Source organism: Phaseolus vulgaris, chromosome 10, assembly GCF_000499845.2.
Source record: "Phaseolus vulgaris cultivar G19833 chromosome 10, P. vulgaris v2.0, whole genome shotgun sequence".
Classification (NCBI taxonomy): domain Eukaryota; kingdom Viridiplantae; phylum Streptophyta; class Magnoliopsida; order Fabales; family Fabaceae; genus Phaseolus; species Phaseolus vulgaris.
Genome location: NC_023750.2, coordinates 31,769,027 through 31,840,715, shown reverse-complemented (window position 1 = coordinate 31,840,715; position 71,689 = coordinate 31,769,027). Strand labels below are relative to the sequence as shown.

At 42.4% G+C, this 71,689-nt stretch overlaps 2 protein-coding genes across 2 annotated transcripts; both read left to right on the top strand.

The window, feature by feature from the left end:
• Positions 1-27,096: 27,096 nt before the first annotated feature.
• On the top strand, positions 27,097-28,539 carry LOC137817914 (uncharacterized). The gene is made up of 3 exons (XM_068621138.1): positions 27,097-27,440; positions 27,522-27,838; positions 28,034-28,539. The coding sequence occupies exons 1-3, from the start codon at positions 27,097-27,099 to the stop codon at positions 28,537-28,539; spliced, it is 1,167 nt and encodes a 388-aa protein (XP_068477239.1).
• A 6,108-nt stretch (positions 28,540-34,647) lies between these two features.
• On the top strand, positions 34,648-36,081 carry LOC137817913 (uncharacterized). The gene has a single exon (XM_068621137.1). It carries the CDS (start codon positions 34,648-34,650, stop codon positions 36,079-36,081), a length of 1,434 nt encoding a protein of 477 aa, XP_068477238.1.
• The last annotated feature ends 35,608 nt before the right edge of the window (positions 36,082-71,689 follow it).

The window sequence follows — 71,689 nt, the reverse complement described above, 5'->3', positions numbered from 1 at the left end:
CTGAATAAAGTAAATTAAAAGATTCATATTTACAAAGCATCTTGTTCTTTTTATGTTTGATTTGTTTCTCAAAAGATTTTTTTTTTTTGTTATTAGTTTACTCTTGGCTCTAATTACTAGATTCATGAGAAAATACTAAGTCTTGTACATATTAAAATATTTGTTCAATAGAAATTATTTTATGGTATAGAAATTTATTCTTGTGGTTTTAACTATTTTATCATATAGAAATTTATGCAGTTATACATAATCTGCATGACTTTGATTTTTACGTGTTCCCGTGATTTTGTTTTTCCTCTTACAAACTTGTCTCATCCTCGAGTTAACCTATATATATGGTTTATTTGGCCCAAGCGTTTTCTGTGATACAAATTTTTTAAAGATTTATATAACCATTATACAAATATTTTATATTATTATTTTATTTTGAAATTTTATTTATATTTATGGTTGTTAAAGTATCGTTTTCATTTTTATAATTTTCAAGTTTTATTACTGCATTACCTTTTTAAGAATATTTTTTCTTATAAAAACAATTACCTGTGTACGAACCTGTAAAAATACAAATAATCATAGTTTCATTCAATAAAACATATAAAAAACTAAACGAAGATAATCTATAGAATTGAAGAATATGTATGAAAAACTTAATAATTGTAAAAAAAACTCTAATTAAATTTGATCTCTGTAGTGACAGTTCCGCAGGTTCCTTTTGGTTAGCGGTGCCTAAGGTTTCGTGGTTTGGAAGTTGTGTGCGTATGCAGTTAGTTTTTTCTGCTTGAGGGGTTTCTTGTTTGCTTTCTGAGTTTTTGCATTACCCTGTTGCTGTTGCTGCTGGTTTGGGTCTTGCCTTCTTTTGTTTTCTTTTGTTCCCAAAAGTTCTTGCTGGTCTCTCTCAGTGCCAGAGACTTAACGGTTCCTGCTCCGTTTAGCCAGCAGGTGTGCACGCCACCTGTTTGTTCTTTTGTTTCTTTGGCTTCTTGCAGGTTTTTTCTCAGGGGTCCAACCTCTCTTGGTTTTGAGATTCCTTGCAGTTGTCTTCAACAACATGTTGTTCCCTATTAAACCTCCTCATTCTTTGTTTTTGCATTAGAACAATATCATAAATTGGTGGGATGATAATATTTTTCTTTGAAAACAGGTTTATTTCATAAAAGCTAGTATTTTTTCAGAATGAGAAAATCATCATAAAGATTTCAATTTTTCTTCAAAAATTGAGCATGTTGGGAAGTGACAGAACAATGAACATTCTCTACAGCTCACACATTACTCCTTAAATAATTTCTTTTAAGATTTAATAGGTAGGCTTTGATAGTTGGAAAATGATACTTTAAAGGAAAAATATTATTTGACACTCACTGTATTGCTCTAAATTACATCTTCCACATTATAAAGGTTATGAAGTGTGAAATGGTATTTTTGTCAATTAAAAAAAGTGTAATTTAGAGCAAGAGGTGTCAAAGTATATTGCTCTACTTTAAAACCCTTACACTTCCAATTTTATACAACTTTTTCATGTGATGAATTTAAATATATATATATAATAAAGAATAAGTTTGAAATTAAATAATATAAAAAGTATTTAAATATAATATTAAAAGTTGTAATATGGTGGTATAAAAATTGTTAGTTGTCAATATATTATTATTCTTGATAGTTTTTTTTTTGGGTTGATATCTTGAGAGTATCTCTACACCAACAAACACACATGTAAGAAACCAATAAATTTATATTTAATTTATTTTTAATTTTAAATATTATTATATTATTATAATGAGTTGTCAAAATGTATTTTATTTTTGGGTGTAAGAATTTTTTTTCCTTTTTTTTTCACTTTCATTACCACTGTCACACCTCAATAAAATCTATTACCTATTATTTAGTAAGTTCACCATAATAACATTCAACATCAATTTCACAACAAAAATAAACAAAGGACAGTTCAAAATTGAAAATTCTAATGAAAACTGAAAATTGAATTTAAATTTAAACCAAATTTATCTTTCAAAGCTTATAGTGTGAGAAAAAATGAACTCAGACCACCACACCACAATCCCTTCAATCCAACTTCAATTTCACAATATACATCAACTAAAAATCGAATTCCAAAAACTTAAATAAAACAACCACATATTTGACAAAATATCAAAATGGAGCATTGTTTAAGACTATGCGTCTGTGAAGACGGAGTTGTGGACAAACTTATAAATATAAAGATGGATATGCCTGTGGAACACTTAAGAAATGAAGAAATAAAAAAAATGTAAGGAAGGAACGAAGAAGATGGAAACTCACAACAAAAGAAAGATGTCACCCAGTAGAGAGAAACACCAACAAATCGCCACATAGAGGAGAGAAAATTGGAAACAAGCACCACATAGAGAGGGGAGAAAACTTAGGTTTTCTGATTTGAGAGAAATTGAGCGCGGGAAGAGAAGACTGAAGTGGAGAGTTTATAAATAAGTTTGTGTCGATCAAGTCGATGTAAGACCTGACACAATTCTCGTCGACTAGGTCGACGCATCCCCAACAACGAGTTAGATATCGACTAAGTCGATGCATATCTTGACTTTTATTTGATTTATATGATAAACAATTTAAGTCAATTTTTTTTACAATTATTACTAATTTATTGTATTAATATATATATATATAATAAATAACATAATTATAAATAAAAACTTTATTCACCATATATATATATATATGCTTACATGAATAAATAACTTAAGGTCTATATATACATGAAATCAATCCCAACTAAACAAATTAAAAGTTTCTTAACAATTCTTTCAAATTAAAATAAATCAGCCAAATTTATTGAATATTCAATTCATATTTTCATAATATCTCGAATATTTAGGGTTTAGAATTTAGGATTTAGGGTTAAAGTTAATTATAAGTTTAAGCAAAATACTTTTATACATATAACGAAAAAAATTAAAAAAGTAAACATTGGAGTGGTAAATAAAACTCATTAAGATTAAAATATTAAACATAATTTAATTTAAAATTTAATAAAGTTACAAATAATTATAACTGGATAAATGAAAATTGTGAGCGAAAAATTTGGGGACCAAAATTATTAATATTTAGATTTAAGAAACTACAATTTTACAATACAAATTTTAGTATAATGATCTTATCAATTATTAATATAATTGAACAAATATAAAATGACCTTATCAATTATAACTGTTCTTGCCGGTTGACTCTGATGACAAGTTCTAGCTCCCTCTATCTCTGCTGGAATCTGCTCTACCCTTTGTTGCGTTGGAATGCGACTTCGTTGAAACAGAGGGGGACCCTACTTGCTGATTGCACTTTGACGATCAAGATAGTACAGGGCTTATAAGAATTAAGAAGTAACCAGTTTCAGTCTTAGAAACAACATACCTTAACCTGGGGTCTCAAGCCCATTTTATAGCTTACCTTTTGCAATAGCTTTCTATCACGAGAATCTAATCCCAACTGAAAGCATACTCAAATGGAAAATATTCCATTCAAGGGCACACTCTCACGGTGCTACAACAAAACAGAATCTTTCCTCTAGGAAGTGCATAAAGTAATAACAGAATAACCACTAGGGTACCAACTCATGTACCAGCATCAGGGGTCCAATCTGTTTACGTAGGCACCATCAACGTGGCGCTACGCTCCTTCTTATCATATATGCAACCTAACCCTTACACGCCCTAGCATACATGGGCTTAGGTCTAAAAGAAAGTATTTACTTAAGCTAGATCCCATGCGCACTAAGCGCACCCCTAGGTCCATAATTACCCCTTTCCAGTCGCCTAGGCCTTATGCATGAATGATTGCCTTAATTATACAAAAACGGACTTATACATGAATTTGGGACCCAATTACATGGTCCACTATTCTGGCGCAAAATCCGATCTGACCTATTTGTGATAAGTGCCGAGGTCCAACCACCGAGTGCTGAGCTCTGAGCGCTCTGGTTCAGTAGACAAACCCCCAGTCTCGAGTTGAGCTTGCTTTAACGAAGGGACTACTTGTACGCCCTTGGCGGCTTATGATGCGAATCAAATAAAGAAGGCTTTTAATAATGAAGGACAAGATCATTCGCCCTCACATTTAAAGTTCTTCTTATTATTCTTTGCAAAAGATGAGGCCCAAAGCCCAAGCCCAAGCCCAAGCCCAAGAAGGCCAAAGCCCAAAAAGCCCAAGTTCATCTCATGAAGGGCAAGGCCAAGTATTAAATAATAAAGAATATTATTGAAGGTGCTTAGAGGGAAACATTAGAAACCTCTATTGTTAAAGCATCTTTTAGTCTTTAGTTAGGAGTTTTAGGGTGTGTGTGTTAGTAGATAGGTGTAGGAGTAAATAAGGAGGTGCCAAAGTGAGAGAAGGGATTACACCTTCCTCATGCATTGTTTTAGGTGCCAATTCTAGAAGCTTTTAGGAGGGAGTTTTTTGAATTTGTGTAGCTTACATTTCAGCACCTTAGGCTATAAATTAAGGTGCAGCCCTTGTATTTTTCAGAATTGAAATGAGAGTAAAGGAACTATACTCAATTTTTGAGTGAGCATTGGAGAGCTTTTGAGCCTTCTTCTCTAGTCTTATCTTGAAGGATCCATGGTGTCCTCAAGTGGCGGCAGCACACTCATCTAGGAACAACCATCCTTCTAGTGGCGTGATCACTCACCTTCTCTTCCATCTCCATAAGCTTTTCTCTTCTCCTTTCTTCCTACTCTTTCAATTGTTCATGTTTAGCTTGTGTTCTTGAGTTTTGGTTTGGTTATTTTTCATTTTCCAGCAGCTGTTCTTATTCTTTTCTGTTTTGGTTCGGTGCATTTTAATTTCCAGCACTTCTAATTCAGTTTGCTTATCTTTTGTTCCATTTTGTTCGGTTCAATTTGACTATAATTGGAACTTCCATATGAGTTTGGAATTGGTGCTAGTTTTTGGAGAGTTCTTGACTTAGAACAATGATCCAATTCTAAGAAAAAGTGCCTAACTATTGTCCAACTCAAGTTGATTCCTAAGAAGGTCAAGAACCTTTCTCTATGTGGCTATTGGAATCACATCAGCTTATGTGCCCTTCTCGTAGTTGATGGAAGAGGCCCCAACACCAATCCTTTGAAAGGCCACCTAAATATCAAGATAAGGTAACCACTAGAGTTATGGTCAAAGAGGGGCCAAGAGGACACATTTTTACATGTCATAAACTCTAGTGTAGAATAGTTTTTAAAGTAGCATAGTTTAATTTCTTTTTGTAATTGTGTTGAAACATGCAAAGAGGCACCTAGAAGGCTAAATCTTAAGTTTAATTAGGATTCCTAATTAAACTTAAGTCCAGCCCACACATAAACATCATGGAGCTTAAGTTCTAGGCCTTTCCACACATGGAAGGATTCTAGAACCTACCTCCACATGTGTGCTCTCATTTAGGCGCCAACTTCATTTCATTTTGTGCACATTTGCCTTTCATTTGACTCTTCATTTCCGGCCTCCTAGTCCTATATAAGGAGAGCTTGGGTGCTGAAATTGTAAGATTATTTTGAGTAATGAAATGCTGCCAAAATGTGTCATTCTTACTCCTTGCCTAAAATCTCTTAGGATTTAGGTCTTAATCTTCCCAAAACTGCACCTCAAAGAGAGTTGGCCGAACCTCTCTCACTTTCACACTCTTCATGCACCTCTAAGGCTTACACAACTCTTAGGAGAGCCTTATTCCACCTCAATCCATGGATGCTTCCGCTAATTCCACATCAAAAACGCAAAGATGAAGAGCTCAAGCTATCAGTAGTGGCAGGTGTGGCGCGACGCATGAAGCGTGTCTGAGATGATGTCTCACCATACTCCATCGCGAGCGTACACGTGGCTTTCATCAATGGTTGGAAGGAAATTTCGCTTGCCCTTCTCACCATCATTTTACTTAACACTCGAAAATCTTCAGCGTTTCTCACTGTTTCATTTCTCTTTAACGAAGCTTTCGCGCCTCTCTCAAACTCTTTGCACCTCCTTCCTCATCCTGGGAAACCTCCTCGCCTCGAATCGCTCTCTGAACACAGGTACCCCCTTCCCCTCAACTCATGACTATATACTGACATCATTGTTTGATTGACGCTTTCATTATGATCATATCGCCTGAGTTGGGACTATTCTATATTCATCCTTTTCTGATTATGATGATTGTTATTCCTGCTAGCTTCATTGTTTTTCTTGAATGCGTGTTGTTTTCTTTGCCTGAATGTGTGTATGTATTTGCTTGGTTTTTTGTACTAGATACTTTGTATGATGGATTACCGAACCATGTACCCCTGAGCACTTAAGAACCTTCTAGAGGAAACCTCCATATACACCTCTCATGAGGAAATAGTATTTTACATGAAAAGCGAACGCCCCAAGAAGTGTATCTTTGGTAGGGAAAACGATAGAGGCCTTAAGTTAATGCCATGTAGGGAGGACGAGTCAGTCTGTTGCGATGAGTCCTCGGTCCCTGATGGTCCATTTTGCTATTTTTATACCACTGCTTTTAAGAAAGTTCTCCTTTGCTTACCCTTTGTATAATTTTGAAAAAGAGCTCCTTACCGAGATCAACATCGCCCCAGCCCAGCTACATCCAAATAGCTGGGCATTTGTTTAGGGTTTTTCCATTCTTTGCACACACTTTGGCCTTTTGCCATTTGTGGAGGTTTTCTTATATTTCTTTGAGGCCAAGCGTTTGGGCTGCCAATTGTGGGTTTCCTTCAATGGAGTGGCTGGGAGAGCATTGTTGTTGCTCTTCCAGTAGTCGTATAAAGGCTTCAAGGGCAAGTTTCTGAAAGTGCGCTGCAACCAGAGGGACCCAACTCTTCTAGATGAGTTTCCTTTATATTGGACCAAGAAACCGAGCTTTCAGGGTGCTCGATGCTTGGAGAGCATGCCACAGTGGGACCAGGAACTGTGCTTCTTCTTCTCCAGCCTGAAACTGGTTTTTGATACAACCACCCTCATAAGCCAAGAGTTCTCCCTAGGGGGACTAAAAGCTTACATTGGTATCCTTTCTTCCTTTACTCTTACTGATGTTGACTCGTTTATTTGTTTGCTGAACTTCCCTTGTTTTTCTTGCATACAGTATGTTGGGTAAGATCAACAAGAAAGACTTGGCAGCTAGAGCCAAGAAGATGAAGGCACCTGCCCAAGCACTTCCCACTAAAGACCATAAGTTGAAAATTATTCTTGAAGCCGCCCCTACTCCTACTGAAGATGAGGAGACCTATTCTGGACCAGTCTTCAAAAGGAGACGAAAGGCCGCCATTGAACCCTCTGAGCTCTCCGTCTCAAATGGGCGTGCTCCTTCAAAGCAGGCTCCTCCACCAAGCCCACCTCCTCCTCGTGACATGGTAGTGGTGCAGGAAGGTGAGGGCACGAGCACTCAAGAGGAAGGGTTGTGGGATCTTAACTTGGATGCCCCTTCCTTCCTAGAGAAAATGCTACTGCCCACCAACACCAAGGAAAAACTAGACGGCTTCGAGGAAGATTACTTGGTGGAGCAGGTTGTGAGGTAGCTGGGGCAAGCCCTAGCCACGAACTGCTTAGTCATCTCTAAGTTGAGGGAGTGGAAAGGGTCAGTTAAGAAGAAGTCCCACGAGGTCACCGAGCTCTTGCAGCAGGTTGGGGTTCTTAAGCAAGAAACATCAAAGCTTCATGAAGAACTTTAGCGGTCACAACGAGAGGCTAAGGTTCTCCTGACTGAGAAGTCCAAGGAAGCCCTAGAATTACAGACCAGAATTCAAGGCTCCAAGCTGAGATGGAGAAGCTAAAGGAGGAGTTGGCGAAGAAGGATGAGGAACTGATTCAGAAGGGCGAGGAAGTGGTGAAGGAAAGGGAATCCCTCATCGATGATGTTGCTAATTCATACATGGCGGGCTTTGAAGACGCCGTTGCCCAAGCCTCAGGAATCTATCTTGAGATGGACTTCTCGCAACTTGGCTTGGGCAAGACGGTGGTGGACGGGCAGCTTGTGGATGAGTAACATTCCTTTGTAACCAGCCTCCCTTCGTGGCCTTTTGAAAAATTTTAAACTTTCTAATATCTTGTATGTATTAACACATTGATTTACTTAATTAACTCCTTTAGTTTCGGCACACCTCGATTAGTATATTTACAATGCATGCCTTGGTGAAAAATGACTAGTATAAACTTAACATCTAGTGGTAATATAACTAACTACCTTAACAACGTAATGCAAAGTACGGGAAATCACAATGCTCTGGTAGAGCTAACCTGTGGATGACTCATACCCCCTGGTCGTGAAGAACGTCTTATTCGTTTGAGCGTTAATTGATCGCGTGAGCAAATATCAAGTCTCTTGATCTTGTTGAACAGGACCTGCGTGTTTGGAAGGACCATCCGCTTTCTGAGCACGCTCTTCCCCAGCATTGAGGTCGACTTGAGTATTTGACTTGGGTGCTAATCTATACCTCAAGTCTACTCTTAAGTATTTGCCTTTCTTTACTTGGAGTATCTGAATTGGGTGTTGGCTTACATACCAAGTCTACTTTTCACGCATTTGTAGTGCACTGCTACCCCACAGGGTTAACCTTAGCTCTGCCTGCAAAGCGTCAAAATTTGGGTGGTTTCACCAACGCTGAGGTGGCTCACATTTCCTTCCTTTAACTACACACTCTTAGTTATAGCTAATCGTGCCTAGTACTTATGAACTCGGAATATTACTAAGAAGAGAGCGTACTACCTCATGGTGGATACTTAGGGTGCTTAAACTCAGAGTCTTACCAAGACAAGTCATCTTCCCCATCTTAAGTCGAACAATCTTAGTTACGACAAACCAAACTTTTAGGAGACCTGAACTCAGAATCTTACTGAGTCAAGGTCGTCCTACCTCGTAGTACGTGCTCGGGACACCTGAACTCATAATCTTACCAAAGCAGATTGTACCGCCCAGGTATTCGGAAGTGATGACGTGGCAGCAAGCGATAATATAGGCGTGTTGAACGGAACACCTGGCTGACAGAAGGGAAGGAAGTCGGGGAGCTCGTGTAGTCGCCAATCGTTAAGTTGGCGTGCTCCGATCTCCAGCATATCTAAACCGGCGGTCACCAGGTTTGTGTCGTAGTCGCCGGATGCGAACCCAGGCGACCAAGTGATCAGAGATCGCCGAGAGGAGGACATCGCCGAAAGATCAGGAAAGCTTGTTCAAAGCTTTCAAAGGGCACGAGTGCGAAGGATGAAGTTATTAGATGATCATTCCCTAGCTAGCCAGAGGTTGAGGCCAGGGAACAGCTTACCAGGACATGCACGGTGAAGCAAGTGAAGCAGATTATGATGGCGGCCGGCGAGACCACAGGGAAGGTGTGCATGGTGACACCCCGTACTCGCCACACAGAAGAGATCGCGCTCCAAGGCAGCTATACGCCGAGTTACTCCTTGCATGGGTAACTTAGTCGAACAGCCTGAAGAGTAAGAAGTGACGCTCAAGCAGAGGACGCTCCAGATGGTGACACGTGTACAACTGGATGCGAGCCATGTGTTCAGATGTGTAACCGTCAGGAGAGAGAAAGTGCACAGGTATATAAGAGATTCTAACGAACTTCTGAGGTACGGGCGCGTTTAGAACACTTCTTTACGCTTGAGAATATTGGTGGACATTGAGAGAGTTTTTGCACGGTTCCTTGAGTTCTTAGTTTTCTCTCTTAGAGTTTTGGTGGTTCCGTCACTGACTTGAGCGTCAGAGCGCGATCGGCCGCAGCGGCGCCACTCTGTCTTTTGCAGGTTCTTGAGGTGAATCGAGGTGTGAAGGACGGAAGCTAGCGTGGTGCAAAGCCGATCCAGAGGAAGAATACCTTTGACGTGGCAAGGCTCTTGCGTTCTGGTCAACCGGCAGGATCACAGATCATCTTCCTGACTTAAACCAAACAATATTTGTTATGGCAAATGAACTTTGGGACCGCTTGATCTCAGAATCTTACTGAGATAAGGTCGTCTTCCCTTATAATACATACTCAGGGCACCTGATCTCAGAGTCTTATAGAGACAGGTCGTTTTCCCCGACTTAAGCCAAACAATCTTAGTTATTGCTAAACATGATAATGGGTTCCAAAAATCAGAATCTTACTATGAAAAAGTCTCCCCATCTGAATCACCATGAACTTTAGAACACCCAGATTTGGAATCTTACCAAGGAAGTAATTTCTCTTGCCTTAGAGCATCTGACTTGGGTGTTGGCTTACACCGAGTCAACTCTTTGATGTTGAGGTAGTTTGGCTTACTTGCCTTCAGTTGTCAAACAGTCTTGAGCCAATTCTGGGTGCCTGAACTCAAAGTTTTACTGAGAAGAGGTCATCCTATCTGAATTATGCATGCTTCGAGACACCTAATCTTGGAATCTTCCCAAGGGTACAATTCCTTTCGCTTTAGAGTTTCTAGCTTGGGTGTTGGCTTACACTGAGTCAACTCTTCGATGCTCAGGTAGGTTGGCTTACCTGCCCTCAGTCAAACAACCCTAAGCCAATTCTGGGTTCCTGGGCTCAGAATCTTATTGAGCTGATGCTTCCCCATCTGAATTGTGCGGACCTTGAGAAATCTAAGCTTGGAATCTTACCAAGGAAATAGGCTTCCTCGTTTAATATTCTTGTGACTAGGTATATACACATGGCGCTTATTCGGATAATTCACCGACCAAGTCACCTTATCGTGTACCAACAAATAATTCTGGTAACTCATTTTTCAGGAACAATTATTCATTGGGCGACCTCATTAAAAAACCCCTGTAATGGAAAAGAAGTGTCCCCTTAATTATTCGAATTGTTCATAAAACATTGACAAGATACATCAACTGAAATAAAACTTGAGGTTAGCCCCATTCCACGTTCGAGGTATAGCTCCACCCTCTAAAGTCTCATGCCTGTAGGCTCCATTTCCGAGCACCTCCACCACGTGGAATGGACCTGTCCATTTGGGAGACAACTTATTCTCCAGTTGGTAAGGATGAAACTTTTCGCATAACTAAGTCGTCGACCTAGAACTCAGCTTGGACTTTTGCTTTAGCTCCACCCCTCTCTTCAAAGCTTCAGCTTTGACGTGTGCTTGCTCTCGCACCTCGTCGAGTAGGTCTAGGTTTACCTTCCTCCCTTCGTTAGACTCTTCTACTACGAGGTTCTGGAATCGCGGTGAGCTTTCCTTGATCTTTACGGGTATCATGGCATCTGACCCATACACTAAACTGAAGGACATCTTCTTTGTGGTGGATTGAGGAGTTGTGTGGTAGGCCCACAAAATTTGAGGTACCTCTTCTGCCTAGGTCCCCTTAGCTTTCTCCAACGTCCTCTTCAATCCTCTGAGCAAGACTCTATTGGCAAACTCGACCTGACCATTTGTCTGAGGATGCTCCACTAAGGCAAACACCTATTTGATCTCGAGCTCCATGCAAAACTTGCACAACTGCTGACTTGCAAACTGGGTACCATTATCGAACACCAAGTGTCTTGGGATCCAAAACGACAGACAATGTTTCTCCACACGAATTGCTGAACCTTGTGGGCGGTTATCTCCGCAACAGGTTCAGCTTTTATCTACTTAGTGAAGTACTCAATCGCCACCACGAGATACTTCATCTGACGAATTGCCAAGGGGAAAGGACCCAAGATGTCTATTCCCCGGGTATGGAAAGGCCAGGGGCTATGTATTGATTGCAACTCCTCGGGAGTGTGTGATGCCAATCAACATGCTTTTGACATTGCTAGCATCGCTGGCCAATAGTACCCATTTCAAACGACCTTCAACGAAAGAGCTCACCATCCGACGTGGCTTCCACAAATGCCTTCATGAAGCTCTGCCATAATGCGGGTACACTGATCCCGATTTACACAGGTGATAATAACATGAGTGTAATTGATGAGAATAAAAAATACATAAAGATGACCAAGGATGCTATACTTGAAGGGTCATCTCAACAAGCAAATAAAGAGGCCATCAATAAGAGGAATGAACAAGGGCCAAAACATTTAAAGTTCTTCTTATTAGTTTTTTCAAAAGATGAGGCCCAAGCTGATGGGTTGATACCAAAAGATGGGTTGTTCTTCTTGGAGATTTGAAAAGGGTGGCGGAAGCAATGGATGTGATGGATCAAGGAGGGCTCATATAGAGCTATGGGTTTCTTGTAGGTGCATGAAAGGTATGGAGAATGATTGGTTGGGCCATATCACTTGGAGAAAGGTGGAGGTGAAGATCAAAGTGTCTAACCTAGAGAGACTAGACAAGGGAGTAAAAGCTTGAAATATTTGGCAACATTTTACTCATAAAATTGATCTTATTAAAACATGAGCCAAGCACCCCATTATATAGGTGCAAGTGCCTTGGAGAACAAGGAACAAGGGTAGGAAGGGGAATACACAAAAGAGCGGCTGCTAGGGTTTTGACTAAAGTCAATGTCGCACCCTAGGAGAAAACTTCTAGAAGCTAGGTTAACTTCTTACCCTAAAATGCTTTACTCAAGCTACAATGATAAGCACACCCCTTATTATGCTAAAGAAACCCTATTTTACTAAAATTACAAATAAAGAAACTAGCTCTCATGGCTTGGGCTTTACTTCTTCTGGTCTTCTTTGAACATATAAAGAAATATTTCTCTGTCATCAGTAGTAGAGTCCCAATCTTCTTGAATCATCTTTGCCATGGACCTAGTTGTTGGGCTTGAACTAGGGTCAGTTTGCCAAGAACAAAGCTCAAAACAGAAAAGCAACAGAAAAATAATCGGTTGTTTGGCAGAAACAATCGGTTGTTTATACCAGTAATATAACAGCAACTGAAATTAAAGATTTTAAGGAAGAGAGAATTGCACAAACAGTTTATACTGATTCACTCTTAACCCAAGAGCTACATCCAGTTTCCCAGAAACCACTGGGAATCCACTAGGTAATCAAATCCAGATTACATACACACACCACCAAAGAAGTGACCTTGATCCCCTCAAGACACACACTCCCTTTGGCTCAGTACATACACCACCTAGAATGTTGATCTTGACAACCTCAACAGCAAGTCAACCATCCAAAACAGTTTTCAAACTTTTTCAAAAACACCTAATTATAAAACAATCGGTTGTTTCGACAAAACAACAGGTTGTTTTTTCACTTAGTTTGGAAAACACTTTAATCTTAAAAGATTTGAAAACACTTAAGCTTTAAATTCAACAAAGAGTGGATTACAAATATAATCTACCCTAGATCCTATTCTAAAGCACCTCAGTAACAGAAAACACATCCAGCCTTCCATCAAACACAAAGGATTTGGATTCTTCAAAGCTTGAACACACTTGATTCAACACCTTCAAATCTTCCAAAGACCCATGATCACTATGTATGACAAAATCTTTTGAGACTAGATAGTCTTCCCAAGTTTGTAGGGCTCTCACAAGTGCATAGAGCTCTTTGTCATAGGTGGGGTAGTTGAGGGTGGCACCATGAAGTTTTTCACTAAAATATGTGATTGTGTCCACCTTGCAACAACACAACACCTATTCCTACTCTCGATGCATCACACTCTAGCTCAAAAGTTTTTGCAAAGTTTGGTAAAGCTAGAATGGATGCATTGATGAGTTGAGCTTTAAACTTTTGAAAGGCTTGCTCATGCTTCTCCGTCCAACAAAATGGAGTGTCTTTCTTCACTAACTCATTGAGTGGTGAAGCTAGACTTGAGAAGTTAGGAAAAAATCTCCTATAAAAACTTGTTAGACCATGAAAGCTCCTAACATCTCCTACATTTTATGGTGTTGGCCACTCTTGGATGACTTTGATTTTCTCGGGGTCAACATGTACCACATTTTTGTTGACTATGAATCCTAAAAACACACTATCAACACAAAAAGTACACTTATCTATATTAGCAAACAAACTATTTTGCCTAAGCACTAAAAGAACCTCCCTAAGGTGACTTAGGTGGGAATCTAGGCTTTGACTATAAAATAATATATCATCAAAATAAACTACTACATATTTACCTATGCAATCCCTAAGGACATGATTCATAAGCCTCATGAAAGGGTTGGGTGCATTAGTGAGTCCAAAAGGCATCACTAACCACTCATATAGTCCAAATTTGGTCTTAAAAGTAGTTTTCCACTCATCACCATCTTTGATTCTTATTTGGTGATATCCACTTTTAAGATCAATCTTGAAAAATATAGTTGACCTATGCAATTCATCAAGCATATCATCAAGTCGTGGAATTGGATGACCATATTTGATGGTGTTTTTATTGATGGCTCTAAAATCACAACACATTCTCCACTTGCCATCTTTCTTAGGCACCAACAAAATAGGTACAACACAAGGACTTAGATTCTTTTGAACCCAGCCCTTCTCCAACAATTCATGAATTTGTGATTCTATCACCTTAGCCTCCTCAGGATTAGTTGTATAAGCCAGTCTATTTGGTAGACTAGCTCCCAGAACTAAGATTATTTGATGTTCTATACCCCTAATAGATGGAAGTCCAATGGGTCCTCCCTTAAGGAATACATCACCAAATTCTTTTAAAAGTCTTTTGACTTGAGGAGGTAGTTCACAAACTTCAGCAAGTGTGGCAGTGCATGTAAGTGTTCCTTTACAAAGAAGGAGGCCTGAAGGTTGTTCAGATAGAAGTATCTTTTCAATTTTATTTTCAAATTTTTCTTCTTTCTGGATGACCTTGTGGGAAGGAACACTCATCTCCCACGCCTCAGCTTTTTCCCTAAGGGCTTTTTCTTGATTTTCTATTTCTTTTTTTTTTCTCATTTTCTTCACTTTCACTAGTTTCTTCTTCTTGGCTACTATATTCATCTTTGTTCCTTAAGATCAATGTTCTTTCATTGGGACATTGAGATGCTAAATGACCCTTACCAAGACATTTAAAACACTGAATTTCTCTAGCTTGAGTGTGTGAGATATGCTCATATTTAGATAGGTCTTGGGAAGGTTCTAGAGATTTTTCTTTTATATTATCTTCCCCTTTTTGGAACTCATCCTTGTCATAAGATACTGTACCGACCCGTCCTCGGGCATTAACCAAAGTCAAACATACGATGGGACACACCAAGGGGCTCCAAGGAGGAAAGTTAATGTTGACCGCCTTGGGCGTCGCCAGGTATGGGCGTCGCCAGGTTTAGGCGTCACCCACCTTAAAGGCGTGAACCGTTGTCTTAAGAGCGTGCTTTGGCCCAGATAGTGCCACCCCCCGATACCCACGGGTAGGGAAGACCGTGGAGGAGGCGGCACAGTGAGAGGCCTCGGTACCTCAGAACAATAATAAAGAGAAGAGAAAGGTGGCTTCAAGGCCATATTCCCAGTACCAGCAGGGAGTGACCTGACTCGTGAAGTACCCATGCATGAGGTGTAGGGACGTGGCAATCCACGCCACCTTTGGAGAATCGCTGGGACAGGCACAACCCGGGAGAGGGCCACGTCCCAGGGGTAATCTACGTGCATGGTACGAGAGGAAGGTTGAGATACTCTCAGGGCGAGTGACTAGAGGCTGAGGCGCATGAGTTGGCACCCAGATAGTCATCCCCTGCGCCGGATGCACTTCGAGGAGGGTGTTGAACCAAGTGGTGTTCAAGCTTTAAAGAATCCAAACCCTTTGAAGGATGTTGAAGCCTTGGCTGTGCTTGCTGTTGCTGTGTTGTTTTAGTTAGGATCTGGGGTAGTTTGAGTATTGTAATCCACCTCTTGATTGAATCCAAAGCATAAGCACTCTCAATCTTTTTGAAAGAAAAATGTTTTTCAAACTAAGTTAAAAACAACCTATTGTTTTGTCGAAACAACCAATTGTTTATACTTGGATGCTTTTAGAAAAGATTGAAAACTGTTTTTCAAATGGTTGAGCTGTTAAAACCAAAACAACCGATTGATTCGAGGAAACAACCGATTGTTTGTTTTGGTACCATAATAGAAAAACTGTTTTATCTTTGACTGAGCTTTAAATGATTTAACTTCTTACGCTCCAGTCTTTAAATGCTTTGACCAATCCTTAAATGCAATTAAGAGTTTGTTAAGATTTGATAACAAGCAACATCTTTGAATAAATTCAGAAAAATAGTTTTGAGTAATAATTTTTTTTTTTAATACAGATTTTAAGTTTTTCAAAGAGCTGAGATTGCTTAGAGTTTGTGATTGATCAAAGTGTGTGGAATAGGATTTTGGCTTGTATTGATTTCAGATTATATTCTGTAACAAGTGTAATCCTTGTACTCTATTGAACAAGTTTCGTTTGTGTGTTTGCTGAGATTTGCTGTGTGTTCTTGAGGGGATCAAAATCAGCAATCTTAATGTTTGTGTGTTGGCCAAGAGAAGTGTGTGTCTTGAGGGGATCAAGGTCACTTTCTTGGTTGTGGTGTAAGTGATCAAGGTGTGATTGCTAGTGGATTTCCTCAGTGGTTTCTTAGAAGACTAGATGTAGCTCTGGGTTTAGAGTGAACCAGTATAAATACCTGTGTGCATTCTCTCTATCCTTAATCTCTTTAAATTCAGTTTTGATATTTGTTTGTTGGTATAAACAACCGATTGTTTCTGCGAAACAACCGATTGTTTTTCTGGTACTGCTGCTTTTGCTTGTTGTTTTGGCTAACTGGATTCCTTATCAATCGTTTCTTGAGATAATTTCATTCTTGACTTAAAAGATTGCGAAAACCCTCTTTAAACAATTCACCCCCTCTAGTTTAAAGCCATCCATTCTAACAATTGGCATCAAGAGCTTGGTTCTTGAAAGTTATTCAAGTTGATCCTAAAACTGTTTTTAAAATGGCTGATAGACTACCTTTTGGGGAAGGTGCTTCAATTAACAGACCACCTCTGTTTTGTGGTTGGAACTACCAATTTTGGAAAGTAAGAATGAAAATCTTTATGGAATCACTTGATAAAGGAATTTGGGATGCAATTGAAAATGGTCCTTTTGTCCCAAAGTTTGAAAAAGATGGATCTGTCATTGAAAAGCCATGGTCTCAATGGACTGATTCAGAAAGCAAAAAGGCCAAATTCGATTGCATTGCCAAAAATATAATAACCTATGCTTTAAATTCTGATGAGTTTTTCAGGGTCTCTCAATGCAAATCATCAAAATAAATGTGGGACACCTTGGAAGTCACTCATGAAGGTACAAATGAGGTAAAGAGAGCTAGGAAGCATACTCTAATCACCTTATGAGCCTAGACAAGACGTTTGACAAAGAAGAGCTGAACATCAAGATCTTGAAATGTCTTGATAGAGCATGGCAACCAAAGGTAACTGCTATTTCCGAATCTAAAGATCTAACATCATTAAGTATGGCTTCTTTGTTTGGTAAGCTTAGGGAACATGAGTTAGAGATGAATAGACTCAATGTTCAAGAAAGCGAAGACAAGCACATAAGGAGCATAGCCTTAAAAGCTTCCAAGCACAAAGGAAAACAAGAATCCAGTGATGAGGAAAACCTTAGCTTGCTGTCAAGAAAGTTCAACAAATTCTTGAAGAGAAACCGCAACAAGGACAACAACAAAGATAGGTATGGAAACAAGAAATCCAATGATTTTAATTTAAATAACTATACTTGTTTTGGTTGTGGTGAGCAAGGTCATATAAAGGCAGATTGTCCAAACAAGAGTAAGGAGAAAAAGCCTAGCCCCAAAGAAAAGAAAGGAAAGACAAAGAGAGCCTACATAGCTTGGGAAGAAAATGAGGTATCATCATCAAGTGAAGATGAGAAAGCAAACATCTGTTTGGTTGCTGAAAATGATGATGAATCCTGCAGCTCAAGTGAGGTAAGGTCATGTGCTTATCTAAATGAACAAAATTATAGTGAATTGCTTGAAGCTTTTCAAGAAACTCATGTTGAAGCTAATCGATTGGTTCTTTCAAACAACCGATTGAAAGAACTTAACAGCTGGCTGGAAAAAAGAGTGAAATCACTTGAAGATGATATTGAAAAATCTAAAAATGATTTCAAAAATCTGGAAAATCATTTCAAAAATTCTTCTTGCAAGTGTGACACTCTCATTTGCGAAAATTGTGAAAATCTTGAGAAAAAGGTTCATTATCTTGTTGAAACTGTGGACAAACTTTCAAAGGGGGAAATCTAACTTTGAGAATGTCTTGGCATCTCAAAGTTGTGTTTTTGGAAAGGTTGGTTTAGGTTTCAATCCACAGAACCAACAAGATAAGTTTTCAATTTTTTTTTCAAGAAAGCTAGTAAAACAACCGATTGTTAAATCGAAACAACCGGTTGTTACATGCTTTTATTGCATGAAAAAGGGCCATTCGGTTAGATTCTGCAAAATAAGAAAATTCTCTGTTCCTAGAGGCTATATGAAATGGATTCCTAAAGGGTGTGAGGTTCCAAATGAGAAAAAGAAATCAATTGGACCCACATTTGTGAAGGGACCAAATCTTGTTGCTTGAACTCATGCTTGTGCAGGAATTCTAAAGAATTGTGAAGGACTAAGTCATGTGATCAAGTTCTTGGAAGAAAAAGACCATCATTGAAGCTGAATCAATGTTCTACATCTGTCCAAAGGCCCTCAACAGTGAAAAGAGGCTTCTTGATCATAAAGCACATGGCTCATTGAAGAAATAACACAAGGATAAGACTTTCCTTTCTATGTTCTTAATTTTTGTTTTAAAGTTCTTTCTCATGGTTAAAAATCTTCTTTAAAATGCTTAATGTCATTTGCTTTGAACTCTTTCTGCTCATGGTTAAATTTCAAAATCAATTTTAACTGCTGCAGAAAAACAACCGATTGTTTCTTCGAAACAACCGATTGTTTTGAGCCTGACAACATTGTAAAGAAATCAATTTAATTTCTATTTTGAATTTCTATTCGTTGCAAATCAATTTAAAGAGAGAATCCTTGGTCAAACAACCTGTGTTGAAAGCTGATCACGTTCAGAGAGAAGTTACAACAGTCATAAAGGAATATATTCCAAAATCTTGGAAATTCAAGAGCCTTAATGACTATTCAAAGATCACATGTGAAGACCATGTGATTTTAAGCTTTTTCTGACGTTTTCTGTGCAGGGCAGGGTCAAGTCCTCTCTCTCTGAAAATCTGGTACCCACTCATATCATTAAATGCTTTTGATTCTTTTACTGCTATAAAATCTGTTGCAGTTGATCTCTTCCTCAAGAACAACCAATTGAAACATCTCTTGCAAAATCTGTGAAGTGAGCTTTTCTCTGTTCTCTTCTCTGCCATCATGGAATCAACTCCTCCCACCTCAAAGAGAGTCAAAACCAGAGGTGTAAGGTCTGGAGGAAGGCTAGAAGGCTGGTTTTCTAGAGACAATGATCTTATTGAGAGGTATAGGTATGAAACAAGTATCAAAAAGATAAACAACCCCAAGGTTGTCTGCTTTGATTGGCTGAAAAGTCAAAAGCTTGATAATGTAAGGAGGTTGCTCAAAGATCAATCTCCAGAAAGTTCCTGGAGATGAAAGGAAACATCTACCCAGATTTGATAAGGGTGTTCTACACAAATCTCAAGTTTGAGGGAAACAATCTAGTTTCTCATGTAAAAGGTGTAGAAATGGAGATAACCCATGAGGTATGGGCTGCTGTTGCTGGTCTCAAGTTCTCTGGCCTTAGAATCAACAAGGGAAACCTTGGAGTAGTGGAGGATTTCAACAAAATCCAATACTACAAGAGTTTCTTGAAGAATCAACATGCTCAAGTTAGAACATGCTCGGTTGGAGGTCTAAAGCTTGATGAAAGGTTGCTAGCCCTCATTGTGACTTGGATTCTAACTCCAAGGGGGAGCAATCATTCAGTGCTTACTGAAGAGGATCTGGTGTATATCTTTTGCATCATGAAGAAGATCAAAATCAATTGGATCGACATCATCAAGGAGCATATTTAAAAGGCCACGAGGTTAAGTGACTATCACTATCCATATGCTGTTTTGGTATCTAAATTTCTACTCTATTTTGAAGTGAACCTTGAAGATGAAACATCTGAGTTGGTCAAGTCAACTTAAGAGTTGAACAATGGATCACTCAGCAAAATGGGTTTTACCAAAGTAGGTGGCAAATGGATTAGCAAAGATGGTGACCTTGGTGCCTCATCTAGTGCTGCTGCTGATCTTGAACAAGATGAACCTGCTGATATGGATGTTCAACATGAAGATCCACCTGAAGATTATCAAGATGCTGGACCTAGTGCTGGTGCTGGAAATCAAGAAGAAAGGATGCAAACCATGTCTCCTTTTGAGAGACTCATGGTTAATAGGCTTGATAGCTTTGTGGAGAATCAAAGAAATCTCCATGATCTTTGTGTCAGTAATTTCCAGAGGATTGACAACAGGTTTGACAACATGGATGCGCGCTTCATGACTCTAGATGAACAAATCGAAGCTGTCCAGAACCAAATCTTTGATCTTCAGTTTGCTAATGATGATGAATGAAGAAAAACAACCGGTTGATGTATCGAAACAACCGATTGTTTTTGGTGGTTATATCTGTTTTTCAATTTTCTTTCTTTCTGCTGTTGCTACTTTAACTCTGATGTAATCAAAATAATTATCTTGTTTTATCTCTTCTTTTTGTCTATTTGTGAAGACAAATAGGGGGAGATTTTATGCTGTGTTTGATTTCAGTTTTTATGTTTTTCTGCAAAACAGTTTGCTATATTTGGATGTTGTTTACCCTGATATTATGCTCTGAATTTCTGTATTTGTTTTTGTGCTAACCAAATATCAGAAGTTCTATGCTTTGTTTAAAAATGTATCTTGCAGGAACTGCTTCAGATTCAATCAGGTACAACACAAGCATCAGGGATTTGTCTTCATCAAATAGGGGGAGATTGTTGAACAAAGTGGTGTTCAAGCTTTGAAGAATCCAAACCCTTTGAAGGATGTTGAAGCCTTGACTGTGCTTGCTGTTGCTGTGCTGTTTTAGTTAGGATCTGGGGTAGTTTGAGTATTGTAATCCACCTCTTGATTGAATCCAAAGCATAGGCATTCTCAATCTTTTTGAAAGAAAAATGTTTTTCAAACTAAGTTAAAAACAGCTGATTGTTTTGTCGAAACAACCTGTGTTGAGCAAGTAAACTCAAAATAAGCCTAAAACAGAAACTTAAATTGCAAGAAATTAAAAGAGCTCTTGAAATAAAGTGCTACACAACTCAACAATTAAACAAGAACACACCTAAATTCATGATACCACATGATGTGATTCCACTAGCTCAATTAGAATGATTCTTGACATTCTTAGGAATCATCTTGAGTTGGTTAAGAGCTAGGCACTTTATCATAGAAATGGATCAAGGTTCTATGAACAAGAACTCACCAAAACTAGTGCCAAAACACAAACTCATATAGAAGATCCAACTATTGTCAAATTGAACCGAACAAAAAGGCACAAAAGCTAAGCAAACTGAATTTGAAAGCTGGAAAGTAAATTGAACCGAACAAAAGCTGGAAAAAGAAGAGAATAAAATGAAGAACAACAAGGAACATAAAAGAACCGAAGCTACACAAAATAAATATGAAAAAGCCGAACCAAAAACAACAAGGAACAAGCTAAGACATGGAATTAACAAAGAAGAAAGGAGTATTTTCCTTTTTGAATCATGTCAAGTTTTGTCTTAGTCATGTTATTCCATAATTGTCATTACTTCTAGTAGTACTTTTATTGTTTTTGATTGTTTCTTGCTTTAGTGTCATATAATTTTCTAAATTGATATTGATCCTTTGTGCATTTTCTTTTTAGAATTGAGTTCATACTTGTATTCTAGACCTATACAAGTTCCAATACATCATTTTCTATTATGTCTTTGCTAGTTCATAATTCTGTTTTTTTATTCCTATTAGGATTCCTCTGTTTCTGAAAAAAAGTGCTTACTGTTTTTCCTTATTGCAATTGATTTACTCACTGAAAAATTCTAAAATTATGGATTTGTGATATTAAAAGTGTTAGAAAAGAGTAGAAAAAAGAATCATTCAAAAATTCAAAGTACACAAAAAATGATAAATAAAATAAAAAAAGTGTACAATTCTGCCGAAAAGAATACGGTAATCTGGCAGCGATTTTAAAACATTTATCTCAATTAATTGGCTTGCTGTTTTTAATTGATTCCAGTGCCATTATTGAGTTAACATCTTGAAGTTTCTGTGGTTTAAATTTCATAACCCAGTTCGCTCTACATCCTTCCAGTTAAATCAGTGAATATCAAGCACAGTTTGCATTAAAAAAAATAAAAATTTCCAGTAGCTAAATTTTTGTTTTCTTCATCTACTCTAGTGCTTTTCCTTAAGTATTCTTTTGTGTGCCTACTTTTCTCATTGAGTTCTTTATTTTCTTGATTTTCTTTCATTCTTACTCTTTGAGTTTGTCTTACATATAGTTTTCCTCTTGCAATTACCTTTCCTTGCTTATACCTTTTCTTGTTTGTCTTTATTGTTTCATTGGTTTTGTGGTGGTTGCTTTAGAGATTGGTGTGCTTGCTTTGACATCTTTCATTTGAGGATTCCAAGGCCTCAAGATCAGATTGGTGCAAGGACATTATTTCTTTGAGAGTGACCTATTTTTTCTGCCTCATTTCACTTCGGCATTTTGGCTTAAAACACTCACTGTTTTTGCTAATTTTTGTTTCTTAACTTGTTTGCTGTTTTTGTGTGTTTGCTGTTTTTTATTTCCAAAATGGCTGGATTTTCAAGTGATGCATCATACAAGCAGAATTCTCCTTCCAAAGCTTCAATCCTTGGTGAATTACATGAAGCTCAAAGAACCATTAGACGGTTGGAGGAGAAATTGCAAAAGATGGAGGTGCAACAAGCTAGACCATCTCCTTCAATTCATGATGAGCATCATAGACCTTCAACAAGAGCTTCTTCCAATGATTTTGGCCGTGGAGATGAGCATAGGAGAAGGAGAAATCCACCCCAAGTCCATGGACAAAGACTTCATCACCAAGGGGAAAGAACTCACTACGGCAATGGCTTCTATCATGATGCAAAGTCTAGGCTTCCTTCGGTCAAGCTACCTTGTTTTAATGGCTCTAGTGATCCTAAAGTATATTTAGATTGGGAGGCTAAGTGTGAACAAATATTTGAGATCCATGAGCTCCAAGATGAGCATAAGCTTAAGCTAGCCACCCTAGAGTTTAGTGATTATGCCATGAAATGGTGGCATGGAATTGTAAAGGACATTATCTATCACAAGGGTCCTCCCCTGGACTCTTGGAACTCTTTAAAGGATCATATGCGCGCTAGGTTTGTGCCCCCACATTTTAGGAAAGACCTCATGTTGAGACTCCAACGATTTCAACAAGGCACGCTAAATGTGGATGAATATTATAAGGAGCTTGAGACGCTTGTGCTTAAAATTGAATTAGAAGAAAGTGAGGAAGCTATGATTGCTAGGTTTGTGAGTGGTCTTAGGAAGGATATTCAAGACATTGTTGAGTTACAAGAGTATTCATCATTGGGCTCTTTAGTTCATCTTGCAATGAAGGTGGAAGCCCAACTTGCTAAGAAAAACTCTTTCAAAAATGCTTCCAATGATGGATACTACTCCAAGTCTTGGAGAAACAAAAATTCTTTTTCTAAACATCCTTCCAAAGATTCTTCTTTCAAACCCAAGGAAACTAAGCCATCTACTTCTAGGCCTAAATCCCCAATTAAATCGTCTAGTCAAAAGTGTTTTAAATGTTTGGGATATGGTCACATTGCTGCTAATTGCCCTTCTAAACGAAGTATGTACATGCATGAAGGCATTGTAGTTAGTGAGCATGATTCCAATTCACCTAGGCATTCTTCACCTTCTAGACCATCAAGTGAAAATGAGAGTGAAAGTCCTTGTGAAGGTGACTTATTGATGGTAAGACGTATGTTGGGCACAATTCCAAAATCTTTGAATGATACTCAAAGAGAAAATATTTTTCACACCCGATGTCTTATCAATAACAAGTTATGTTCCTTGATTATTGATGGGGGAAGTTGCACTAATGTGGCTAGTACAAGAGTTGTGGAGAAGTTAGCCTTACCCACTATCTCTCACACCAAGCCCTACAAATTACAATGGCTTAGTGAAGTAGGTGAAATCATGGTGAATAAACAAGTCCTCATTAACTTTGCAATAGGAAAGTATAAAGATGAGGTTTTATGTGATGTTGTGCCCATGGAAGCATCTCATCTTCTTTTAGGAAGACCTTGGCAATATGATAGACATGTTTTACATGATGGCCTATCCAATACAATGTCTTTTTCCTTCCTAGGGCGCAAGGTTATATTAAAACCCCTCTCTCCCAAAGAGGTTCATGAGGACCAAATAAAAATGAAAACTAAAAGAGAAAATGAGAAAGAAAAAGAAGTAAGTACTACATCGAGTCACACCATTTTCTCCTCTAAATCCATCATGTTGACTCGTGCTATACCTCAAATAGACCCTCCAAGGTCTTCTTCTTCTTTATCTTTTTCATTACCCAAGGTTCCTATTTCAACACCACCTTGGTTAAAATATGTTAGGGATGATTTTTTCATACCTCCTAATGGGTTTCACCATTTAAGAGGTCTTTTTCCAAAAAACATCATCATTCCCAAACAAATTTTTCCAACTTGGTCGATTTATAGGACATCCTTTTCTGCAATCCCTTTGGTTCCATCTGCTAAGTCATGTCTTCCTTTTTCTTACACTTTTGATTGTAAAAGTAAACTGACTTTATTATATGCAGGGATTCAGAATTCGTGGACGAATTCTCTCCAACTCGGGGAGTATGATGAGAGTCAAGTAAAGGAGGTTTTTATTAATGAAGGAAGAGGCAATTCACCATCACACTTGAAGTTCTTCGTTCTAGTCTTCTCAAAATTAAAAGAGGACATAAAATAAAGAGAGGCCCAAGCCCAAAGCCCAAGCCCAAGCCCAAGCCCAAGTCCATCCTATGAAGGGCAAGGCCAAGTTTTAAATAATAAAGATTATTGTTGAGGGTGCTTAGAGGGAAACATTAGAAACCTTTATTGTTAAAGCATCTTTTAGTCTTTAGTTAGGAGTCTTAGGGGGGGTGTGTTAGCAGATAGGTGTAGGAGTAGAAAAGGAGGTGCCAAAGTGAAGGAAGAGGTCACACCTTCCTCATGCTTTGTTTTAGGCGCCAATTCTAGAAGCTTTTTAGGAGGGAGTTTTTGAATTTGTGTAGCTTACATTTCAGCACCTTAGGCTATAAATAGAGGTGCTCTCTTTGTAAATTTCAGATTTGAATTTATCTAAAGAAACTATACTCAAAATTGGAGTGAGCATTGGAGAGCTTTTGAGCCTTCTTCTCTAGTCTTATCTTGAAGGATCCATGGTGTCCTCAAGTGGCGGCAGCACACTCATCTAGGAGCAACACACTTCTAGTGGTGTGATCATCCATCACTCATCCATCTTCATGAGCAATTCTCTTCTCCTTCCTTTCTTCTTTGTTAATTCCATGTCTTAGCTTGTTCCTTGTTGTTTTTGGTTCGGCTTTTTCAGATTTATTTTGTGTAGCTTCGGTTCTTTTATGTTCCTTGCTATTCTTCATTTTATTCTCTTCTTTTTCCAGCTTTTGTTCGGTTCAATTTACTTTCCAGTTTTCAAATTCAGTTTGCTTAGCTTTTGTGCCTTTTTGTTCGGTTCAATTTGACAATAGTTGGATCTTCTATATGAGTTTGTGTTTGGCACTAGTTTTGATGAGTTCTTGTTCATAGAACCTTGATCCATTTCTATGATAAAGTGCCTAGCTCTTAACCAACTCAAGATGATTCCTAAGAATGTCAAGAATCTTTCTAATTGAGCTAGTGGAATCACATCATGTTGTGTGTTCTTAAGGGGATCAAGATCAACAATCTTAGTGTTGGTGTGTTGGCCAAGAGAACTGTGTGTCTTGGGGGGATCAAGGTCACTTTCTTGGTTGTGGTATAAGTGATCAAGGTGTGATTGCTTAGTGGATTTCCTCAGTGGTTTCTGAGAAGACTGGATGTAGCTCTGAGTTTAGAGTGAACCAGTATAAACATCTGTGTGCATTCTCTCTATCCTTAATCTCTTTAAATTCAGTTTTGATATTTGTTTGCTGGTATAAACAACCGATTGTTTCTGTGAAACAACCGATTGTTTTTCTGGTATTGCTGTTTTTGCTTGTTGTTTTGGCTAACTGGATTCCTTATCAATTGTTTCTTGAGATAATTTCATTCTTGACTTAAAAGTTTGCGAAATCCCTCTTTAAACAATTCACCCCCCCTCTAGTTTAAAGCCATCCATTCTAACAGAGGGAAGACTTATGCGCTAGGATTTCCCTAAGTTGGGTTACAGCGTCGTAAGGCCTTCCATGTAGAGTTGCGCTTAAGTCATAAGTGGCACGTGGCAGTAGCATTGAAACCCAAGGCATATAAGCTTTTCTGAAAGCTTAGTGAGGTACGTTATGACATTTTACGTATTACACGCACTTGAATCATTTGCTAGCTTACACCTTGTACGCACGAGTGATTTGAGCACCAGGGAGAGAAGTTAGTTAGAAAAACGATTACGCACCTTCAGAACACTTGAGTCACAGTGTTCCGATACGGAGGTGTACGGTGTTTACTGCCTTACTGATTTGAGCGTCGGAGTGCAAACGGCCGCGAGGGCGCCCTTTGTTCTCTCTGTTTCAGGTACTCACGGCGGCGAAGGGTGGTGATCTGGAACAAAGACAAAGGAGTCCTTAATATGCGAGTCTGAGTTGCGCACGTAGCACGATCTGGTCAACTGGCAGGAACATCTGGCGTCCACCGTGGGGCACGTTCTAAAACGATTGTCCCACCGTGGGGCACGTTCAAGAATCTTGCACGATTCACCGTTCATCTTGAAGTTTCACGAAGTTTCGCCGATTGTTTTCGTTTTCGTTCAATTTTCACCATTCGTCTTTGAAGTTTCGTTCAGTTCCACCGTTTGTTCGTGGATTTGCTCAGTTTCACCGATCGTTTTCCAGTTTGGCTCAGTTTCTACCGATTTTCTTCGGTCTTGCTCAGTTCTAACCGTTTGTTTCCCAGCTTCCCTAAGTTTCTACTGTTCGTTAGTGTTTTCGCTCGGTTTTCACCGAAAGATTTTTCAAGAATCACCGTTACAGTTTGAAGTTCTCCAAGAAACTGCAAAGGATGAGGACAACAAGGCAGAGTTCGACGCGCGCTGAGAGCGACGACATGACCATGCAGCAGGTCATGGAAATGATGCAAGGCCTTCAGGAGGCGATGACAGCATCAAAGGCAGAGCAAGAGTGTATACAGGTGGATCTGGCGGCGTCGCAGGCGAGGAATGAAGATTTATGTCGCGCGAACGAGGAGTTGCGCCGCGGGTTGCGCAATCACTTGGGGAGCCGTGAAGCAAATGACCGTGAGTGTTTCACGCCACCTAGGGAGTTTCCCATGCCGTTCTCGCAGTCGATCATGGAGGCGGTAATTCCTCACACGTTCGTAGGACCGAAAGTGACGTTCACGGGGATGGAGGACCCTGAGGCACACCTCACTGCGTTCCACACGCTGATGATGTTAGTTGGCGGCTCTGACGCCGTAAGATGCAAGCTCTTCATGAGCACGTTAACATGAATGCCAATGGATTGGTTTATCAGCCTTCCGGATGGCCACGTAAGCTCCTTCGCACAACTCTCACAGTTGTTCCGAGAGCAGTACATAGCGAATCGTGCCCCTCCACTGGTGTCGTACGATCTCTTTGATGTGAAGCAGTATCAAGGAGAGACCCTGAAAGAGTATATCAACCGGTTCGGGGCACAGGTGGTGAAGGTTGGCACCATAGAGGAACCGATGATTGTCTATGCGTTCAGGAAAGGGATGTGCCCTGGGCCCTTCTGCGAGTCAATCATCAGAAGTCGCCTCCGAACCTTTGCAGAGATTAGGTGTCGCGCGGTGGAGCACATCGCAACTGAGGGTGAGGTGTGCGAGAAGCGTACGAGTGTTGCACCAGCACGCCGAAGAGCGCAGTCGCGTGCCCAGCCTGCCAGGGTGAATGAAGCCACGACTGGAAAGAGGGGTCAGGACAGGAGACGCCCTTACGAGGCGAGGAAGCCCTAGGCGAGGGGGCGCGTAGAGGGAAACAAGCCGGTGAGGCATAACTTTGTGGTAGAGTTGAAGGACTTAATCGCCGTGCCTAACATTGCAGACAGGCTGAGGGCCCCGGTGAAGACTGATAAAGTGCTGGGACCTCACAAGGACGCATGGTGTGAGTTCCACCAGGCCTTCGGTCATCTCATCAACAACTGCTTGGCACTGGGCCATCAGTTGGATGAGTTGGTGAAAAGTGGTTTTCTGAAGGATTATCTGGTCGGGTCCTCTACAGCCGCGGCCCTAGCGGTACCTGAAGAGGATCAAGCTCATGAGATGCCCATCCACAGAGAGATCCACACCATCTCTGGTGGATTCTCAGGTGGGGGGTGCACAACGTCACAACGTAAGAGGTATGCACGCTCTGTGATGTCAGTGGCTGGGCAAGTGGCGGTGGACGACCTGGTGGACGTAGACCTCGCCTTTACAAGGACTGACCTTCACGACGTTGTTCCCCACGACAACGACCCCGTGGTAATTTCAGTTGTGACTGCGCGTAGGAAGGTGCATAGAGTACTTGTGGACTAAGGGAGCTCCGCAGATGTGATGTTCCTATCCACATTCAATAAGCTGTAGTTGTCCCCTGATCTGTTGAGGCTGTATACAGGGTGCCTGTATGGCTTCGCTGGGGATCAGGTCGAGGTGCAGGGGTACTTGGAGCTAAGAACGACGTTCACAAATGGCACCGCATCTCACACCGAGAGCATCAGGTACTTGGTGGTAAACGCCAATTCAGCCTACAACATCTTGTTGGGAAGGCCTGCGTTGAACCCATGGAGGGCACGCCCGTTGGCGGAGGCGCCGATAGGCGGCATCGCGAGAGGAAACGCCGGTCGTGGCGTGGCCCGTGCAGAGGACGCCCGGGAGAGACGACCAGAGCCAGTTGAGAACGTCGTCGAGAGACAGATAGGTGGCAGAACCTTTCGCTTGGGGCGACGCCTAAACCAAGAAGAGCAGGACCAGGTGGCGGCCGTCATCTCGCGCCACCTGGAAAATCACTGCACATAAGGTACAACACTTCATTTGGAAAAACATTGTGTATCGTTTCGGTGTGCCGAGGCGTCTGGTCTCGGATAACGGTACTCAGTTTGCAAGCCAGCAACTGGGGAAGTTGTGTGCAGAGGTAGGCATCAAATAGGTGTTCGCATCAGTCGAGCACCCCCAGACGAATGGACAGGTGGAGTCCGCAAATAGAATCTTGTTGAGAGGGTTGAAGAGGAGGCATGAGAAAGCCAAAGGAGTCTGGGCGGAGGAAGTACCAAGGATAGTGTGGGCTTATCACACCACGCCCCAGACCTCCACCATGGAGACGCCGTTCAGCCTCGTGTACGGATCGGATGCGATGATCCCAGTGGAGATTCACGAGAGCTCACCACGTTTCCAGAACTTTGTGGCGGAGGAGTCCAACAAGGAGAGGAGGGTGAATTTGGACCTGTTGGACGAGGCCAGGGAGGAGGCGAGAATAAAGGTTGAGGCAGTAAAGAGAAGGGTGGAGCACCAGTACAACTCCAAGGTGAGGCCTCACCAGTTCCAGGTGGCGGATCTCGTCATGCGCAAGGCCCATCCGTATGAGTTGGAGAACAAGCTGTCTCTTAAGTGGACCGGGCCCTTTAGAGTGACCGAGGCTAAGGGGAACGGGTCGTACAGGCTCGAAACTCTGGAGGGAGGCCCCATTCCACGCACCAGGAACGCAGCTAATTTGAAGTTCTATTTTAGTTAAAAACTTTATGTAGTTTAAAGGGGACATTGTTTTTCCCTTTCGGGGGTTTTTTAATGAGGTCACCCAAGTAAAAAGCAGTTGAAGTATACATTTTCTCGAATTTCCCTTTCTCGCAATGTAAAGAAACACTAAAAGGAAAGGGCGTGGTTCATTAAGAAACGAACCCGCCATCATGGTGTTTAGACACCTCAGCAGGAGGGACGCGGATATCTCCTCTGGGCGTGGACACCAAAAATGCAAACTGCCTCAGACGTTTAGACAACCCAAAGGGAGCAGCGAGGGCGCACTCCATGGGCGTGGACGACAAGCGTAAGAGGTAAGTACAACATAGTTAAAATCCGGGCGTCTAGCCCCTGAGGCAGGGGTTAACAGATTCCTTCGGGACACCCCCTCCCCAGGTAAGAACGGCTGGCCCCGGTGTCTGATGTCTAGACACCTCGCTAGGAAGTGGCGGGGGGCGCCTCCTTCGAGTGTGGGCATCAGGCAGTGAGGAAGTTCGGAGCAGTGTAGAGCCGGGCGGTTTGGTGCAGATACACGCCAGGTAGGAGAAGCGCCATCCTTCGAGAAACCTTTTCCTTAAGCGTAATCACCAAATCCCTGGTCGTCTTGGTGTTTAGATACACCGGGGACGATACGGCACTGCTTTCAGCATGCCTTTCCTCGGGCGTAGGTACCAAGCGCACTGATTGCCTTGGTGTTTTTAGACACACCGAGGACGAAACGGCGCTACCTCCGGGCAGGCCTCTCCTCGGGCGTGGGCACCAAGTGCGCAGAGATAAGGGCTAGTTGCCTTGGTGTTTAGACACCCCGTGGACGATACGACGTTGTTTCCAGCAGGCCTATCCTCGGGCCTGGGCACCAAAGCGCAACTTTGTCCCAAGTGTCTAAACATGCTGAGGGCGAAACGACCTTGCGTTCAATAGGTCTCTCCTTGAGTGTGGGCACCCAGTACGAGCAAGTAGGCTTCGGCCAAGGTAAGCCCACTTTCGCCTTTGAGCGACGTCGAGGCCAGAAAAACCTTCTGAAACGGATGCCTCAGGGCGACGAAGGTCGAAGCAAAGATCGAAGGTTAAGAAAATCCCACGAGTTAGAAAGCAGAAGGGGGAAAAGCAGCTGGAGACAATGGTCGACACAAAGACAAAGTGCAGACACGTTTACCAAGTAGTAAAAGAGGAGAAACATAAGTAAATATATAAAGATGAAATGATTGATTATATTGAGTATGGCAGTACAAAGTGATAGGTAATTATGAAGGTACAAAGTTAAAAAGGAGGCCAATCCTCAGGAATAACTAGGGGAACAATTTTTCCTTCAACGATGTGGTTGAGCGGGTCGCAGCTAGAGGTGTCGATCCTTGGATTTGCACATGCTGCCTGAGCTAGGGCCTCTGCGAACCCCTCAGCAAAAGCGCCCGCGGCGTCGTCAACCAGATCCTTCTCCGCCTTCTCAAAACGCTCAGCTTGGGAGGCCATTTCTTTATCTTTGGCTACCAAAGCTTCGTCCTTCTCTGCCTGCAGTTTGGAAAAGTTAGTTTGTAGCAGGTTGAAGGCTTCAGTCTTGGCATTAAGCGCTGCCTCCACCTCGCCCAGTTTTACCTCTCGAGAGACACAGTGGTCCTCAAGTTTCTTCTGTTAGATCTTGGAGGCTTCGGCAGCATCTTGGAGCTCAGCGATCTTCACACGAAGAGGAACAATTTTCCCAAGAAGCTCAGCGTAGGTTTGATCAGCCTCGTGGAGTCTTTTGTTGGCGGCATCCTTAGCTTGTTGAGCTTCCATTAGGGTTTCTTTGTAGGAAACCTCTTGGTGAAACCAACGACGCTCTTGGGCCTGAGTTTGCTCCTTCAACAAGGCCAATTCTTTCTCAAGAGCTAGGCAGTCATTGGCTTTGGCCTCAGCTTGCTCCCGCCAAGAGCGGGCGTTGGAAAGGTATTCCCTAATGCAGTAGACAACACCTTCTTCTGTGGTTGTGTCAGTTGAGCCTCCCGGCGTCGCCTGGTGCAGAAAGCCTTTTATGAAGCCTTGGACTGGTTGGGGAAGCTCTGGGGCCAGTGTAGGATCAGGTTACGAAGTTTTCATGGACTTGCTTCTTTCTATAGAAGATTTGTCCCAAACTTTGGTACCATTGCCGCACCACTCAATGACATAGTGAAAAAGGATGTGGTCTTTCAATGGGGAGAAGCACAACAAAAAGCTTTTGACACTTTGAAAGAAAAATTGACTAATGCTCCCATCTTGGCCCTTCCTAATTTCACTAAGACATTTGAGATTGAGTGTGATGCTTCAAGCATAGGTATTGGGGCTGTTCTCCTTCAAGAGGGCCACCCCATAGCCTATTTTAGTGAGAAATTGAAGGGAAGTCATCTCAATTATTCCACCTATGATAAAGAATTATATGCACTTGTTAGGGCTTTGTTTACTTCGCAACACTATCTTTTTCCCAAAGAGTTTGTGATACATAGTGATCATGAATCTCTTAAATATTTGAAAAGCCAAAACAAACTTAACAAGAGGCATGCTAAGTGGGTGGAATTCATTGAGCAATTTCCTTATGTGATCAAACACAAGCAAGGCAAAGTAAACATTGTGGTGGATGCTCTTTCTAGAAGATACACTTTGCTAAATCTTTTAAGCTCTCAATATCTTGGTTTTGATCACATTAAGGAACTTTATCATGATGACCTTGATTTTTCTCTCATCTTTCAAGAGTGTCTTAAGGGAGGACACAAAGACTTTTTTATACAAGATGGCTTTCTTTTTAAAGGAAAACGTCTTTGTGTTCCTCAATGCTCTATTAGATTATCTCTTGTTAAAGAAGCCCATGAAGGGGGTTTAATGGGACATTTTGGGGTTGCTAAAACTTTGGATGTGTTGTATGAACATGTTCATAGTTTGTGTGATAAATGCATAGCTTGCCGCAAAGCTAAATCTAAGATGCATCCCCATGGTCTATATACTCCTCTTCCTATCCCTTCAATGCCTTGGGTAGATATATCTATGGATTTCATCTTAGGATTACCCAAGACATCAAAGGGAAAGGACTCCATTTTTGTGGTAGTGGATCGTTTTTCAGAGATGGCTCACTTTATTCATTGTCACAAAGTGGATGATGCATGCCACATTGCAAACCTCTTCTTCCAAGAAGTGGTTCGCTTGCATGGGATCCCTAGATCTATAGTGTCAGATAGAGATCCCAAGTTCTTGAGTCACTTTTGGAAGACCTTGTGGGGCAAGCTTGGGACTAAGCTTTTATTTTCTACCACTTGCCACCCACAAACTGATGGTCAAACCGAAGTGGTGAATCGAACTTTGGGACAACTATTGAGATGTTTTATTTCGGGCAATCCTAGAGTGTGGGAGAATTTACTACCCCATGTTGAGTTTGCATATAATCGTGTAGTAAATTCTACCACCTCACATTCTCCTTTTGAGGTTGTCTATGGGTTTAACCCCCTAACACCTCTTGATCTTCTTCCTATTCCCCTTCTTGGAGACGTCTTGTGCAAAGATGGGGATGAAAAGGCTTCTTTTGTGAAAACTTTGCATAAATACATCAAGAAGAGAATTGAGAAGAAGGTTGGCAAGTATGCTGAACTTGCCAATAAAAGGAGAAAAGCATTGTTGTTTGATGAGGGCGATTGGGTTTGGCTTCACTTGAGGAAGGATCGTTTTCCTACTCAAAGGAAGTCCAAACTAATGCCTCGAGGGGATGGACCATTCCAAATCCTCAAGAGGATTAATGACAATGCTTATGAGTTAGATATGCCTGATACATTCTTAGGTAGTCATACTTTTAATGTCAGCGATCTAACTCCTTTTTCTGTAGGTCTCCAGAATTCGTAGTCGAATTCTCTCCAACTCGGGGAGTATGATGGAGATCAAGCTCAAGTGGACATGGAGGCCAATCAACAAGATCAAGAAGAGGTAGAGGCACAAATAGAGGACGCCCATGGAGGTCAAAGCCCACCTCAAAGGCTTACAAGAAGCATGTTCAAAGCTTTAGGAGCTAGGGGACAATTATTTTCTCTTTTTGTAATTTCTTTGGTTGAAGGTGTTTAGAGGGAAAAATTAGAAACCTCTATTGTTATAGCATTTTTTAGTCTTTAGTTAGGAGCTTTAGGAGGGGGTGTGTGTTAGTAAATAGGTGTAGGAGTAGAAAAGGAGGTGCCAAAGTGAAGAAAGAGGTCACACCTTCCAAATGCTTGATTTAGGTGCCGGTTCTAATAGCTTTAGGAGGGAATTTTGAATTCTCTTAGCTTTGTTTTTAAGCACCTTAGGCTATAAATATAGGTGCTGCCCTTGTACATTTCAGATTTGAATTTTAGAGAAAAGAAACTATACTCAATTTTTGAGAGAGCATTGGAGAGCTTTGAGCCTTCTTCTCTAGTCTCATCTTGATGGTTCCATGGTTACCTCAAGTGGCGACTTGCACACTCATCTAGGAGCATCCATCCTTCTAGTGGCGTGATCATCCAACCATACATCCATCTTCATGAGCTTTCTTCTCTCCTTCCTTTCTTCTCTTTTGTTGTTCATGTTTTGAGTTTGTGTTCTTGAGTTTTTGGTTCAGCTTTTAGCTTTTCCAGCAGCTGTTCTTCTCCTTCTTTGTGTTTGGTTCGGTGCATTTTATTTTCCAGCACTCTTATTCAGTTTTCTTGCCTTTTAATTCATTTTGTTCGGTTCATAGTTGTTCTTATTCAATTCTATTCGGTGTTTTTGATTTTTACCTCTTTTTGTTGGTTCAATTTGACAATATGAGGATCTTCCATATGAGTTTGGATTTGGTACTAGTTTTGGTGAGTTCTTGACTTAGAACATTGATCCAATTATAAGAAAAAGTGCCTAACTATTGTCCAACTCAAGTTGATTCCTAAGAATGTCAAGAATCATTCTCTTCTTTGCTATTGGAATCATATCAACATGTTTGTTCATGCCTTCAAAAAGGGCGTGCTACCTGGACCGTTTAGCGAATCGTTGATTAGGGGTCACCCCGCCACGTTTGCTGAAATCCGGCGACGTGCTGTGGCCCATATCGCTGCTGAGAGCGAAGTTTCTGAGAAACGGGGAAATGTGGCTCCAGCTAAGCCACGGGTTCAAACGAGGTTTCAGCCGCAGAGGGTGATGGAGGCGGCGGCTGGGAAGAAGGATCAGAGGATGCACCATCCTTATGATCCAGAGAAGAACAAAGGAAAGGGGCCAGGGCAGCCTAGGGAGTTTAATCGCCCTCTGAGGTGCGAGTTTCTAATGGGATTGGCTCACTTGATTGCCATTCCGAATATTGTCGCCAGGATTAAAGCGCCTGAGAAGGCAACAGATAAGGTGTTGGGGCCAAAACCGGATGTGTGGTGTGAGTTCCATAATGGTTTTGACCATTCCATTAATTCGTGTTTGGCTTTGGGTCACCAACTCGCTGAGTTGGTGAAGTGCAGGTTTTTGAAAGATTACTTGCTGGAGAAAAAAACAGGTCAATCGTCAGACTCGCAACCGGTGAGCGATGAGGGACAACAACATGAAGTACCCCTTCACGGCGAGATTCACACTATAGCTGGAGGTTTCTCGGATGGTGGATGTACTGCATCACAACGGAAGAAATATGCGAGGTCGGTGATGTTAGTAGAAGTTTTTGAGGATCATTCACCCGATGTGGACATTACGTTCACCAAGGAAGATCTTAAGGATGTTGTGCCCCATGACAATGATCCCATTGTAGTCTCACTCGTTATGGCGGGAAGGAAGGTTCACCGGGTGTTGGTCGATCAAGGAAGTTCGGTAGATGTTATGTTTTGGCCGACTTTCAACAAATTACAACTATCTCCTGACCACCTGAGGCCATATGTGGGTTGTTTATATGGTTTTGCTGGTGATCAAGTGGAGGTCAGGGGATATATTGATTTAAGAACCACATTCACGGATGGGGTGGCCTCGCGTACAGAGAAGATCAGGTACCTTGTCGTGAATGCTCCTTCAGCATACAACGTTCTGTTAGGAAGACCGACACTTAACATGATAGGAGTTGTGCCGTCAACAAGGCACATGAAGGTCAAATTACCTTCAATGGAAGGCATAGTTATCACCATCCACTCTGATCAAAAGGAGGCGAAGAAATGCTACGAAAACAACCTCAAGAATAAGCGATCGGTGTGTCATGTAACCACAACGCCGCTCCCTGGTGTGAAGCCTAGACGAGTAAATCGACGAGTTGTGGACACAGTTTCGGAGGCGACTGCTGAAAGGGAAGTAGTGATGGCAGATGTCAAGGTGAGGTGCGAGAACGCCGCTAGGGTAGAAGAAAAGAAGGATTGCCCGGAGTTTACAAGGGAGTCAGGAATAGCAAGAGCGGCAACCGCCAGTTAGAAGAGGCCTCAACCGACTGAGGATTGGCTGGAGAGGAATATCGGTGGCAGAATGTTTAAGCTTGGGAAGTCTTTGGGTGACGAGATACAAGACCAGATTGCCAAAGTGATAGAAAGGCATTTGGACGCGTTTGCATGGTCTGCTTCAGACATGCCAGGAATCAACCCTGACTTCTTGTGTCATTGCCTAGCGATGGATTCTCGAGTCAAACCAGTTCGACAAAGAAGAAGAAAGTTTAACGAAGAGAAGAGGCAGGCGATCAGGGACGAAACGCGGAAACTCCTCGCTGCGGGTCATATCAGGGAGATTCAATATGCAGAATGGCTCGCCAATGTTGTGTTGGTGAAGAAAAGCAATGGAAAATGGCAAATGTGTGTTGATTTTACAAATCTGAACAAAGCCTGTCCAAAGGATTCTTATCCTTTGCCAAGTATAGATGCTCTGGTAGATAGTGCATCAGGGTGTAAATTGTTTAGTTTCTTGGACGCCTTCTCGGGATATAACCAGATTAAGATGCATCCAATGGATGAAGAAAAGACCGCTTTCATGACGGAGAGGTCGTGTTATCGTTACAAGGTAATGCTCTTTGTGCTGAAGAATGCGGGAGCCACGTACCAGAGGCTGATGGATAAGGTGCTCGCGCCCATGTTAGGGAGGAATGTACAGGCATATGTTGATGACATGGTCGTGACATCCCTGGAGAAAAGCAAGCACATTGCTGATCTAGAAGAGTTGTTCAGTACAATTGCCAAGTACAAGTTGAAGTTAAATCCCGAGAAGTGCATTTTCAGCGTTGAGGCAGGGATGTTTCTAGGATTTCTGTTGACTGAGAGAGGAATTGAGGCAAATCCTGATAAGTGCGCCGCTATTTTGGCGATGAGGAGCCCTACTACTGTAAAGGAGGTGCTACAACTTACAGGTCGGATGGCCGCCTTGTCTCAATTTGTATCTGCTGGTGGAGAGAAAGGCCATCCGTATTTTCAATGTCTAAAGAGGAATAATAGGTTTGTGTGGACAAAGGAATGTGAAGAAGCTTTTGTGAAGCTTAAGGAGTATTTGGCGAGCTCGCCGGTTTTGTGCAAACCTCAATTGGGAACGCCACTCAGGTTGTATTTTGCTGTAACTGAGAAGGCGGTGAGCGTGGTACTCGCCCAAGAGCAAGATCAAATCCAGAAGCCTATTTACTTTGTCAGTAAGGTGTTGCAAGGTCCAGAAATGAGATATCAAACCTTGGAGAAGGTGGCTTTGGCGGTCGTGTTTTCAGCAAGGAGGTTGCGCCATTACTTCCAGAGTTTTACAGTGCTGGTTATGACTGATTTACCTATCCAGAAGGTTTTGAAGAAGCCAGATGTAGCTGGAAGAATGGTAAAATAGGCAGTGGAGTTATCGGAATTTGATATTAAGTATGAGCCCCGAGGACCGATCAAGGGGCAAATCTTCACTGATTTTGTGGTCGAGCTCTCTTCTAAAACAGCGCAGAGTGAGGGGAATGATTTTCGTTGGGTGCTTTCGGTGGATGGATCGTCCAACCAGCAAGGTAGCGGTGTTGGAGTTATTTTGGAGGGGCCCGACGGTGTGTTGATAGAACAATCCCTGAGGTTTGCCTTCAAAGCCAGTAATAATCAAGCAGAATATGAGGCATTGATCGCCGAAATTTTGTTGGCAAAAGAAATGGGAGCAAAGGTGCTGGTGGCCAAGAGTGATTCGTTGTTGGTAACTGGGCAGGTAACTGGCGAGTTTCAGGCCAAGGATCCGCAAATGGCAGCTTACCTGGAGTATATACAAGAGTTAAAGGGGTCCTTCGCCTTGTTTGAAGTGGTACATGTACCAAAAGAGCAAAATGCCCGAGCTGACTTGCTAGCCAAGCTCGCCAGTTCGGGCAAGGGGGGCGGGCAGAGGACCGTCATACAAGAAACTTTGAAGAGACCTCGGGCGTTTGTGGCAGATCATCAGGTTCTTCAGGTAAGCAAGTTGGCGAAGGGAATGGCAAGAAGTCATAGATCTTTGACTCAGGAGACTTTGAAGATGCCAAGAATTAGAGAACATCCAGTGGGAGAAGTAAAGATGATGCAAGTTTGTACTATCCATGAGCCAGATACATGGATAACGTCGTACCGGCGCTACATGGCGGATGGCGTGCTCCCACTGGACACGACAGAAGCTAGAAAAATAAAGAAGAATTCCAGCAAGTTTACCCTCATTGATGGCGAGTTATACAGGTTTGGGTTTACGCATCCTCTTCTAGTATGTGTACACGGAGAGAAGTGCATGAGAATTATGGCTGAGCTCCATGAGGGGATTTGTGGAAGTCACATCGGGGGTAGAGCCTTGGCGACGAGAATTCTCCGTGCAGGTTACTATTGGCCCACAATGAGGGAAGATTGCAAAAGATATGCCCAGTGTTGCAAACAATGCCAGCAGCACGCTGATTGGCACAGGGCGCCTCCGGAAGAACTGAGGTCAATTTACAGCCCTTGGCCGTTTCACACATGGGGAATTGATATTCTGGGACCCTTTCCATTGGTGATTAGGCAAATGAAGTACTTGGTTGTTGCAATCGAGTACTTCACGAAGTGGATTGAAGCAGAGCCGGTGGCCCAGATCCCCGCACACAAGATTCAGAGTTTCGTGTGGAAGAATATTGTGTGTCGATTTGGCGTGCCTAAACGTTGTGCGAGGATGTTGGAATACAACAGGTGTTTGCTTCTGTGGAGCACCCACAAACGAATGGGCAAGTTGAGTCTGCCAATCGGGTTTTGTTGAGAGGCTTGAAGAGGAGGCTAGAGAAGGCTAAGGGGTATTGGGCTGAGGAAGTTCCCCGTATAGTATGGGCGTATCATACCACCGAGCAGTAAGGAACCCGTGAAACCCCATTTAGTTTGGTATATGGGTGTGATGCAATGATTCCATTTGAAATCCAGGAAAGTTCGCCGAGATTTCAGAATTTTGTGGCTGAAGATTCGAATGAAGAAAGGAGAATAAATTTGGATTTGTTGGACGAAATCAGGCAAGAGGCTCGGGTGAAGGCTGAAGCGGTGAAGAGAATAGTGGAACACAGGCATAACTCTAGGATAAAGCCAAGGCAGTTCAGAGATGGCGATCTGGTGATGAGGAAGGCCCACCAGCACGAGATGGAGAACAAATTGTCACCCAAGTGGACAGGACCATTCAGAATAACCGAAGTGCTCGGAAACGGCGCCTACCGTTTGGAGACGTTGGAGGGAGGGGCAATTCCTCGTATTTGGAATGCCACCCATCTCAAGTTTTATTACAGTTAAAATATGGTAAATAGTGATTAATTTGAACAGTTTTAAACAGTTGGTATTCAGTCGAAACAGTTTCAAGGGGGCACTCTTTTTTCCCTAAGGAGGGATTTTAATGAGGCCACCCAATAAAGAAGGTTTCAAAGTTTATTAAGTTTGCATGTTTATCATTCTAAAGTTTTCAGAAAAATACCTTATCACTCTTGTGTGATTAAGGTAATAGCTTAAAGGTTGTTGCATGCAGTCAGTTTAAAGTTTAAAAGTCCTCATCGCCCTCGTGCGATCGGAGGCATTAGTATAAAGTTTAAAAGTCCTCAACGCCCTTATGCGTTTTGAGGTGATAGAAAGAAGATTGAAAGGTCCTCCTCACCTTGAGCGGGTGCGGGCAAGAATAGATTGCAAGACCTCTTGGTTGTAAGCCAGTTGAGGCAAGTTTGAAAGTCCTCAGTGCATCCAGGAGGGATGAGGTATCACCCCTGGCCAAGTTGAGGCACCAGAGAAAGTCCTTCTCACCTTCGAGTGAGTTCAGGCAAGTTGAAACTGAAAAGTCAGGGGTGTTAATGATCTTAAATGTGGAGGAGGAAGGTTGATGGAAAACGCCTCCTCTCTTTAAGTGAAACATCAATATTGGCCTAGTAAGACCAGTTAAAGCTTCCGCGTTTGCGGGCGTTGTGAAGATAGATAAAATCCTTCTCGTCTTGAACGAGTTCAGGTGCGGTGTGAAGGGTGGAAGAGGTTAAAGGGTGGCTGAGGTGGGTACGCAGTGAACACCTCACTATCCAAAGCATTGTTTTAAAACTCGGGAAGGTAGAGGGGAATCCATGAAAGGCACCTTCCCTTCTTAGATAAGCAGATGGTAGTAAAAGATTGAAAGCTCAGGGAGGTAGAGAGAGATCTGCAAGCCAGCTCTCCTCCCAGATGAGTAAAGATGACCACTCAAAGCTATGGGGTAGCTCCATAGAGGACGCATTTCCAGTTAAAAAAAAAAATAGCATTGCCAAAAGCCTACGATTTTGAGATTGAGATGGCAAGAGGATTACATGGCGAGAACAAGCTATGGGGTCGTTCTGTTTTGACTTGTCCTAGAAGGTTTTCTCTCTCAACTGATCTTTCCTTTAGTGTAACCTTCTCAGCCTTGTCGGTTTCGTGGGCCTTCTCCAGTTCAGATGTTTTGACCTTCAAAGAAGCAAGCCCATTCTCTAACTCAACCGCTTCACTTCAGAGCTTCACCAATAACTTGGGGAAGGCGTTTCTCCAAAATTTCAACAGCTATGGCATTCAAGTGTGAAGTGAAGGACTTTAGAGCTTCTTGGAGAGGAGCTGGAAGCGTTCGAGCTGGAGGAGGGGTTGTTTGTTGATTCTCACCACCACCATCCTCATCAGGTTGGATGGTAAGAGCAATTTCAGGGTGTGGTGGTGAGGAAGGTTGCTTAGCTGCAGGTTGAGGGGATGTTTGGGTATTAGCAAGTTGCTCTTGATAATTCCCAGCAGCGGAGGCATTTGAAGGAAAAGCGTCGTCAGCAGATCCAAATGGTGTGGAAGCGCTTGGGGGGTTTTCTGTGTAGTCGAAGGTAACGCCTTCATTCGCAAATGGTTCAACAGCAGTTGCTCTTTTCCTTTTAAAGGCCGATTCTTCTCGAGGGCTCTCATCCTCTTCCTCATCAGAGATCACCCTAGCAGCTTTTCTCTTGATCTTCTTTAATGGCAGCTCTCTTTGTACAAGGGTAGGGGGAGCTGGGCCAACTGTCGGAGATTTGCCACGTGTTGCAGCAGTTTCTGCAACAGAGTTGGGAATAGTTTGGGAGCCTGCCGCCAAGTTGTGTAGTTTGGCAATGGAGCGCAGTCTCGCCATCTGTTCTTTTCCCAACATCATATCTGCATAAGAGGAACAAGATTTACGAACTAGCACAGAGAATTTTGACAGTTGATAGTATGCAGAAAAGCAAGTAAGAACAAATGCATAAGTTAGCTAGTGAAGACTGAGTGCAAACCAGAATGACACAAGCAATGGCGATAAAAGATAGCATGATTTGGGACACAGGGAAAGGGGAATTTGGAGAAGAGGGGAAAACGAACCAATATGGAAGTCTAGTTGATCTTCATGGAATTCAAAGGTAATTATGGAGGAGGTGGGCAGAGTGATATTGGAAGAAGCGACTCCTTTCCAGAAGTTGCACAAGTCTTTATCGAGGTCCCCCATCTTCTCTGGACTCCTTGCCCTTCTAAAGTTGTCTTTAGATTCTTTCTTTCCCTTATTCACCCAATACAAGGGAAATCCGTCGAGGAGGGTGGGGTCTTGATCGTTATGGCAAACACGAACGAATTTCCCTTTCCAATCTTTGTAGGACTGCTGGAAGATGGAGAGGATGGATCTCCCTGCAATCCCACTGAGGCTGGCCCATAGTCGATCACCTGGGTTTTTAGCCTCGAACAGGAATAGAAAGACATTAACGGAAGATGGATGCCCCAAATGTGCGCACATGATTTGGTAGGCCCTAACGAATGCCCAGCTGTTGAGGTGTAATTGGGCAGGGGCTATGTTCAGTTTAGTTAGGAGCTCTCTTTCAAAGCGCGTGAGGGGAAGGCGAAGTTTGACCTTCTTAAAGACGGTAGTATAGACGAAAAAAAATGGTCCACCGTTGCTCCCTTGGCCATCGGTGCATACGGGTTCTCCAGGAAAACAGGGGTGAACGGTGACCTTGTCGTCATGTTCTTTGCTAAACGAAAGGTGAGCCTTATCACCTCTCTTGAGAGGCAGAACGGCGGGTTCTGTGTTAATGGAGGAAGTTTCACTCAGCAAAGCTAAGGTGGCCCAAGGATATAGTTTTTTGTAGTCATAAAGGGGTTTCACAGGTTCTTCAGTTTGTGGTGGAGTTGACTGTGGTTGGTTGGGTTGAGAAGGTGTGGGTCTCTCAGTTTGGGTTGAATAGGAGGAAGGGTTTTGTGAAGGATTGACTCTGCGAGTCTTTGGTGGAAGTTTTCGGGAAGACAAAGGTGGGTTTGGGATGTTTCTTGTACGAGCCATTGGAAGAGCTGCAAAGAAGGTAAAAAGGGAAGAGATGAAGGTTTATAAGCAGAATGATTTGATTGAAAAGAAGAAAACAACATGAACAAGGGGGGCTCGTAGAGAGAAAACGTAATAGAGAACTTAAATACAAAAAACATAAATATAGAAAACAGAGCAACCCACAACGTATGCTTCAGAATAGTTAATGGATGATGCAAACCGATTAAAATGCAGTAAATGTCGGTGGGAGAAATAAAAACGTTACCTTTTGATGATCGGAAGTGCTTTGAGGAAGGCGATGATTGGGGAAGATGAAGGGTCTGCAAGAATATTTTGAACGCAATGAGTAAAGAAGAGGGTAATGAAACAGTGAAGTAGCGCAAGGGTTTTAAGAGTTTTGAACGATGCCAGAAGCGCAAACGACAACAAATGATGGTCGTTGATAAGTCCATGTGCAGACCGATTGAAAGGGGTCGAAGAAATGTCAAATCAGTAAATAGTACTAGTGTTAGCGCGCAGAGCCACGTAGATCGCCGAGAATTCGACTTCCTAGTCTTTTCGCTAGACAAGTCACAGCTTAAGACTTGGGGGCTTGTGTATCGGTCAGGTCATCGGGTGTGATGGTGTGGACAGTGAGTGACTATGTGGAGCATGCCTGGAGTGACACGTGGTCGAGAGAAAGACGAGTAGTCAAGAGGTTAACATAGTCGCCATTCGATGCGGCGTTCTCTAGTGTACATAGTCGGTTGTCGCCGGAGTTTCATGTCATCGCCGTGTTTGAATAGAAGATCAAGTGGTCAGGGATCGCCGTAAGAAGCACATCACTGGATGTTTCAGTAGACTTAATTAAAGTTGTTAGGAGGTATAGGTGTGTAAACATCAGTATGGAACATAGAGGTTAAGATACGAGGTGATCATGTCCCAACATGAGAAGTGAGTTAGAGGAAGCAGCTTGCCCATCTGTAATAGGGTTTCCCAGGGCATTCATTGATAGTAAGGTTTCCTTAGCTAGAACATGCATGGCGTGTTAGTGAAGAAGGTGGCACTTGCAACAGGCGGTACCGCAGAGGTGGTGTACTCTGTTGCATTTTGGTACTAGCCTTGTCAGGTGTGCATTCCAGAGTGCGTTACGTGCTAGGTTACTCCTTGTATGGGTAACTTAGTCGCGTAACGAGATACATAGAAATGACGTTTGAGTTACTTTAGCCCAGATGATGACACGTGTAGAGTTGGATACGAGCCACGTGTCGAAGAGTGTAACTGTCTGAGAGAGAAAATGCATAGGTATAACAAATGAACTTAACAGAATTTGAGGGGGATTCTTGATTACGATTCATTTTGCTAAGAAAGAGCACTTGAGCACGGTTCCACATAATCCAGTTTCTCTGAGTTTTTGGTGTTCCTGCTGTTGACTTGATCGTAGAAGTACACCGGCCGCCGTGGCGCTGCTCTGTAATTTCAGTTTCTTATCCGAGGAAGATTGGAACGAAGACTTGAAGTACACGTAGCGTTGAAGCTGGTGCGTATAGATCGTGACGAAGCAACATTCTTGTCTTTAGTCAACCGGCTGGATCACTAAATCTTATAAAAAAATAATAAATATGTGGACAATGGGTTACAATGTGTGTAATATTTTTTCTCATAGGTAAACTTTTTCTCAACAAAATTCATACAAACCAGATGCATTTGTTGAATCAAGTGTGATCAAAGGCTTTGAAGAATCCAAATCCTAGTGTTTGATGGAAGGCTGAAGTTGCTGTTGTGTTTAGGATAGGATATGGGTAGTTTATCTATGTAATTCACTCTTTGTTGAATCTAAAGCTAAAGTGTTTTCAAATCTTTTTAAGTTTAAAGTGTTTTTCAAACTAAGGGAAAAACAACCTGTTGTTTTGTCGAAACAACCGATTGTTTTACTCTTAGGTGTTTTTGAAAAGGTTGAAAACTGTTTTGGTTGGTTGACTTGCTGTCAAACCAAAACAATCGATTGTTTCGTGCTTTCAATCGATTGTTCGTTTGAAAATCCTAACAGAATTTGTTTTGTTAGTTGAGTGTGCTTTAAATGATTTTCAAACTGAATGCGCTCCTGTTTTAAATGCTTTGACCAATCTTTGAAAGCTATAAATAGTTTGTTTATGTTTTATAACAAACAAGGAAAGAGAAAAATAAATTTGAGTTTTTCAATTTGAGAGAGATTGCTTTCAAGATTTGAACATTCACTATTCAGCTTTAGTTCTCTCAAGAGAGAGTGGAATAGGATTACATCTGTATTGATTTCAGTTCATTCTGTAACAAGTGTAATTCATTCTGAATATTTTGTACATTCTGGTGTTGTAAGCCAAGGAGTGTTGTGTGCTCTTGAGGTTGCCAAGATCAACATTCTTGGTGTGTGTTGTGCCAAAGGAAGTGTGTTTCTTGAGGGGTTCAAAGTCACTTCTTTGGTGGTTTTGTGTGTAATCTGTATTTGATTGCTTAGTGGATTGCCTAGTGGATTCTGGGGACTGGATGTAGCTCTTGGTTTAAGAGTGAACCAGTATAAACTATTTGTGTATCTCTTTCTTCCCTTAAACTCATTTAAATTCAGTTGTTGTTGATTTGCTGGTATAAACAACCGATTGTTTTTCTGGTGCTTTGCTGTTTTGTGCTTTGTTTCTTGGCTAACTAAATTCGTCATCTGGTTTCTTGCAAAGAATTTCATTCTAGCCTAAAAAGTTTGTGAAAACCCCTTTAAACAATTCCCCTTGTGAAAACCCCTCCTCTCGTTTAAGGTCATATATTTTACATCATTAAATCCCCTGTTGGGATTTACCTAAAAATAAAAATAAAACATTCTTTTTAAGTTAAGATCCATTTAACTTAAAGTTCAAAAAATAAGTAATTTATTTTAGTTAAATTTTTATTGGATTTTGACTTTTAACTAAATCTGATAAAAATAATAATAAATATGTGGAAAATATATCCAAGGAAAGGAAACGAAAAATTGGTTTGAATGTTGTCAGTGAAATTCAAATCAACACTTAATGTTTTTCAGTTTAAATTTCAATTACATGTTTATGTTTTATTTTATTCTATAAGAGAAAAAAAAGTTACACATTTATTCCTTAAATTTTAAATGCAATTTTAGTTTACTTATTTTGCTTGATTAATAATTGTAATATCTCAGTTTATGAGAAGAGTTAACAAGGGTGTCCAAATTAATTACCCAAGACCCCAACTCCATTTAAGTAACGTAATTAAAAGATGAAAGATACAAACATATTGGGTTGTATAACATATAGGGTTGGTTTAGCAGAAATACAATCTCATTTAAGAAGCAAAAAGATAGAGATAGAGACATAGATAAAAGCATGTACCAATAGGGTTCACATTTTCCTAATCTGATAAAAAATAGAGATGTTGATGTAAGTAGAATCCTGACAAAAAATGAAATAAGTAGTAAGACTTTACCCAAAAAGATAAATAAAAAGGTGATAGAAGTTGAAATTATTGAATTCCAAAGAAATTTCCCAACCTTACTATATCTTGCTTTGCAAGCCCAAGCACGTTCAGTGTGCCAATCACATTTGTCTTCATTGTCTCTGCAAAAATTATTATCTCCTTACCTATTACATAATTTCTTAAGGATCAACAGAAAAACAAAACTTTCAGGAAATGAATAATGAAAGATAAATGGTTGTAGAATAAATATATAGAAGATTGCAGAATGCCACATAATGGGCGAATGACTAAGAAATGAATGTTAAAAGCAAAACCGTCAACAATTGCAAAAAATATGTTAGCATGCCAACCAAAAAATAACAAAATACAGACAAAATAAGAATCAAAACTATACCTTCACAAGATTATATTTGTAGAAAATAGGAGATATATATCTGACATTGACAACTCGGAGATCAGTATCTAGGTATTGCATTTTTCTTGGTTCTTCTATAATCTCATGAAAGTAAAAAAAACAGACAAACATATCAAGATCATCAGCGAATGCAGAATACCGCACGATGACCAATACTTGTTAGGAGATAGCTTGGTTGCCACGCACGAGCTGTCACTCTCAGCGTGAGGGGGCGTGTTGGAGATCCCACATCGACTAGATATTAAGACATTTCATTGTATATAAGTGGGTGCAAACCTCAACCTCATGAGTCGGTTTTATGGGGTTGAGTTAGGCTTAAATTCCACTTTGTAATATGGTATCAGAGCCATTTCGAGCCTATCCTAGCGAGTGTTTGTTGGGCTTATCAGACCACCCGCTATCGGGCCGTTATCAGACCACTCATAATATGTTATCCCATGCACGAGCTGTCAATCTCAGCGTGAGAGGGTGTGTTGGAGATCCCACATCGACTAGAGATTAGGACATTTCATTGTATACAAGTGGGTGCAAACTTCACCTCATGAGCCGGTTTTATGGGGTTGAGTTAGGTTTAAAGTCCACTTCATAATAGGGCATGCAAGATGGTAGATCTGATCAACTTTAATCATCAAAGTTTTAGTGATATCTACTCAAGAATCATAATGAAAATGTGCATCAGCATTATCAATTTTCAGACATTATAAACATAATATACAAAATAAACTAAGATATCATTATAATATCGCTCGAGAATAGCATACAACAAACTAAGAAACACTGAAGTTTATTAATGAAACAACTAAAATCTAAAATATAACTATTGAATTTTGTTGTGCAACAACTGTAGAGCTTTTGTGGATAGAAGGATCATTTGAAGCCTTCAAACTTTTAATATAAATCACTTCCCATCCTTCGGTCTATCATGAGCACAACAATTTATTGTATAAGATAGTTGAATAGTGAACAAAAGCAGATTATACCATGACGAATCAACTCAAATCTCGAATGGCCCATCCATTTTTTTAGATTATCCTTTGATCCAGTGAAGTAGTAATGGACAAGAATGACTTGATTAGAAGTTATGTCAACAAAATAAGCTGTTAAAAATCATAATAAACCAATTATCTAACCTCATTTTTTTTCATATTCCATCAATCTATCAACTAGGTGAGAACTAATGAATCCAGCTCCTCCCGTGATCAAGATTCTCATGTTAGACTATTGTAAAAAATGAAAGAAATGTTAGTGAAACAATGCATCAGAAGATATGTTTTGTAAACTAAGGATTCTTTCTGGCAAAATCCTTGTTTATAATCATACAACAAATTTCAATCAACAATTGTAAGATACATGTTTGCTAGCATACACATACTTTTGAACCAAAGGTATACAAGAGAATACATAAATGAAAAAAACAACTCAGTTTCACTGATCATCCATTATATTTGTTTTGATCACATTTAAAAAATGGTGAAAACAATATACCATTGAATACGAAAAATTAATCTACCAGGCTAATTGACAACAAATCTTAATTGTACGATCCACGTAACAAAAAGAACAACAACATGGCAAGAAAATCGTAAAATAACCGACGGTGCATCTGATAAAATTTGGAGATGTATTGAAGTTAAAAGGGAGAAAATTGAGAGAAACATTAGAGACCCTAACATGTCGTCAAAGGATAGTCGTGAAGACATGTTGCAAACGCACAAAGTGAAAGCAGAAAACGTAAGAGAACCCAACCCTAAATCAATTCTACCATGAAAAACCCTAAACCTTATATGTTTGATTTGATGAGCGTATCCGAATGGAATCCCTTTTCAATCTTCCAAGTTCGAAAATTTTCCACCCTCAGTGATCGTCTCTGCATTTGTTTCTTCGTCGGTGCTCCCTTCTTTTCTTCGATTTTACCCTACCTTCTCTCAATATTCTCTCACAAGTTTTCAAATAAAAATTGACAAAATTAACCTTGACCACATTAGCGTCCTTTCGTGGTTCTCAACAGGAATTTGTTTCTAAGAATTAAAGAAACGTTACAAACTAATTTCATACAAAATCAATAAATATATATACAATTTCTAAGGGTAAAACTTTTTAAGAAAAAGTTTTCAAGACTTTCTTAAACTTAGAATACTACTAAAAATAAAATTATTGTAATTTATTAAGTAATTATCAGGGGTTTAGAAAACCTCCACAATGTGAGTGTCTTAGTAGAGGTTATTATAACCTCCACTAATAAACCTCTCTTAAAATCAATAATTTTTGTAGTGATAGATCTTCCAGATCAGCGACGTTCTGATCCCTTTATTCCGAGTGAAGACCATGTTGTCCATATATGCTTGTACATTTCGCCCAATCATGGGGGCGAGAATCCTATCCATCAACCTTTGATAGGTAGCGCCAGCATTCTTCAACCCAAAAGGCATGACTCTATAACAACAGTTGGAGAGCTCCGTCATGAATGCGGTCTTGCACTCATCGCGAGGGCGCATGCGAACCTGATTATACCCCGAGAATGCGTATAGAAAGCTCAGAAGTCGGCACCCTGAAGCGTTGTCCACCAAGGAATCCATGCTGGGCAACGGATAGGAATCCTTAGGATATGCCTTATTCAGGTTTGTAAAGTCGACGCACATTTTCCACCTTTCGTTTGTCTTATTCACCAATACTATGTTCGTCAACCACTCAGGGTATTGGATTTCCCTTATGTGGCCATCTTTCAAGAGCTTTTGGGTTTCCTCTTTGACGACTAGGCATCTCTCCTTATTGAGCTTCCTTTTCCTCTGTATCACTGGTCTGACCTTCTTATCCATAGTAAGTCTATGACATAAGAAGTCAAGATCTATGTCGGGCATGTTTGTAAAAGACCATGAAAAAGCATTCATGTGCCTCGCTATCACTTCGACGATCTGGTCTTGCATCTCTTGGCCTAGTGAGGAGTCGAGCTTGAACTTCTTCCCTTCAATCTCCTCTTTTTGAACCTCACCAGCAGGCCCAGGTTGCCTCTCGCTGGTGGCTTTCGCTTAGGTGGCGACCATACACACTCCCCTTCTACTTTTCAGACTATTCTCATAGCACTTTCTCGCCACCTTCTGGTCAAACTTGATGACGATCACCCCTCACTCGGTTGTTTGAAAGCACCAATCGATTAGCTTCATCGTGAGTTTCTTGAAAAGCTTCAAGCAATTAACTATAATTTTGTTCATTTAAAGAAGCACAAGAACTTACTTCACTTGAGTTGCAGGATTCATCATTATCTTCAGCAATCAAACAGATGTTTGCTTTCTCATCTTCACTTGATGAAGAGCTTGATGATGATCTCATTCTCATCCCACGCTATATAGGCTCTCTTTGTCTTACCCTTCTTTTCCTTGTAGCTAGGCTTTTTCTCCTTGCTTTTGTTTGGACAATTTGCCTTTATGTGACCTTGCTCACCACAACCAAAACAAGTATAGTTATTGGAATTAAAATCATTGGATTTCTTGTTTCCATACCTATCTTTGTTGTTATCCTTGTTGCGGTTCCTCTTCAAGAATTTGCTGAACTTTCTTGACAACAAGCTAAGGTTTTCTTCATCACTATCATCGTTGGATTCTTGTTTGCCTTTGTGCTTGGAAGCTTTTAAGGCTATGCTCCTTACGTGCTTGTCTTCGCTTTCTTGAACATTGAGTCGATTCATCTCTAACTAATGTTTCCTAAGCTTGCCAAACAAAGAAGCCACACTCAAGGATGTTAGATCTTTAGATTCGGATATAGCAGTTACCTTAGCTTGCCATGCTCTATTAAGACATTTTAAAATCTTGATGTTTAGCTCTTATTTTTCAAAGGTCTTGACAAGGCTCATGAGATCATTAATGATGTGCTTGAATCTTTTCTGCACCTTAGCAATTGTTTCACCTTTGAGCATTCTGAACATCTCATACTCTTGGATTAGAGTATGCTTCCTAGCTCTCTTTACCTCATTTGTACCTTCATGAGTTACCTCCAAGGTGTCCCACATTTCTTTTGTTGATTTGCCTTAAGAGACCCTAAAAAACTCATCTGAATTTAAAGCAGAGGTTATTATGTTTTTGGCAATGCAATCGAATTTGGCCTTCTTGCTTTCAGAATCAGTCCATTTAGACCAAGGCTTTTCAATGGAAGATCCATCTTTTCCAAACTTTGGGACAAAAGGACCATTTTCAATTGCATCCCAAATACCTTTGTCAAGTGATTCCACAAAGATTTTCATTCTTACTTTCCAAAATTGGTAGTTCAAACCACAAAACGGAGGTGGTCTGTTGAATGAAGCACCTTCCCCAAAAGGTAGTCTATCAGCCATCAAAAAACAGTTTTAGGATCACACTTGAATAAATTTCAAGAACCAAGCTCTTGATGCCGATTGTTAGAAAGTATAGCTTTAAACTAGAGGGGGGGTGAATTGTTTAAAGAGAGTTTTCGCAAATATTTAAGCCAAGAATGAAATTACTTCAAGAAACAATTGATAAGGAATTCAGTTTGCCAAAACACAAAGCAAAAAGCACAGCACCAGAAAAACAATCGGTTGTTTCGCAGAAACAATCGGTTGTTTATACCAGTTTGCAAATATTAAAATTGAATTTAAAGAGATTAAGGATAGAGAGAATGCACACAGATGTTTATACTGGTTCACTCTAAACCCAGAGCTACATCCAGTCTTCGTAGAAACCACTGAGGAAATCCACTAAGCAATCAAACCTAGATCACTTACACAACAACCAAGGAAGTGACCTTGATCCCCTCAAGACACACACTCCTCTTGGTCAACACACCAACACTAAGAATGCTGATCTTGATCCCCTCAAGAACACACAACACTTCTTAGCAAACACACAATGTTTCTTTCAACAGATACAAGGATTACACTTGTTACAGAATGAAATCTGAAATCAATACAAGAGAAAATCCTATCTCACACTCTTTGATCAAACTCAATCTCTAAGCAATCTCAACTCTTTCAAAATCTCAAAATCTGTGAAAAACTCAAATCTGTTTTTCTGTATATATCAAAGTTGTTGTTTGTTATCAAATCTTAACAAACTATTAATTGCATTTAAAGATTGGTCAAAGCATTAAAAACTGGAGCGTAAACAGTTAGAAAATCATTTAATGCTTAGTCAAAGCACAAACCATTTTTTTGTTATGGTACCAAAACAAACAATCGATTGTTTCCACGAATCAATCGATTGTTTTGGTTTTGACAGCAAGTCAACCATAAAAACAGTTTTCAACCTTTTCTAAAAACACATAAGTATAAAACAATCAGTTGTTTCGACAAAACAACAGGTTGTTTTTCACTTAGCTTGAAAAACAGTTTTCTTTTAAAAAGATTGAGAGTGCCTATGCTTTGGATTCAATCAAGAGTGGATTACATATACAATCTACCCCATATCCTATCTAAGACAGCTCAGCAACAGCAAGCACAGCCTAGCCTTCAACATCCTTCAAAGGGTTTTGGATTCTTCAAAGCTTGAACACCACTTGTTTCAACAAGAATCACATTCAAGCCAGACATTAGTAAGCCCCATCTTTTGTGCTTCCTCCATTAGTGTTAATTTTAACCTTGCCTAGATTAATTATATTATAAATAATCCTACGTCAATTCACTTTTAACACTTTAACCAACTAAATAATTAAATTATTTTAATTACATTTAATTTACTTAACTTTATCGACAATAAAAATTTAAATTTCATTTCCTAAACAAATTATTTAAAAATAAATTTATTTTTTTATTAAAATTGTTCTTTCCAGTTGCCTTCCTCGTCGGTTGACCTTGGCAACAAGCGCTAGCCCCAATCTACCTCTTCTGAAATCTGTTCTACGTCCTGTTGCACTGGAACGCGGGTCCGTTGAAACAGTGGGGGCCCTACCTGTTGATTACACTCTGACGATTAAGTTAGAAAGGGCTTACTAGAATTTTAGAAGTATTTAGTTTCAAGCTCAGAAACAATGTACCTCAAAGCCTACTCACCCTCTTTGCAACACTTCACACCTCAAGCCAGAATCCCACTGACTTTACAGGATTTCACCAACACTTACAAAGGTTTATCAAAGTTGAATTATAGGAAACTAAGCAAGAATAGAAAACACCGGGAATTACAAAAACTAGAAGCCCTATGATCAGTTCTTGCACCAGAGCAAAGCTTTAACAACAATCTTGCTAAACTTCGAAAAACTTCTTTAAAAAACGAATATCTTTCTTTGATCTCAAATCTGTATCAATACCTGTTGTATTTTAATGTATATATTGTTGATCCTGCCTGTTGACCGGGACGCAAGAACCTTGCCTCGTCAAACCTGGATCGACTCCTGCGCCGTGTTAGCCTCCGTCCTTCACCGCGATTCACCTCAAGAACCTGCAAAAGACAGAACGGCGCCGCTGCGGCCGATCACGCTCCGACGCCCAAGTCAGCGACTGAATCACCAAATACTAAGAGAAAACTCAAGAACTCTAAGGAACCGTGCAAAATTCTCTCTCAGCGTACTCAAGACTCGCAAGCGTAAAGAAGCAATCTAAACGTGCGTACCTCAAAAGTTCGTTAGAATCTCTTATATACCTGTGCACTTTCTCTCTCCTGACAGTTACACATCTGGACACATGGCTCGCATCCAGCTGTACACGTGTCACCATCTGGAGCATCCTTGACTTGGGCGCCACTTCTTACTCTTCTGGCTTTTTGGCTAAGTTACTCATGCATGACACAACTCAGTGCATAGCTGCCTTGGAGCGTGATCTCTTCTGAGTGGCGAGTTCGGGTGCCTTCGTACACACCTTCCCTGTGGTCTCGTCGGCCGCCTTCATGATCTACTTTACTTGCTTCACCGTGTATGCTCAGGTAAGTTGTCCCCCGACCTCATCCTCTGGCTAGCTAGGAAATGACTATCTGACTTCATCTTCGGCGATGTCCTTGTTTCGGCGATCCCTGACAACCATGTGGTCACGGGTTCGCATCTGGCGACTTCACCTCAAACCCGGTGACCGCCGGTTTAGGTATGCTAGAGACCGGGGCACGCCAACTTAATAATTGGCGACCACACGAGCCCCCCGACTTCCTTCCCTTCTGCCAGCCATGGCCCTGCTCAACACGCCTACATAATAGCTGGATGCCACGTCATCACTTCCGACTACCAGGACGGTACAATTGCTTTGAAAGAAAGACTATATTTATAGCACTTGAAATATATCCGTTTAAGGCAGTTTTAATCAGCTGAATCAGTTAAATCAAGTTTTCAAAAAATTGTTTTGAAAACACACATATAACCGGTTGAAACCACGATTTAACCGGTTGAATGAGTCAAGCAGTTGCATAACTAGTTTAAAAAGCAGTTTCAAAAACCTCAAGCCAGCTAAGTGACAAACAATCGATTATCTTGATGATTCAACCGATTTTTTTCCCTTTGCTTGGAAAATCACTTCGTTTCTTTTAAAACAGATAGATTAAGCTTTGTGTAGGAATTAGAACTGATATTAACAAAGATTCTAAACAACCTAATTTAAGCCCAAACCAAAAAGCAGCACAGCTTCAGGCTTCATGTGGATTTGAAACATTAAAGCTCCAATGTTCAACAATCTCCCCCTATTTGATGGAGACAAATCATTGGGATGCTTTTAGGAATGTTCTTTGTTTAGAATTTGTTCAACCTGCATTCATGAGCAAACACAAAAACACAGGGTAACCTATTCCAAATCAAATAAGCACCAGAAACCAGTTCTTTCTTGGTGATTTCCAAAACAAGAACATCATCACATCATCCAAATCAGATGAGAAACCAACAAACATACATAGGTGCAAACAGATAAACAATCGGTTATTTCGCATGAATAAACGGTTGAAACTTTGTATATCAGAGTTAACATTTAACAATATTCAAATTTAAACCAGTGAAAGCAGTTCATAGCAACAATGTTCAAAGCAATAAAGAAAGTAGTTAGCAAGAACATTACAAAACCAACATCTCCCCCTATTTGTCTCATCAAATAGACAAAAGGTAGGATTTAAAAACAACATAAGAACAAAACAAAGTGTTTTAGAAACTTAAACCAGAAATTTTAAAAATAAGGGTTTTCCTCCCTTTCGAATTGGAGTTCCATAATCTGCTTCTGGACTTCTTCAATTTGTTCATCCAGTGTTGAGAAAGTGAATCCATATTGTTAAATCTTGAATCACACATATCATAGAGGTTCCTTTGATTCTAAGCAAAGGTGTCCATACGGTTGATCATCAACCTTTCAAAAGGTGACATTGTTGTCATCCTTTCTCGTCCAACACCTTCACTTGGACTAGCATCATCTACAGTAGTAGTACCAGCAACAACCTCCTCTGTAGCATCTTGTTCCTTTTGAGCTTCACTGCTTGAGGCAGCTGGATTACCACCTTTACTTACCCAAAAGCCATTAATCTTGGTAAACCCCATTTTACTAAGTGAGCCACTATTAATCTCACTTGAGGATTTCACCACTTCAGCCAACTTTTCTTCTAAGTCCATTTCAAAGTACTGAAGAAATTTAGTAATTAAAATGATATAGGGATAATGAAAACCACATAACCTTGTGGCCTTCTGCATGTGTTCCTTGATGATTTGTATCCAGTTTATCTTGACTTAGTTTATGATGCAATAGATAAACACCAAATCTTCTTCTGACAAGGTTGAATGGTTGCTACTCCTTGGTGTTAAAATCCAAGAGACAATGTGATGAGAATCAAATAAAGGAGGCTTTTATTAATGGAGGAAGAGGACATCCACCCTCACATTTGAAGTTCTTCCTTCTAGTCTTCTCAGAATTAAAAGAAGACATAAAATAAAGATGAGGCCCAAGCCCAAAGCCCAAGCCCAAGCCCAAGAAGGCCAAAGCCCAAAGAGCCCAAGTCCATCCCATGAGGGGCAAGGCCAAGCTTTGAAATACTTTTGTATAGTTTTAGGAGGTGTGGTTATTAAATAAAGGAGTGTGAAAATGTAAAATAAAGTCACATTACCCATGTGACTTAGGAGAGTGGTGTAGGTGTAGTTTTTGGGAGGTGTCATAGTAGAAAAAGGTCACACCTCCCATGTGACTTGTTTTTGGTGGGAATTTCAAATGAGTTTATTTGAAATTTCCCACCTATTTTTCAGCACCTTAGGCTATAAATAGAGGTGCTTCCTTTGTAAAATTCAGATTGGAATTAATCTAAGAAAACTCTACTCAAATTTTGAGTGAACTTTGGAGAGCTTTGAGCCTTCTTCTCTAGTCTTATCTTGATGGATCATTGGAGTCCTCAAGTGGCGGCATCACTCTCATCTAGGAGCATTCCACACTTCTAGTGGCGAGATCATCCAACATTCTTCCATCTTCATGAGCACTCTCTTCTCCTTCCTTTCTTCTCTTTCTATTGTTTTTGTTAGCTTGTGTTCTTGAGTTTTGGTTTGGTGTTCTTGCTGTTTTTTATGAGTTTTGGTTCAGCAGTTTTATATTTCAGTCCATTCATCTTGTTCCTTTGCTTTTCTTACTCTTTTGTTCGGTTCAATTTGACTAAAATTGGTTCATCCAAATGAGTTTGGGATTTGGTACTAGTTTTTGGTGAGTTCTTGTCTTAGAACAATGATCCAACTATAAGAAAAGTGCCTCTATAATGTCCAACTCAAGGTGATTCCTAAGAAGGTCAAGAACCTTTCTCTATATGGCTATTGGAATCACATCACAATGAAAGCCAACCAGCCTTTCACTCAATTTCAATCCTCTAACTGAAAAGCTTTTTACCCTTGAAAGTGGGTTTTTGAAACAGCTTTTATAAAACTGCATCTTGTTGAACTCATCAACTGCTCCAATGTTTCCCTTGTTGATTCATAGACCAGAAAACTTCAGTCCAGTGACAACAATCCATACTTCATTGGTTATCTCCAAATCTACTCCTTTAACATGAGAGAGAAGAGTATCACCCTTAAATTAGAGATTGGTGGAGAAAACGTTTACCAAGTCTGGATAGATTTTTCCAGACATCTCTAGAAAACGTCTCAGCATTTGAACCTTCAACAGCCTTCTCACTTCCATGAGCTTTTGTTCCTTCAACCATTTGTCTCTTGTAAATATTTGTTTATCAAGTCTGGATCACTTGAAAACAAGCTCTCTAGTTTACCACTCCTTCTTACTGCTCTTGTTTTCATTCTCTTTGAGGAGGGAGGGGTTGATTCCATGGCTAAACAAAAAGAAATAAAAAAAGGCACACTGCAGAACAAAGTTAATGCAGAGAGAAAAACAACTTATTGTTTTTTTGTGAGGAAGAACAATCAGTTATTTTAAATTTATAAATCCAGAAAAGGCAGTCAAGCATTTGGCATTTAGTGGGTTAAATTCAAACATAAGGGAATCAAATCAAAACCAATAAAGTTGTTTTGTCAGACCCTATTAGTAAACACATGCAGATTTGACTAAGCATTAAAGAATTTTGATTTCCAATACAAATAAGAATATATTTTTCTAAAAGGTAATAACTGCTCAGAAATATTATGTTCAATATTGCAATAAATGTGTATTTGACCAGTAACGGTACAGAGAAGGATCAAGTATACAAATCAAAGATTAAACAAATAAAGCAGAATTAGATACAGTATTGTCAAGGCTAAAAGAATCGTTTGTTTCGCAGAATCAACTAGTTGATTTTGTGACAGGAATTTTGAAATTAAGAAAATCCAAATCCTTGACCAAAACCTGAGAAACACATATACAGGTTAAGGCACACACCATTTGAATGATAATAGGCTAGATATAAACCGGAAACACTTTATAGAAACACATAATTGAACTTAAGATTGATTGTCCAAGCAAAGAAGAGAGATACAAACTATTATTTTAAGAACACATGTACAGATTTGACAAACAGTTCTAAAATCCATAACACTAGTTCTAACACAAGAACTTGCATGAAAGTCAATTTCAACATATTCTTCATTATGGAAGCAAAGTCCTGAAAAAGAAAACCATCAAATACCGAATCTTGATCCCTTTATTATTTGATTCAAAGGCACAAAGACTATCTTTACTCTTGTTGTTTTTCCCTTTAACGGTCATTCTTCAAGCCCAAAAGTAATTCTTGGCTGCCAAGGATACCTACAAGAAAATATTAAGAAGCAAGATTTGGTCCCCTTATGAATTTGGGTCCAATTATGTTAGTAGCAGCCTTAGGAATCTTCAAAATCTTAGGAACCCACTTTAACAAGCCTCTGGGAACAAGAATTTTACGAACATTGCAAAATCTCACATTATGACCCTTTCTCATATAGTAGAAACAAAAAACAACCAGTTGTTTTCACTTTTTAATCGGTTGATTTTCTATAATGGTTGAGAAAGGTTTTTGTACCGCCCTGGTAGTCGGAAGTGATGACGTGGCGTCAAGCTACAGTATAGGCGTGTTGACAAGGCGCCAAGTTGGCAGAAAGGAAGGAAGTTGGGGGGCTCGTGAAGTCGCCAGTTATTAAGTTGGCGTGTTCCGATCTCCAGCATACCAGAATCGGCGATCACCAGGTTAGAGATGAAGTCGCCAGATGTTAACTCAGGCGACCTTGTGATTGGAGATCGCCAGAGAAAGCACATCGCTAGAGATGAAGGTGGTGCAGATTATGAAGGCGGTCGACGAGACCACAGGGAAGGTGTACGAAGGCACCCTAACTCGCCAGTTCTAGTAGAGATCGCACTCCCAAGTTGGCTATGTACTGGGCAGTACCATGCATAGGTAACTTAGCAAAACGAGAGTAGAAGCAGCGCCCAAGTCAAGGAGGCTCCAGATGATGGCATGTGTACAGTTGGATGCGAGCCACGTGTCCAAGTCTGTAACTGCCAGGAGAGAGAAAGTAACCAGGTATATAAGAGTTCTCAACGAACTTTCTGAGGTACGCGCGTTCAGATTACACTCTTTACGCTTGCGAGTTATAGAGCTTACTGTGAGAGAGGATTTGCACGGTTCTTGTTCTCTTAGTATTTGGTGATTCGGTCACTGACTTGGGCGTTGGAGTGCGATCGGCCGCAGCGGCGCCGCTCTGTTTCTTTTGCAGATTCTTGAGGTGGATCTCGTAGAGGAACGGAGGTTTGAAGCGGTGCACACGTCGATCCTTTGACGAGGCAGTTTCCAGCGTTCTGGTCAACAGGCAGGATCATCAGGCGCCCACCGTGGGGCCGTGTAAAACTTGCTCCCATCCACAGCGTGAGTTCTTGGAGGTTTTCGAAGTTTTCTGCGTGGTTGTGTGCTGGTGCAACCATCGTTCGCTGTTTGCTTGAAACTTGTTCGGTGAATTCGCGTTTTACACCGTTCGTTTGGGTTTTCAATCGGTGAAGAAAGGTTTTTCTGCTGTTTAGGCGTAATTTGTTCGATGGAGTTGAGTTCTTTCGCTCGTTTGGTTATCCGTGGGAAGAGCAGTGGGTTTTGGTGAAGGTGCAAGTTTCTTTGAAGGTTTGCGGTGTTCTTGAGTTTTCTCGCGGAGTTTCGCACAGTTTCTTCCGATTGATCGCTGACTCAATCGTAGCTAGAGTAAGTGTTGTTCGTCGCATTCTGTGATTCGCTGAGTTTCATGAGAAAAATGAGAAGCAATCGCTCAAGTCCAGTTGCGCCCGTCGCTGCCGAAGGCGCCGCTGCCATGACCATGGCGCAGATGGCAGAGATGATGCGTTCGTTGCAGGCAACTGTGGAAGCCTCACGCATAGAGCAGGCGAGAATGCATGAGGACCTGGTCGCCTCTCGCGCCAGGAATGAGGAGCTCAGCAAGGTGACTGAGGAGCTGCGTCAAGCTCTTCAGGAGCAGCAAGGGCGTCCTTCTGCTGAAGTGGTGGCGCCGTCATCGCCACCTCGCGTTTTCCCTATGCCTTTTGTTCAGGCGATTACTGATACGCCCATTCCTACGAGCGTGGTCCCTGTCAAGGTTGTCTTTACTGGCGTGGAGGATCCAGAGGCCCATCTGACCACGTTCCATACGCAGATGATGCTGTCGGGAGGATCAGACGCCGTGTATTGCAAGATGTTCGTAAGCACGCTCCAGGGAACGGCGCTGGAGTGGTTTGTGAGCCTACCTAACGGTCACATAACTAGTTTTCAGCAGTTCTCTAAGGTTTTCGTCGAGCAATACATCGTGAACAAGGCACCGCCCAGGGTGTCTTATGATCTGTTTGATATAAGGCAGTACCAGGGAGAGTCCCTCAGAGACTACCTGAATCGCTTCGGAGCGCAGATGGTCAGATCGCCGGCTAAAGATGAAGAAATGCTGGTCTATGCATTCAAGAAGGGCGTGCTGCCAGGACCGTTCTGCGAGGCCTTGATCAGGGCTCACCCTGCAACGTTTGCTGAGGTCAGGTGACTTGCGGTGGCTCACATCGCCGACGAAAGTGAGGTCGCTGAGAAGAGAGGGAGCGTGGCTCCCGCTAGGCCACGCGCCCAGACCAGAATCCAGCCGCAACGGGTGCTGGAGACAGCGGCAGCGGCCAGGAAGGACCAGAGGACTTGCCATCCTTATGATAGGAGGAACAAGGGGAGGGGCCAGGGACGCCAGCAACCAGCACGCCGGGAATACAATCGCCCGCCTAAGCACAAGTTTGTCATGGGATTAGCGGACCTGATCGCCATTCCCAATATATCTGCTAGGTTGAAAGCGCCTGAGAAGGTGGGCGACAAGGTGCTGGGACCAAAGCCAGACGCCTGGTGTGAGTTTCACCAGGGCTTTGGCCACACTTTGGACTCGTGTTTGTCCTTAGGGTATCAGCTCGATGATCTGGTTAAGAGCGGGTTCCTAAATGACTATCTGCTGGACAAAAGAACGGGGGGAGCGTCGAGTTCCCAGTCAGCAGGTGGAGAAGCCCAGCAACACGAGATGCCTATCCACGGGGAAATCCACACCATCGCAGGAGGCTTCTCAGGTGGTGGATGCACCGCATCGCAGAGGAAGAAGTACGCGTGGTCGGTGATGACAGTGGATATGTTTGAAGATCACTCGTCGGAGGTAGACATTACGTTCACCAAGCAGGATCTTCGGGACGTTGTGCCCCATGACAACGATCCCATAGTCATTTCGTTGGTTACGGCAGGAAGGAAGGTCCACCGAGTTCTGGTGGACCAGGGAAGTTCGGCAGACGTGATGTTCTGGCCGACTTTCACGCAGCTGGAGTTACCCCTTGACCAGCTAAGGCCCTATGGAGGGTGCCTATATGGGTTCGCTGGTGACCAGGTGGAGGTCAGGGGATATATTGAGCTGAGAACCACGTTTACAGATGAGGCTGGTTCGAGGACGGAGAAAATCAAGTACCTCATCGTAAACGCTCCTTCAGCATATAACATCCTGTTGGGAAGGCCCACGCTTAACAGGATAGGCGCCATTCCGTCGACTCGGCACATGAAGGTAAAGTTGCCGTCTATGGAGGGGGTGGTGATCACGATCAAGTCTGATCAGAAAGAAGCGAAAAAGTGCTATGAGAATAGCCTGAAAAACAAGAGATCAGTGAGTTATGTAACAACCACCCCACCTCCCGGTGTGAAGCCCAGATCGACGGTAGCGGACGAGACCGCCGGAAGGGACGTGGAGATGGTGGACGCTGAGCTAGTGGAGGGAAACGCTGGTCTGGAGGAGGAAGAGGCGCGGAATCGCCCTGAGGAAGCGAGAGAACAGGGAATCGCCAGGGCGGTGATCGCCCGAGAATCCAGGCCAAAACCTGTCGAGCAGTGGCTCGAGAAAGAGATCGGGGGAAAAATCTTCAAGTTGGGAAGATCTCTGGAGGTCGAGCTCCAGGACCAGATCGCCAAGGTGATTGAGCGGCATCTGGACGCGTTTGCATGGTCCGCTTCAGACATGCCCGGGATTGATCCCGACTTCCTGTGCCATCATCTGGCGATGGACAGCTTGGTGAGACTAGTGCGACAAAGAAGAAGAAAGTTCAACGAAGAAAGAAGGCAGGCGATTAGAGATGAAACTCAGAAGCTCCTCGCTGCAGGCCACATCAGGGAAGTCCAGTACCCTGAATGGCTGGCGAATGTCGTGCTGGTGAAGAAGAGTAACGGGAAATGGCGCATGTGCGTCGATTTCACTGACCTGAACAAAGCTTGCCCAAAGGATTCGTATCCTTTACCAAGCATAGACGCCCTGGTGGATAGTGCTGCGGGGTGTAAGCTGTTGAGCTTCCTGGATGCCTTCTCGGGGTACAATCAGATTAAGATGCATCCCATGGACGAAGAGAAAACAGCCTTCATGACGGAGAGGTCGTGCTACTGCTACAAGGTGATGCCGTTTGGGCTGAAGAACGCGGGGGCCACGTACCAGAGGCTGATGGATCGAGTACTTGCACCGATGCTGGGAAGGAACGTGCAAGCGTACGTCGATGACATGGTCGTGACCTCGCCAGAAAAGAGCAAGCACGTTGCCGACTTGGAGGAATTGTTCACGACGATCGCCAAGTTCAGATTGAAGCTGAATCCAGAGAAATGTATTTTCGGCGTGGAAGCTGGGAAGTTTTTGGGTTTCCTCTTGACTGAAAGAGGCATAGAGGCCAACCCTGACAAGTGTGCCGCCATCCTGGCGATGAGGAGCCCAGCTACGGTGAAGGAGGTTCAACAACTAACAGGTCGGATGGCAGCCCTGTCCCGCTTCGTGTCCGCTAGCGGGGAGAAGGGCCATCCCTATTTTCAGTGCCTGAGGCGCAACAATAAGTTTGTTTGGACGAAAGAGTGCGAGGAAGCTTTCGTCAAGCTGAAGGAGTATCTGGCGAGCCCGCCGGTTCTGTGCAAACCGCTGGTGGGAACCCCTCTCAGGTTGTATTTTGCTGTAACTGAGAGGGCGGTGAGTGCGGTGCTCGCCCAGGATCAAGACCAAGCTCAGAAGCCTATCTATTTTGTGAGCAAGGTGTTGCAGGGCCCCGAAATGAGATATCAGGCCCTGGAGAAGGCTGCGCTGGCTGTGGTATTTTCGGCGAGGAGGTTGCGCCACTACTTCCATAGCTTCACAATACTGGTGATGACTGACCTGCCCATCCAGAAGGTCTTGAAGAAGCCTGACGTTGCAGGAGGGATGGTGAAGTGGGCAGTAGAATTGTCAGAGTTTGATATCAAATATGAGCCCCGAGGCCCGATTAAGGGGCAAATCTTTGCAGATTTCGTGGTCGAGCTCTCATCTGAGGCAACACGAGTTGAAGTGGACGATTTCCGTTGGGTACTTTCGGTGGATGGATCGTCGAACCAGCAGGGCAGCGGTGCTGGAGTCATATTGGAAGGACCCAACGGCGTGCTGATCGAACAATCTCTGAGGTTTGCCTTCAAAGCCAGTAACAATCAAGCGGAGTAAGAGGCGCTGATCGCCGGAATTTTGCTGGCCAAAGAGATGGGAGCTAGGGTGCTGATGGCTAAGAGTGACTCGCTGCTAGTCACAGGGCAAGTAACAGGCGAGTTCCAGGCTAAAGATCCACAAATGGCGGCCTATCTGGAATATGTGCAGGAGTTGAAGAGTTTTTTTGCCTCCTTTGAAGTAGTGCATGTGCCCAGAGAGCAGAATGCCCGAGCTGACTTGCTAGCTAAGCTCGCCAGCTCAGGCAAGGGGGATAGGCAGAGGACGGTGATTCAAGAAACTCTGAAGACGCCGAGAGCATTTGTGGCAGATCACCTGGTCCTTCAGATCAGCAAGTCGACGGAGAAAGCCGCGAGAAGCCATAAGTCCCTGACGCAAGAAACTCTGAGATCGCCGAGAATTAGAGCTTGCTGGGGAGAGAAGGTGAACGTGATGCAGGTCTGCGCTACCCATGAGCCAGACACTTGGATAACCCAGTACAAGCGGTGCCTGGCGGATGGCCTTCTCCCGTTGGATCCGACTGAGGCTAGGAAGGTAAAGAAGAATTCTAGCAAGTACACCCTGATTGATGGCGATCTGTACAGGTTTGGGTTCACTCACCCGCTCCTGGAATCTATACATGGCGAGAAGTGCACGAGAATCATGGCGGAGCTCCACGAAGGTATATGCGGAAGCCACGTCGGGGGTCGAGCTCTGGCCGCGAGGACTCTCCGTGCAGGATACTACTGGCCATCCATGAGAGAAGATTGCAAGAAGTATGCCCAATGTTGCAAACAATGCCAGCAGCACGCCGATTGGCATAAGGCGCCTCCCGAGGAGTTGAAGTCGATCTATAGCCCTTGGCCGTTTCATACCTGGGGAATCGACATCCTGGGACCTTTCCCGCTGGCGATCAGGCAGATGAAGTACTTGGTGGTGGCGATTGAATATTTCACCAAGTGGATCGAAGCAGAACCAGTGGCCCAGATCACCGCACACAAGATCGAAGGTTTCGTGTGGAAGAACATCGTGTGCCGGTTTGGAGTGCCTAAACGCCTGGTGTCGGATAATGGGACTCAGTTTGCAAGCCACCTGTTGAAGAAGCTCTGCGAAGGGGTGGGAATTCAACAAGTGTTTGCATCCGTCGAGCACCCTCAGACAAATGGCCAGGTGGAGTCAGCTAATCGGGTGTTGTTGAGAGGTTTGAAGAGAAGGCTAGAAAAAACCAAGGGAAGCTGGGCTGAGGAGGTGCCCCGTATAGTCTGGGCATACCACACCACCGAGCAGTCAGGAACCCATGAGACCCCGTTCAGTTTGGTCTATGGGTGTGATGCGATGATTCCAGTAGAGATCCAGGAGAGCTCGCCGAGATTCCAGAACTTTGTAGAGGAAGATTCGAATGAAGAGAGAAGGCTGAACCTGGATCTACTGGACGAGGTCAGGGAAGAGGCGAGACTGAAAGCTGAGGCGGTGAAGAGAAGGATTGAACGAAGGTACAACTCGAAGGTGATGCCAAGGCAATTTAGAGAAGGCGACCTGGTGATGAGAAAAGCCCACCAGTACGAGATGGAGAATAAGCTGTCGCCTAAGTGGACGGGACCGTTCAGAATAACCGAGGCGCTCGGGAACGGCGCCTACCGCTTAGAGACACTGGAAGGGGGGGCGATCCCTCGCACTTGGAACGCCACGCACTTGAAGTTGTATTACAGTTGAGAACTTTGTAAGTAAGGACGAACACAAAAGTTATATTACAATGTTTCTGATAAAACAGTTTGAAGGGGGCACTCTTTTTTCCCTAAGGAGGGTTTTTAATGAGGCCACCCAATAAAAGAAGAGTTTACGAAGTATAAGGCGTTTTCAGATTGCATGCTTGTTGTTTTCCAAAAAGTTTTGAAGAAAGACCTTGTCACTTATACGTGACTTAAGGCGAGTAAAGGTATATTGCATGCTTTCTAAAAAGTTTTTAAGTCCTCATCGTTTTTCGGCGATTGGAGGCATCGGTTAAAGTTTTTAAGTCCTCATCGTCTTTCGGCGATCGGAGGCACCAGTTAAAAGACCTCAACGCCCTCGCGCGTCCTGAGGCAAGTTAAAGACCTCCTCGCCGTCGAGCGAGTGCAGGCGAGAAAGAGTGAAAGTCCTCAGTGTTTCTGGGGGCGAGAAGATGTAACCCCCGGGGCAATGTAGAGGCAAGTGAAAGTCCTCAGTGTTTCTGGGGGCGAGAAGATGTAACCCCCGGGGCAATGTAGAGGCAAGTGAAAGTCCTCAGTGTTTCTGGGGGCGAGAAGATGTAACCCCCGGGGCAATGTAGAGGCAAGTGAAAGTCCTCAGTGTTTCTGGGGGCGAGAAGATGTAACCCCCGGGGCAATGTAGAGGCAAGTGAAAGTCCTCAGTGTTTCTGGGGGCGAGAAGATGTAACCCCCGGGGCAATGTAGAGGCCAGTAAAAGTCCTCAGTGTTTCTAGGGGGGGGAGGAGATGTAACCCCTGGGGCAATGTAGAGGCACGATTTAAAGACGTTCTCGCCTGTGAGCGAGTTCAGGCGAGTAAAAGACCTTCTCGCCTGTGAGCGAGTTCAGGCGAGTAAAAGACCTCCTCGCCTGTGAGCGAGTTCAGGCAAGATAAAATCCTTCTCGTCTCGAACGAGTTCAGGTATGGTGTAGAGGGTGGAAGAAGTTCTGAGGGCGGCTAAGGTAGGTTCGAAGAGAACGCCTAGTCACCCGGTCTCTTGCTCTGAAGCGCAAGGCGGTAGAGAAGGATCCGAAAGGCGTCTCTACCCCCAGACCAAAGAACAATGGCCAAGGCGTGAAGCCCGAAAGAAGCTGATCGCCAATAGTTTCTGGCGATCAGGAAAAGATCAAACAGAGGCGAAAAAGTTAAAAGACTCGTTTTGATGGAGCAGATCGGGTGAAGCAGTGTCTAAGCCGGTGGCTGAGTCAAAGTTTGTTGCTTAAGGTATCATTTTGCGCTAAGGGTTATTGCCTTAAGTTACGAGTTGATAAATGTGGTTATTATTCGAAGTTGAGATGGTTCGAAACAGCCAAGTACAAGATCGTGCCTACGAGATTACTGAGTTATTTCGTTGAAGGTAAAACAAGCCAGGAAAGTTGAAGCGATTAAGGAAATCATAAGAGGAAAAACGTAGACTTTGTCATTAACAGTGAATAACAGTTCAAAACATATATACGAAAGGACATAAAGTCTATTACAAGTTATAATGCAAGGGAGAGTATGAAAGCGATGGATGAATTAAATTGATCAGTCTTCGGCGGGCACCACTTTTCCATCCACCACTTCATTATCCAGCGACACCATGCTGAGATCCAGGTCGGGGAACAAGCAGGCAAATTGTTCCCGTGCAGCTTCGAATCCAGCGGCCAGAATTTGAGCAGAGTTTAGCTTGAGTTCTTCAATCTGCTTCTGAAGTTCCTCAATCCGCTTCTTGAGATCTTCAGTTTGCTCTTTCAGCTCCTTATTCTGTTGCTCCAGCTCTTCAACCTGCTTCTTGAGTTGTTCGTTGATCTCTTGAGCCTGGAGAAGGTCTTCAGCAACCTTCTTGGATTCCGCTTGCACTTGGGCCAATTCAGCAGCTACCTTTCCCTTCTCTTCGTTGGCTTCGGCGAGATTAGCTATGGCGTCGTCCCTTGCCTTTTCCACCTGCCCAAGGAGGGTCTCTCGGTCGGCTGACCTTTTCTCTAGTTTTTGCACCTTGACGGCGTCGGCCTTCATGAGAGCCTCCAGGTCAGCCACCTTGACGCGGTAAGGCACAATCTTGCTCTCTAGTTCGATCTTTTCTTGAGCAAGTTGTTGCACTTTGTGGCGGAGATCAGTGGCCTCTTTGCGCGCCAACCTGAGCTCGGTGCTCATTGCGTCCTCCACTCGGGAGTGTTCAATCTCCGCCAGCGTCAAGTTGAAAGACAACTTCTCCACCTCAACCCTCATGGTGCTGTTCTCGGTCTTGAGGTTGAAGAGGTCGTCTTGGAGCCTCCTAGTAGAGCTTTCCACAGCTCTAGTGATGATGGCTGGGATGTCTTCTGCTATTGTCTTTAGCTTAGCAGATAGAAGCTCCCACATCCTCGTGACCTCAAGGGGGAGGTTTGCTGCTTGTAGAGGCACCAGAGGCGTTGTGGGGGCCTGTTGTGGGTTTTCGTCGCCACCTTCCTTAGCTGGTTCTTCAGCGGGCACTTCTCGGCGTGGTGACGGCATCGGGGATTCGGTGATCAGAATCGGTGAGGTATGAGCGACCTCATCCCCGATTGGAGCAACCTCTGCGGCTGAGGCATTCGAAGGGGGACCCCCTCCCGCTGATACATGTGGCGTGGAGGCGCTCGGGGGGTCCTCCATGAAGTTTGGCTCTTGGGCCTCAACCGCAGGCGGCGCAGTGGCTAGCGGGATAGCTTGGACTGGTGAAACAGGAGCTTGTGGGGGTGGCGATGATGGAGGAGGAGCAGGTGTGGATGGTGGCGTTGACGAGGGAAGAGGGGGTGGTGCAGGTGGTGAAGAAGGTGCCACCCTTTTCCTCTTTGTAACGAGGCCATCCTCAGTGACCTCGTCATCTTCTTCCTCATCCTCTTGGGCTATCTGGGGAGCCTTCCTCTTAGCCCTCTTAAGGACGAGTTTCTTCCGCTGGGCGGCGGGTTAGACGTCGGAGGGAGCTGGGCCCTTAGGTGGCGATCGGCCCTGAGTGGCGGCGATCTCCACCATAGAGTTTGGCACTGTTTGAGAGCCCGTCGCCAGTCCGTGGGTTCGGGCGAGCGCCCTCAATTCAGCAAGCATGCCCTTGCCCAACATGTTATATGCATGGAACGAAAATGCATGGGTTAACTCAAAAAGAAAATGAGTGCATAAGGTGGTATGCAGCAAAGCAGGTGATCGGTGCAGGAAAAATAAAACCAAAGTCTTGCGCATAACGCACAAGACGCCCAGAAACAGTCAAATAGAAGCAGTATTAAAACAACAGTTTAAATGTTCTAACCTATTCGAATTTCGAGTTGGTCCTCGTAGAATTCGAAGCAGATCAGGGTGGTGGTAAGGAAGGTGATGTTGGCATCCGCGACCCTTTTCCAGAAAAGGCAGAGATCTCGGTCCAACGCTCCCATGCTGTTAGGACTTCTGGGTCTCCTGAAACAGCTCTTGGACTCTTTCTTCCCCTTGTCCACCCAGTACAAGGGGAAGCCGTCGAGTAGGGAGTCGTCCTTGTCGTTGGGGCACACTTGGACGAACTTCCCTTTCCAGTCCTTGTAGGATTGCTGGAAGATGGAGAAGATTGACCTCCCAGCAATCGCATTCAAGCTAACCCACAGGCGGTCTCCTGGGTGCTTGGCTTCGAAGAGGAATAAAAATACGTCCACGGATGCGGGCAACCCCAGATGGTCGCACATCACTTGGAACGCTCGCACGAACGCCCAGCTGTTGGGATGGAGCTGGGCGGCGGCGATGTTAAGCTCGGTAAGGAGTTCCCTTTCGAAACGGGTGAAAGGGAACTTGAGCTTCACCTTCTTGAATAAGGTGGTGTAGACGAAGCAGAAGGGCCCGTCAACACTCACCTTGTCATCAGCACAAACAGGCAGATCGGGGGGGCAAGGTAGCACTATCATCTTTTCGTCGTGCTCCTTATGAAATGATTGATGAAGCTCATCCCCCTTAGTCAGCCGCAAAACTGCTCCCGCAGTGTTCACAGAAGATGTCTCCCTCAGAAGGGTCGAGTTGGCCCAGGGATACAAGGTTTTGAAGTCTGGCAAGGGAACGGGGGCTCCTCCGGCGATAGGTGGAGTCGCCTGGGCCAGGTTAGGGCGGGAAGACGCAGGCCTCTCAGTCTGGGAAGATGAAGCGCCACGAACTCGTGGTGGGTCGTGTGCTTGAGAAGGGGGGTTTCTTGATGAAGGAGGAGGATTCGGGGTGATCTTTGTGTGAGTCATTGTTGCAGATGCAAAGGAAGAAGAAAAGGAAAAATGATCAGGGGTTACAAAGGCTGACTCGATCATGGAAGGAAGGTGAAAAACGAACGAACGTAGGTTCGTTGCGATGATTGACGAAGCCCTAAGTTACGTAGAAGGAGAAATGGAAAAAGCAACCCACAGCGTATGCACCAGGCAGTTACAGGATGATGCGAATCGGTTAAAATGCAAGGAAAACCAGCAGAAGAAGGAAAGTAGGTACCTTTCGATGATCAGGAAGACGATGAAGGTTGATGATGGTTCAGAATGTTGGAGAGCGCTAAGAGTTTTTTGCAGAAGAAGGTTAGAGCGTTCGTGAATACGAGGGAAAGTGATGGAACAGTGTGAAGCGAAAATGGGTTTAAGAGTTTTTTCGAAATGGGTTTGGGAAGCGCAAACGGCAGCTGAAGGTAACCGTTGACGAAGCCACGTGTCGAACGATGGGCGGGGGGTTTGGTGGAGCGTCAGAGCAGCAGAAAGTACAACCGCTTGGAATTCTGTGTCAGTGCCACGTAGACCGGTGTTGACGTGACTCTTTCAGTCTTTTCGCTGGACAAGTCTTCGCTTAAGACTGGGGGGCTTATGTACCGCCCTGGTAGTCGGAAGTGATGATGTGGCGTCAAGCTACAGTATAGGCGTGTTGACAAGGCGCCAAGTTGGCAGAAAGGAAGGAAGTTGGGGGGCTCGTGAAGTCGCCAGTTATTAAGTTGGCGTGTTCCGATCTCCAGCATACCAGAATCGGCGATCACCAGGTTAGAGATGAAGTCGCCAGATGTTAACTCAGGCGACCTTGTGATTGGAGATCGCCAGAGAAAGCACATCGCCAGAGATGAAGGTGGTGCAGATTATGAAGGCGGCCGGCGAGACCATAGGGAAGGTGTACGAAGGCACCCTAACTCGCCAGTTCCAGTAGAGATCGCACTCCCAAGTTGGCTATGTACTGGGCAGTACCATGCATAGGTAACTTAGCAAAACGAGAGTAGAAGCAGCGCCCAAGTCAAGGAGGCTCCAGATGATGGCACGTGTACAGTTGGATGCGAGCCACGTGTCCAAGTCTGTAACTGCCAGGAGAGAGAAAGTAACCAGGTATATAAGAGTTCTCAACGAACTTTCTGAGGTACGCGCGTTCAGATTACACGCTTTACGCTTGCAAGTTATAGAGCTTACTGTGAGAGAGGATTTGCACGGTTCTTGTTCTCTTAGTATTTGGTGATTCGGTCACTGACTTGGGCGTTGGAGTGCGATCGGCCGCAGCGGCGCCGCTCTGTTTCTTTTGCAGGTTCTTGAGGTGGATCTCGTAGAGGAACGGAGGTTTGAAGCGGTGCACACGTCGATCCTTTGACGAGGCAGTTTCCAGCATTCTGGTCAACAGGCAGGATTAGTTTTTAACAGTCACTGTTCTTGCTTTGTGGGTACCCCAAACCAAATTTTCCAAATACACAATACTGCGAGGCAAGCATAGTTTCAAAATTGGACTTCTATTTAGAAAGCTTATCCACAGTTTTTATAAGATACAAAACTCTCTTTTCAAGAGATTCACAATTTTCAATGTTAGAATATATGGCTTTAAACTAGAGGGGGGTGAATTGTTTAAAGAGAGTTTTCGTATACTTTTCAGCCTTGAATGAAATTACTTCAAGAAAACCTTGATTAAGAAATCAGTTTTTCAAAACATAAAGCAAAAGGCACAACACTAGTAAAAACAATCGGTTGTTTTACCTAAACAATCGGTTGTTTATACCAGTTAACAAATATCAAAACTGAATTTAAAGAGTTAGGGATAGAGAGAATGCACACAGATGTTTATACTGGTTCACTCCAAATCCAGAGCTACATCCAGTCTTCTCAGAAACCCTCTGAGGAAATCCACTAAGCAATCACAACTTGATCACTCACACCACAACCAAAAAAGTCACCTTGAACACCTCAAGACACACACTCTTCTTGGCCAACACACCAACACTAAGATTGTTGATCTTGATCCCCTCAAGAACACACAGCCAATCTCAGCAAACATAAAAACGAAACTTATTCAGCAGAGTACAAGGATTACACTTCTTACAGAAGATAATCTGAAATCAATACAAGCAGAATCCTATTCCACACACTTTGATTAATCACAAACTCTAAGCAATCTCAGCTCTTTGAAAACTCAAAAACTCTTTTCAAAATCTTGTTAAAGATTGTTACTCAAATCTGTTTTTCTGAATTTATTCAAAGATGTTGTTTGTTATCAAATCTTAACAAGCTCTTAAATTGCATTAAAAGATTGGTCAAAGCATTTAATGACTGGAGCGTAAGCAGTTAAATCATTTAAAGCTCAGTCAAAGATAAAACAGTTTTTCTGTTATGGTCCCAAAACAAACAATCGGTTGTTTCCTCGAATCAATCGGTTGTTTTGGTTTTAACAGCTCAACCATTTGAAAAACGGTTTTCAATCTTTTCTCAAAACATCTAAGTATAAACAATCGGTTGTTTCGACAAAACAATCGGTTGTTTTAACTTAGTTTGAAAAACATTTTACTTTCACAAAAATTGAGAATGCCTATGCTTTAGATTCGATCAAGGGGTGGATTACAACACTCAAACTACCCCAGAACTAAACTAAACCAGCACAACAACAGCAAGCACAGCCAAGGCTTCAACATCCTTCAAAGGGTTTGGATTCTTCAAAGCTTGAACACCACTTGGTTCAACATTCACAAACACTAGAATCACACTTGCAAGAAGAATTTTGATAAATCATTTCAAGGTTTTCAAAATCAGTTTTTGAATTCTTCAAATCTTCTTTCAGAACCTTGACTCTCTCTTTCAACCAGTTGTTTTTACTATTTAACTGATTATTCAAAAGGGTCAATCTAGAGGCTTCTTCATGAGTCTCTTTAAAAGCCTCAAGAAGTTGAAAAGAAATTTCATTATTGATGGATGAGTTTGAACTTACAGTATTTGATGCAGATTTCTCTTTTGCCATCAGACACATGTTGGCTTCTGAACTTTCAGAGGATTATCCTGAGGAAGTGATGAGAATAAAAAAGATGTTGTTAATAGGAAGAATGGACAAGGGCCAAATCATTTAAAGTTCTTCCTATTAGTTTTTTCAAAAGATGAGGCCCAAGCCCAAAGCCCAAGCCCAAGAAGCCCAAGTCCAAACCATGAGGGGCAAGGCCAAGCAATAAATAAAAGAGCATCATTTGAATTAATTTTGTATAGTTGTAGGAGGTGTGAATATTAAATAAAAAGTGTGAATAGTTAGGGGGGTGTAGACGCATT

What these genes read in the sequence shown, in the direction of transcription:
- LOC137817914 (XM_068621138.1), top strand. Translation starts at nt 27,097, where the DNA reads ATGACCATGCAGCAGGTCATGGAAATGATGCAAGGCCTTCAGGAGGCG. An exon ending in GCGTTCCACACGCTGATGAT is followed by an intron (nt 27,441 to 27,521) that starts GTTAGTTGGCGG and finishes TTGGTTTATCAG; the next exon opens with CCTTCCGGATGGCCACGTAA. An exon ending in GGAGCACATCGCAACTGAGG is followed by an intron (nt 27,839 to 28,033) that starts GTGAGGTGTGCG and finishes ACTTTGTGGTAG; the next exon opens with AGTTGAAGGACTTAATCGCC.
- LOC137817913 (XM_068621137.1), top strand. Translation starts at nt 34,648, where the DNA reads ATGTTTGTTCATGCCTTCAAAAAGGGCGTGCTACCTGGACCGTTTAGC.